This window comes from Ovis aries, chromosome 4, assembly GCF_016772045.2.
Source record: "Ovis aries strain OAR_USU_Benz2616 breed Rambouillet chromosome 4, ARS-UI_Ramb_v3.0, whole genome shotgun sequence".
Taxonomy (NCBI): Eukaryota; Metazoa; Chordata; class Mammalia; order Artiodactyla; family Bovidae; genus Ovis; species Ovis aries.
Genome location: NC_056057.1, coordinates 91908595 through 91980683, shown reverse-complemented (window position 1 = coordinate 91980683; position 72089 = coordinate 91908595).

Below are 72089 nucleotides of genomic sequence, written 5' to 3'. Positions count from 1 at the left end.
CCTTAACTTCATCCTGGCCAAAACACGCATGAAAATTGGAATCCACCTAGGGACAGACAGTTCAATGCTAAGGGGAAAAGAAACAAAACAAAACAAAACAAAACAAAACAAAACAACAACCTCATAATGAATAATGCCCCTAAGCTGATCAGCTTTAGAACATAACAACAGAAGCCATCAACTTATCTACCATGTCTTTTGTAAACCCTGAGCCAACTGTCTTTCCATGACTTGCTGATTGCAATACTAAATGATTTGGGGCTCAAACTCAGGTCAACAGAACCTTAGGAACTGAAGGTCACTTATATGCTTGTTCTCTTTCTATATACACTTCGTGTTGACTCTGCCTCTTGCCGTTAATATCAAGGATGGGTAGGCTGTCTGAACATAGAGATTCCTCTAATTCAGGGTCCCCAACCTCTGAGATCTAATGCCTGATGACCTGCGGTGAAGCTGATGTAATAATAATAAAGTGCACAATAAATGTAACACATTTGAAACACCATGAAACCTTTTCCCCAACCCCAGTTCGTGGCAAAACTGCTTTTCACTAAACTGGTCTCTGGTGCCAAAGAGGGATTTGAAATGTGTCATTCATGGGATTACTGAAAAAAATCTTTCTTTGCCATTGTCGATGTTTCGATTGCTTTCTGTTGATTTTTGTTAAAGTCCTTGATACTTTTCAATCTCTGCAGTCTTTCAGGGACACTCAAACATTTCTTCAAGATCCTTCTGAAAGTCCCAGAAGGTCTCATGCAGAGTCTCAAAAATCTCTCAAGAAGCAGCATGTGTTTTCTTTACCTGAGGTCAAACTCTCCAGCCCTGCAGACCGAGATCAGAGCTATTCCTCTCTGAGCGGCTCAGAATGTCCCTGTCTCAGATGCCCAAAGATGGCAACATTTTGATTTTTTGAGGTAAAGAAGCACCTGACATTCTTTATATTCTTTTTTATTAAGTTTTGCTTATATGTTGCAAATAGATTTATGATTTTCCAAGTTCTCCTTGACTTTAGCTACTACACTGCATGCTTTCTAGCTTGATAAAGATTGCTTACTAACAGAGTCCAACCTAACAACAGAGGTAATCTGAGTGTGATTTGAAGAGATCATAGGCAGGTCTCCCTGAACCTCAATTGCTACCACATCCTTTCACTCCATCAATGTTGTTGTTTTATTGTGATGGTTTGAGAAGCTTTTCAATCTTTCAGAGGTGTTTTTATGTAACGCAGACACACTCAGAAGGAGTCTTACCTTCTGTTTTCATTATATCATCGTCGACTGAAAGCGGTTTCAGAATAAAATATGAGCAATCCAAGTTCTATTGATTAAAAGGAGACACATATCAAGAAAATAAAATGGGTGCTATCACAGCAGGTTTGGGAGGGCCAAGAAATCTTTGCAAGTCCATGTTTTTCTGTGAAACAATTTTCCCTTCTATATAATTTTTTTTGTTGTCCACGTTTTGCTTTATTAATATTTTGATCTGGGTAAAGCACACATTTCTTGAAGAACTGCCATGATATTCTTCACTTGGTTTGGATAGGAAATGGCAAATTTTATGGTATTTTTCTTTCCTCTGACTTGTAAGAAAAAAAGAGGTGGTGTAAAACAATGTGACCAGCTCCATTTAATCAGTCAATTTACATATTTACATTCCTAGAATTGTAAAAGTTAGTGTATAGAGAAATCACCGTTTGCGGATACAGAAATTTCATTTACTAAAGCAAATTTAAAATATTTTTCTTGGATATCTTTTATTGAGGAAGAAAAATAAAAAAATTCTAGTTAACTGATATTTTGCTATTTGTGTGTGTGTGTATGTGCTTGTATGTGTGTTTCTGGGTGTTTCTCCAGTGTCAGACACACAGGACGTATACAACAAGAAACTGACCGAAGACATACTTTCGTAAACTTTAAATAGATGGCTACACTTCTACCAGTTGCAAATAAAAATGTAAAACCATACACACACATACATATATATTTTTTATAAGATGTGCAGATTCTGGTTAATTAAAAAACACACATAAGCACTGTTTTTTTAAGTAGTGAAAGCACTGATGTTTATTCCTGATACCCCTTTCCCAAAATGCTGAAATAAATAATGTATTAAAAAATATTTCCAAAAATTATCTCATATTTCTTTGTAAGAATTTTTCTGTGTATTTACTACTATTTCAGTGTTTTATATTCTGGACATGATCACTAAACTTAGTCATTCCACTTTGATAAATGGTCATTCACAGAAGTTGCTACTTTCTGTAAATGTTATCATCTGATTCAATTTTGTCACCTTATCCAACTTCTCAAAACTGTTTTATTTCCTGTCAGATCTTTAGTCATCTTGAATCTTGAGTAAAGTAGGATGTCAAAATATCAAATCCTCCTTTCCATTCTTTTTTATTTTTATTCTCTGGCAGCTTCTGGTAAATGAAGGGATTGGTTTTAGATGAGTGAGGTTTGCTTGCTTTGAAAATGAGAATTTTTGTGAAGATAATGTGCTTATTTTCATTGAAATAGCAGTAATTGAAACATTGGACAACACACTGGAAGATAAAATGATAGCAGTGTATTATATGGAAATAAATTCACTTTATTACATGGAAATAAAGTCACTAAAGAAAGCTGAGCATTGAAGAATTGATGCTTTTGAACTGTGGTGTTGGAGAAGACTCCTGAGTCTTGGACTAAAAGGAGATCCAACCAGTCCATCCTAAAGAAAATCAGTCCTGAATATTCATTGGAAGGACTGATGCTGAAGCTGAAACTCCAATACTTTGGCCACCTATGCAAAGATTCAACTCATTGGAAAAGACGTGATGCTGGGAAAGATTGAAGGCGGGAAGAGAAGGGGACAACAGAGGATGTGATGGTTGGATGGCATCACTGACTCAATGGACATGAATTTGAGTAAGCTCCAGGAGTTGGTGACGGACAGGGAGGCCTGGCATGCTGCAGTCCATGGGGTCACAAAGAGTTAGACACGACTGACCAACTGAACTGAACTGAAATTCACTTTGAAAACTAGAACCCATTTGGCCAAGTCATGGCCTCACTAAAGTAATATTCCAAGATGTGCTTAATTACTGGTGCCATGGTTTATATCTCTGAGCTATTTGTGCACTGTAGGTATGTAAAAGTAATGTGGACTAAGAGTCCACTTTAGATAAAGTACAAGAGCTGTAACAAATGGGCAGGAGTTGCCTTATGTACAGTTGACCTGTTTTCTTTTTTCTAGTTGCATCAGATGAGCATAGACTTCAGGTCATACCAAACTGGTACAATTCAAGTTGTACGCATCAAGCACTTAACAGGGTCTGAATAGCACTTGTATATAGTTTAGCTTTGACAAGAATCTCATCTAAATTCTGAGTCTAATCAAATGCATTATAAATATATTATATATATTATCTGTATTTACATACATTATATATTTATTATAATAAACTCAATTCAATGTAATTAGGTAGTTACTGTGATATTGTAATGTATATGAACTGTAACTTTTGGCCATTCAGATGACTTAAATTATTATCTCATATATATTTGGTCTTCATCCACAATTTCTAGCTCATAGCTCCCCAAGTTCCTGAAATTTTCTGAGTGATAAGAGCAATGGGAGAAATTTTAGCTGTAATATTTGGTCTCTTGATGCTTCAGACCCATGGAGATAAAACGGGTATCTTGTTATTCACAGTAAGCCCCTTTCACTGCAAGTGGGTTTAAGTTAAGATGGTTAGGTGCTTTGGAAAGCACCTAAGGAAGGAGCTAGTTGCCAAAAAAATTACTCTCAGATTTCTGGGTAAGGGTGTGGGGAGTAGAGGTTGAATCAATCACCAGTGACCCATGAGTTAACCAAACATCCCTATGTAATGAATGAAGCCTCCATAAAACTCAAAAAAAGCCTCCATGAATAAAGGACAGATTCGAAGAGTTTTCAGGTTGGGGAACCAAAACCCTTCCCATACTATAGTCCTGGGCTGCAAACTCTATGAGGACAAAAGCTCATTTTAGCAATCTCACTCTATGTGTCTCTTCATCTGGCTGCTGATTCTTATCCTCTACTAACCTTTGCAATAAATTGGTAATCTACTGAGTAGATGGCTTCCCTGAGTTCTATAAGCCTCTTTGGCAAATTGAACCCAGGCAGGCGCTCATGAGAACCTCCAATCTGTAGCCTCATGGTCAGAAGCATGACTGACAACCTGGGCTTCCAACTGATCTCTGAAGTGGAGGGAAGTCTTGCTGGAGAGAGCCCTTCACCTGTGCAATCTGATGCTATCTCATGGTTAACAATGTCAGAACTGAGTTGAATTGTACTGATGGTATCAGGGCTTCCCTGGCGGCTCAGATGGTAAAGAATCTGCCTGCAATGCAGGAGACCCAGGTTTGGGTTGGGAATATCCCCTGGAGAAGGGAATGGAAACCCATTCCAGTATTTTTGACTGGAGAATTCCAGGGTGAGTGAAGTCTAGTGAGCTACAGTCCATGGGGTCAAGAAAGAACAAAGAGGGCACAGAAGTAACAAAATGGACTGTCAGATATATTGGAGAATTGTAGGGTAAGTAGAGCCTGGTGGGCTATAGTCCATGGGGTCAAGAAAGAACACAGAGAGGACAGAAGTAACAAAATGGACTGTCAGATGTATTGTTTAAAGTATATTTTATGATCAGAAAAATACTCCTTGCCAGTAAAGGATATGTCCTCTAAAATTTAAAATTCAATTTCAATCACAAGATAAAAAATTATTTACATTTTATTTTATTGGACATTCATACATACTCATTTCCCATTAAGTAACTATTTGGTGAATTTGAATAAAGCAAATAGATTTCAGAGTTTTAACCAACGAGGGGGACTTCTGCTACTTTTCTCATCTTTCTACTTGTTAAATTCTAAAACACTTTCTATTAGTTATAAACTATACCATAGTATATAATAATTTTTCATTATAATCGTTGGATTTCTATGCTCATACTCTCCTTTCTTCATATATTTTCTACATATAATCTAACTTATATATGTCTCAGGGTCTATCCCTTAATATTTACATTCAATATCAATTGATTGAAAATTTGATTCAATTTTAATGTTTAATTTATATCAGTGCCTTTTAACTCTCTCTCACTAAGGTTATTCTTTATTTAATTCCTTCTACTTGTATCTCTACTTTTAAGTCTCTGCTGAGATGCCAAGTACATCTTCCTCCTACTCACCTATGACATACTCAGTACCTCAAATCAATACATTTCTCTTTATTTCTTCAGTGATTTTTGCACTATGGTCTCAATTTACTATCTGCAACTAGAGTCCAATCATCTGTAATCCTATGCTCTAGTCTAGATGGAACTCACTGAACTATCGGATGTATGAAATTCATCTTAGGCAGGATAAAGATGCATTATAGGATGAGCAGAGGGAGGAAAGGAATGGAGTACCATGGGGTGAGTCAGTTTTGAGCAATGCAAGGACAAAAACTATTTTAGAAAAATTCAGTATATAAAAAGTTACTCTGAACCGACAGCTTACTTACACTAATCTTGTCTGCAAACTTATCAGTCCCTTGAAAACTGACTCATGGTTTGCCGTCTTTAACAATGCTACCCAGATCAGAGCTTTTTTTTTTTACTTAAGAAACTTATGTTGGCATTTGATGCTAGTTCCATTGTCACTCGACCCTATATTCTACCTCCCTGTAATATTAAGATAGTTTTTGCTGGCTTCTTCTTCTCGTTTATCTGTGCTAAGAGTCTGTTCTAATTCTGCCCTCCAACACAGCCAAAGTTGAGCTCTGCCTCACCCAAATGCAAGTACTGTCACTAAGTTGATATAAACTGATAACCAGTTCCACTGATTATCTAATTGTGATTCACTTACAACACTTTCATTTATTCTCTTTCTCCTGAAACTTTCTACTCTTTCTGTTTCTGATAGTATATTATTTAAATGTTCTTAATTCTGTTGTCTCCCTATCTCCCTCTTCCTTCCTCTTAAACATTATCCTCTTTCTTTCTGGGGCTTCCCTAGTAGCTCAGCCTGCAATGCAGAAGACCCCAGTTTGATTTCCAGGTCAGGTAGATCTGCTGGAGAAAGGATCGGCTACCCACTCCAGCATTCTGGTCTGGAGAATTCCATGGACTGTATAGTCCATGGGGTCGCAAAGAGTCAGACATGACTGAGCAACTTTCACTCATTTCATTTAGCTTTCTAAACTCTGCTCCATTTGCCTTCACTCTCTAAATACTGTTTATGGATGAGTTAATCCAATCTCAAGGACGTAAATATCACCTGTGGGTTTGTTTATGTCTTCTAATGTCTTATGTATCCACATTATCTAGATCAAACGCTTCCCTCCAAACCACTGAAAATGCTTTTGTCACGGTTGCCAACACCTTCTGTGTTGCTAAACGCAGCGGTTTATTTTCTGTTCTCATTTTTCTGGACCTTACAGTAGCATTTTCACTCATTGGGCTTATTCTTTCTTTTTGAAACACTGTTCTCTGGTTTTCTTTTGGTTTTCACCCTTTTAAGCTGATAGCTACAATTCAATTTTCTTTTCTAGTTGCTCTCTCTGTGCTCTGTAAATTGGGCATGCTTCAGGCATTTTTTCCTGAGTCCTCTTTCCTTGTCTGTATGAACTGTCCTTTTACTGATCTCATTCTGTCTCATGACCTTAAATATCATATTCTAATCATACTCTGAAGTAAGATATTAAATGTGGAGCCAGAGAAGAGATCAGAACTAAAGAAATAAATGGACAGATAGATAGAAAATGATCTTTTAGTTATCTTTCAGACATGATGGAATCTAACCCATATTTCCTTCATTCTCTAATCTTGGCTTTTCACCACCAGAGTTAATGAACCTATTATTATCTTCACAGATATTCAAGCTAAAAGATTCATTCTTGGCTCAGCTCTTTCCTTCTACTCTCATATTCATCATCAGGTCCTCTCAGCTCAACTTCCACATATATATCTTGAATATTTTCATTTATTTCTATCACATGGTCTTTACCTTGAGTGAAGCCACCACCATCTCTTGTTTGGTTCAGGAGACAACACTGTTTTTCATCAATATCTGTTTCTCTAACCTGGGAGAGAATTATACAATCTGGCTCCATTGAAGGCAGGTTTCATCATCAAATGGTTGTTTGAGCAAATGAAATGTGAGCAGAGGTGAGACTTGCCACTCTCTAGTATAAGTTCTAAGAGACAATGATGCTTTACCCTTTTTTTTTTTTTCCTTTTAGAATCAGTCACTGACATTGTATCAGATAATATATGCTTGCTTCATCAGCCTGGACCCCAGCCCAAGATGAGGTCTTCGTACACAGAAACTGGGCTTCGTACACAACAACCCACAATAGAAATGCTGTGTGAGTGAAAAATAAACCTTTGTTGCCATGAGTCGCAGATACATTGGAGGTGTTTGTTATCACAGGATCGGCTGTACTATCCTAACCAGTATAGCCTACTAGTCCTAACCAGTATAGCCGACTAACGGCAATATGCCTTCAACTGAAATTCTTCTTCACCAGTCAGACCCCTTACTACAGTTAGTGTCATCTTTCAAATTAACACTAAACCTTAACCCATTCTTCCCCACTGTCTTTTCATATCCCCTAGAATAGTATCAAAAGTCCTTGTCAAGGCCTCCATGGTCCTAAAGAGCCTGGACCCTGCCTATCCCTAGATTTCCTTTCGTACCTCCCTAGATTTATTCTCCATGAGCTATGCTGGTCTTCGTTTTTTCCCCTGGATATCTTAAAGGTAATTAATGGGGAATAATGACTGTTCTGTTCTCGGTCTTCTCTTGATTCTTCACATAGCTTGTCAATTTCTCATTTTCCAGGGATTACGTATCCCCCTAATGTCAGTTCTCCCATTTCAATAACCATCTCATCTATTGCAGTATCCCTTTGGCCTTCTCTTTCCATCACACAGCAGTTCAGATTTTCTGTGGGATTCTGAAGGTAACATGAAATATAGATGACAAAATAGCAACTTGCACAGTTCCTTGCATTTTTCTCTATTAAGTTCCCAGGGGCTGTGGACCATGACTTTGCATCTCTGTATCTCTAATACCCAGGACAGTACAATAGACCACATACAGTAGGTGATAAATAAATGATTTGTTGAAGGGAGTTAAATATCTCTATACTTCCTTCCACCTTAAACTATTTCTGAATAGATTAAGGATAAAAACAGATAAGACTGATAAGTGAAGCTCCACAACAATTTTTGTCCTTGTGTAAATAAATGTCATAAACACAATTGTCTTCACTCCTTTCCAAACATGCCAAGTGTCCTATAATTAATGCCTGATTCATATCATAATAATTCAAGTGCTGGGTTTATGCAACCTGATCAATAGTGCAGTTTTCTAAAATAGAAAAGAATTTTTTTTTCATTTTTCATATTATTTCTACATTTTATTTTTGCCAAAGTAGTATATGCAGGTGAAAAGATGTTTATAAAAACACAGAAAAACTTACAGTTTAAAACACCACAACTTCATTTCATTTCTTCCCATTCTCTGGCCTATTCCCAGATTAAAACTTTTAAAAATTACTTCTACCTTTATTTCATTTGCTGAGTACATTCATAATTAATATGGAAGAAGTTTGAGGTACTAAATAATCATCTTTCATACAAGAAGTGGGAGTCACATCTTCCTATCAGTGCAGTATAAAAATAAATTGTTATAGATGTATTACTTATACTGAACTTTTCAGTAGCTCGGTTTATAAATATTCTGAGAGGAAAGCAATGTAATGAATAAAAAAGTCATACAAAATAATAGAAAAAGATAAATACAATGAAATGCTATCATTCCAATGCTGAAGGCCTGAGATAAGAACAACTTTGGAAATGAAAAACAAATTTTAATAATCAGGATGTTCAAAAGAGATGTAATTCACTTCCCTACACAAATGTCTTAAAGAAGCTTCTTTCTTTCTGTCTGGGAGCCTTTAACTTTACATATATTATCTCATCTAATATATGCAAAAAAAATGGTATGAATGTATCAAATGATGAGGGGCATAATTATGCAAATAAAAAAACAAATTCAGAATCATTCAGTGACTAAGGAAATCCAGGACATCGTAAAAACTCAGTGTTATGATTTTGGGTCTAACATTCTTCCATTATTATTCTCAGAGCTCTGGGATATTAAAATTGGAATGCATATTATCACCTTTTTAAACTTTTATCATTTTACTGGCTAATCTAGTAATCGGAACTTTGGTTGGCATTAAAATATGACTTAATTTGTCCTACTGGAAAAACTGCAATTTTATTCATTCATTTTCTCCTTACTGATATGACTTATACAGGTGTTTTTCTCAATCTCAATCAACTTCCAATTTAAAAAAGAAAAAAGAATCAGAAAACCAATTCTGTATTATATAGATTACATCCTGATATCCAAGGGATTGTGAAAGAGAAGAAATGTGAATGCAGAGAGTCTTCCTTTAATTAGACAATTCAAACCTACTGTGTCCATAACTCAATCTGAATATGTTCTTTTGTTCTCCTCGTATGTAGACTTCATAGCTAAATAAATTTTCCTGTCTTAGTTTAGATATTATTTCAAACCTTGGTCTTTATGCAGTTCTAGAACATCAATGTAAGTAGGAAAGAACAAAGAAGAGTTTAAAATCTTACAAATTCACTCATGGAAAAAACCAGTGGATGAAACTTTCTACACTATTTCGCTTATTAAAGACTGAAAGTTACTGCCAAATTCTGTACCTATATCTACATAAATATAACATTTCTTTTAATACAAGAAAGCTGGTATTCTAAATTGAGCTCTCTCCTAATTGTTTTTTTATAAAACCATGCATCAGATATGATTATGAAAATATACAAAAATTTTCTTTACTTAAAATCAAATGATAGCCACAGTAAATTTACATACTCCTGTTAAACTTTCAAACAAATTTAGTAGTTAACAGATTTTCAATTATGTTTACTACAATCAAGAGCTTTGAGAAATACAAAACACATTGCTATATATCCTTGCTGGGTCCCCTACAACAGAAAAATCTCCTTTCTTTCTTCTAATGTCTATACTTAAAATTTACTTTGACTCCTTCATACTATGAAGCACTTGCTGTCTAGTCCAGAACCCATAGCAGTCTCTGTTCAGACACTTGCACTCAGTAGTTTTTTATATTCTCACCTATGAAATAGTTTGAGTAGCTATGTGAGCGATGAAAGTCACTTAGTCATGTCTTACTATTTGTGACTCCATGGCCACATTCCTCTGTCCATGGAATTCTCCAGGCAAGAATACGGAAGTGGGTTGCCATTCCCTTCTCCAAGGGGTCTTCCTGAGCCAGAGATTGAATGCGGATCTCCTGCATTGCAGGCAAACTCTTTACCATCAGAGCCACCAGGGAAGCTTATAGGATGTTTCATAAATTCATCATATTAAGCTCTGATCTCCTAATTGAAACACAAATGTCTTGAGACCACTATTTTGTAATCTGTCAGAACCCATCAAAATCCCTCTGAGAAGTGATAAGTGATTAATTTGTTTCAAAAGAGCTAGAATACTTTAGTGATAACTCCCCATATCACAAAATGTTTTCTCCATGTAATTTGTTTCATTAAAAAAAGATGGCAGATTTGAAATCAAATTCTTATTTTAAATACCATTTATAAAAAGGCCAGACACAACTTTCTTTTCAAAAAATGCTTGAGAAATTATTTTATCTTTATGCAACTATTTTTAAATCATTTTTCCTTTTACATGGTGACAATTTTCCCTACCAATCTACCTTTTCATATAAAAAAGCACAATTTTAAAGCATTTTGATGCTGACCTCCTCAACACCTGTCTTCAAATCTACTTATTATCTATGCTACTTCCCTATCGCCATAACAACTTTTTCCTTTACCAGGACCCTACTCACTTTCAAAAGTAATTAACTGACATCATGTCTTTTACATAAACAGTATAATAATATAAACCCTACAATCAGTGACCAGTACATAGTAAAAACTAATAAATGATTTAAAATATCATTCAGTTCTACTCATAACCTGACTGCTTAATTTCTTTCCAAAACAATAAACCTCAGAATACTCTCCAGGGTGATCAATTATTTTTTCTTGAAAAAAAGTTAGAATAAGTAAAAACAACTTAATAATAATAATACCTTGTTTTTTGTTTATAATTCCTCACTCCTAGCATATTTAACCTAAATTATGATTTTAAAGAAATAATTATTCTTTCATTTGAGAATGTAAGAAACAAAGAGATATATTTCTAAAACACTATACTTCACTCTTGCAATCAAATATAATTATCTTTATGTGCATTCAGTATAGAACATATCTCCATTTTATCTTAGTGAATTCACTAAGTGGATGAGAGCCATTGTTTAAATACTACTAAGAACACTAATGCTGTATCAATCAGTTGTGCATTTACTTTGTCCTTTAAAATGAAAGATCAATTAACTGAAGCAGTAATATCATATTCTAAACTGTGTTCCAACTGAGAAATGCTGAAATAACTCATTTCTATCGAGTATTGTGTTCATCCTTCTTGAATTGTCAAGTAGATATGATGAGCTATATATCAAAGATACACCAACATGCTGTTTTTGACAGGTGTTTGAAAAGATTTCTTTCTTTAGGAAAAGAATAAAGATATCTTATATCTAGAGCTTGGTTTTCTACAATTCCTCCTTTTATTAGCAATGTCTAAAGAGACAATTTATAAAACAGTCTGTTTTGACTGACAACATTATTCATTGTGAGGCCGAGGTGACAACCAAGTCAGCATGCCAATGAGTTCTTAGATAATTGAGGGCAGTTTAGAGTCCTTCTTTAATATGATAGATTCTATGTACACAGGTAAGAAATAAAATTCTGAAAAACACAGTACTCAGAGATACCTTTGCTTAACTCTAATTGATCACATTGCTGCTCTAGTTGTGAATGTGGCTGGGGTTCCTGAAGTCGTTTAGTTTTATTTTATTTATAATAAAATAAGTTTATTTATGTATGATAAATAAATTTATTTATAAATTCATCAGTGGTATTGATTGGGAAACAAAGAGCACTTTTCAAGGAATCATAAAAAGTAAATTCAGTACCCAGTTGGCAACATCTGGCCTGAGTCTTCTGTGTACTTCTTTTAAAAGAATTTGGACTTTAACTTCCAGTTAGAATGTAGGAAAATGCAAAAAGCAAAAGTTTTTAGTCACACAATAACAGTAGCAGAAAACCTAGAAAAACAAAAATCATACTTTTATATTGGGATAGCAGAGAACATCTTGCCCCATCCTTCCAAGGGTGCCTATCAAACTGATGACTTGTTTGCTAAAACTCTGACTGCTCAGTGACAAACTGCAATGGTTTAGCAGTCCTATTAAGAGGTTAGAGAATTCTATTGTGTATTTGCTCAGTCGCTAAGTCACATCTGACTCTGCGACCCCATGGCATATACCCTGCCAGATGCCTCTGAACATACTATTCCCCAGGAAAAATACTAGAGTGGGTTGCCATTTTCTTCTTCAGGGGATCTTCCTGACCCAGGGATAGAACCCACATCTCCTGCATTGCAGGCCGATTCTTTATCATTGAGCTACCTGGGAAGCCCAGTGAATTCTATTAGTAACCTGTTTTATGGCTTGATAACCCACAATATGTTTATAAATTTTACCATGTTGTAAAACACACACACACGTGTGTATATGTATATATACATATATATATGAAAGTGAAGTGAAAGTGAAGTCGCTCAGTCATGTCTGACTCTTTACAACTCCGTGGACTGTAGCCTAGCAGGCTCCTCTGTCCATGGGATTCCCTAGGCAGGAGTACTGGAGTGGGTTGCCATTTCCTTCTCCAGGGGATCTTCCCAACCCAGGGATCAAACCCAGGTCTCTCACATTGGAGGCAGACGCTTTAACCTCTGAGCCACCAGGGAAGCCCATATATATATATATATTATTATATATATATATATATCCCCCCCCCCCCCCGCCCTCAGAGCAGAGGATACAGGGCAGCCCACAGGCCAAAATTATTAGGAGAGTCACCTGAAGGGAAAGGCAGGATGTGGCCACTTAACCAGGAAGCCATAGCTGCTCACTAAAGAGAGAATTCAGTCACAATGGTTAACAAATAAGGGGAGGCACCTGCAAACTAGTACAAGATAAAGGAAGACCTAGAAGCCAAAGAGGCAGCAGAATTTGGAAATCCTCCCAGGCTTTCCTATTACAGACTCAACCAAAGTTACAGTCTCAAAAGCCCATGTGGTGAGAGAGATGACTTTTTATCAGAAAACATGCAAGCCAGAAGACACTGGAGTAACTGTTAAAAGGGCTTAGGGGAGCTAAAATTCAGCCAATGCAGAATTCTTTACCCAGTAAAACTATGATTTCAAAAAGAAGCTGAAGGAATTTTCTAAATGAAATAAAAATTGAGATATTTCCCAGTAGACTCATTAAAGGAAGTTTTTAAAGGAAGTTTTTCTCTCTTTGTCAAAAGAAATATTATGTTACTATGCATAAACTAGAATCTACACACACATATGGATGAAAAAATTAGATAAATCAAAGTAAATGGTATTATTTCAGTTCTTTTCAGTCGATTAGTGGTGCCTGACTCTTTGCAACCCCATGGACTGTGGCATGCCAGGCTTCCCTGTCCATCACCAAATACCGGAGCTTACTCAAACTCATGTCCGAGTGAGTGATGCCATCTAACCATCTCATCCTCTGTCGTCCCCTTCTCCTCCACCTTCAATCTTTCCCAGCATTAGGATCTTTTCAAATGAATATGTTCTTGACACCAGGTGGCCAAAGTATTGGAGTTTCAGCTTCAGCATCAGTCCTTCCAATGAATATTCAGGACTGATTTCCTTTAGAGTTGACAGGTTTTATCTCCTTGCAGTCAAATGGACTCTCAAGAGTTTTCTCCAACACCACAGTTCAAAAGCATCAGCTCTTCAGTATTCAGCTTTCTTTATAGTCCAACTCTCACATCCATACATGACTACTGGAAAAACCATAGCCTTGACTAGATGGACCTTTGTTGGCAAAGTAATGTCTCTGCATTTTAATATGCTGTCTAGGTTGGTTATAGCGTTTCTTCTAAGGAGCAAGCATCTTTTAATTACTTGGCTGCAGCCAGCATCTGCAGTGATTTTGGAGCTCCCCAAAATAAAATTCTTCAGTTTCCATTGTTTCCCCATCTACTTGCCATGAAGTGATGGGACTGGATGCCATGATCTTAGTTTTCTGGGTATTGAGTTTTAAACCAATTTTTTCACCCCCCTCTTTCACTTTCATGAAGAGGGTCTTTAGTTATTCTTTGCTTTCTGCCATAAGGGTGCTGTCATCTGCATATCTGAGGTTATTGATATTTCTCCTGGCAATCTTGATTCCAGCCTGTGCTTCACCCAATCCAGCATTTTGTATGATGCGCTCTGCATATAAGTCAAATAAGCAAGGTGGCAATATACAGACTTGATGTACTCCTTGCCTGATTTGGAACAAGTCTGTTGTTCCATGTCCAGTTCTAACTGTTGCTTCTTGACTTGCATACAGATTTCTCAGGATGTAGGTCAGGTGGTCTGGTATTCTCATTTCTTTTAGAATTTTCCAGTCTGTTGTGATCCACACAGCCAAACACTTTGGCATATTCAATAAAGCAGAAGTAGACATTTTTCTGGAAGACTCTTGATTTTGTGATGAGTCAGTGGATGTTGGAAATCTGATTCTGATTCCTCTGCCTTTTCTAAAACCAGCTTGAGCACCTGGAAGTTCACGATTCACATACTGTTGAAGCCTGGCTTGGAGAATTTTGTGCATTACTTTGCTAGCGTGTGAGATAAGTGCAATTGTGTGGTCATTTGAGCATTCTTTGGCATTGCCTTTCTTTGGGATTGAAATGGGAACTGACCTTTTCTAGTCCTGTGGCCACTGCTGAGCTTTCCAAATTTGCTGGCATATTGAGTGCAGCACTTTCACAGCATCATCTTTTAGGATTTGAAATAGCTCAACTGGAATTCCATCACCTCCACTAGCTTTGTTCGTAGTGATACTTCCTAAGTATCACTAAGGCCCACTTGACTTCACATTCCAGGATGTCTGACTGTAGGTGGATGATCTCACCATTGTGATTATCTGGGTCATGAAGTTCTTTTTTGTATAGTGCTTTCATGTATTCTTGCCACCTCTTCTTAGTATCTTCTGCTTCTATTAAGTCCATACCCTTTCTGTCCTTTATTGTGTCCATCTTTGCATGAAATATTCCCTTGTTATCTCTATTTTTCTTGAAGAGATCTCTAATCTTTCCCATTCTATTGTTTTCTTCCATTTCTTTGCATTAATCGCTGATGAAGGCTTTCTTATCCCTCCTTGATATTCTTTGGAACTCTGAATTCAAGTGGGTATATCTTTCCTTTTCTCCTTCGCCTTTCATGTCTTTTCTCAGCTATTTGTAAGGCCTCCTCAGACAACCATTTTGCTTGTTGCATTTCTTTTTACTGGGAGTGGTCTTGATCATTGCCTCCTGTACAATGTCATGAACCTCCACCCATAGTTTTTCAGGCACTCTGTCAATCAGGATAATCCCTTGAATCGATTTGTCGCTTCCACTGTATAATCATTAGGGATTTGATTTAGGTCATACCTGAATGGTCTAGTGGTTTCCCTACTTTCTTCAATTTAAGGTAGTATTTATTTGATCTAAAAAACCTATCGAAACAAAACAGCAGTTTGTTATGTGTTATAGCATGGAAAAATAAAATGTATAGCAACAATAGCATAAAAGACAGGCGGAAGGAATTGAAAATGTAGTGAGAAGCTCACACTACCTGTGAATATACATAATAGTATTTGATGGTGTACTTTGATTAATTAAAGATGTCTATCAATAACCCTAGCATATATATTAATTTAAAAAAACTGGCAGTAATGAATAGAAGATAAAGTGTGATCATAATAGTAAATTAACTTCAGAGAAGTTAGAAAGGATAATAGAAAAAAAATGGAACATACAGAAAGTAGCTAGAAAAATGCTAAATTTTAAGTTTAATGGCTCCAATAATAACTTTAAATACAAAGGCTCTGTGTAGCAATTAAACAGCAGAAATTGGAGGACTGTAGCAAAAATAAAGATCCTACTATACACCACCTACAAAAGCACATTAAATTTAGCCATAGATCATGGATGCTGGTAAACTTTTAGACAGATAATCCAGGTAAAACAGGATTAGACAAAAATATCTAACAGCAGTATTGAAAAAAGATATCATCAAACCACACAGACATGAAAAAGAAAGTAAGAGAATACTACAGAAAGAATTGTCAGAAAGTTTGACAGAAAGGACTAATCCCTTGAGAAAACTACCAAAACCTACTCAGGCAGAAATAAACCTGGATAATCTTATACCTATCACAAAAATCAAATTCATAATTTAAAACTTTCTAAAAATTAAAGTGCTAGCATATTTTAGCAGGACCATTAAAAAATATTTAAAGAAATAGTATGATCTCTAGTCTGTTTCAGAAAACAACAGAGGGAATATTTTTAAAAAATTATGAAGATATCACTAAAACTAGACTAAAACATTACAAGAAAAGAAAATTATAGACCAATATCCTTCATGAATATGGATGTGCGTGAGTGCATGCTCAGTTTTGTCTGATTCTTTGTGACCCTATGGACGGTAGCCCTTCAAGCTAGGCTTCTCTGACCACTGAATTTTCCAGGACAGAAAAAATATAAACAGTATAATACTGAATTCAATCCTATTATAGTCTTATGTTCATAAGGTTGCTCAAGTAGTTTTAAATGGAGATCTGGATAGTCCGCTATCTCTTAAATCTCTCATTTATCAGTAGCCTTTTGGATTACTACTAAAGATGATCAATTTGCTCTATGAGGGGCCACCTAAGAATAAATATTTCCATGGTTTTATATATGGGATAGAGCACCTCACTTTTTATTCCACTCCTATCTCAGTTAATAACTATTAGAACCAAGTAATGTTTTCTTTTACATTAATTACATAATTTTTTCTTTGCACTAACTACATTTAAAAACACCACTAAAAGCTGTCATTTTATGAAAGAATGTCATGTTGAAAACTCAGTTCAAAAAAAAAAAAATTCAGTTCAGTTCAGTCGCTCAGTCGTGTCCAGCTCTTTGCGACCCCTTGGACTGCAGCATGCCAGGCTTCCCTATCTATCACCAACTCTCAGAACCTACTCAAACTCACGTCCATCACGTTGGCGATGTCATCCAACCATCTCATCCACTGTCATCCCCTTCTCCTCCCACCTTCAATCTTTCCCAGCATCAGGGTCTTTTCAAATAAGTCAGTTCTTCACATCAGGTGGCCAAAGTATTGGAGTTTCAGCTTCAACATCAATCCTTCCGATGAACACTCAGGACTGATTTCCTTTACGATGGACTGCTTGAATCTCTTTGCAGTCCAAGGGACTCTCAAGAGTCTTCTCCAACACCACAGTTCAAAAGCATCATTCTTTGGTGCTCAGCTTTCTTTATATTCCAACTCTCACATCCATACACGACTATTGGAGAAAAACATAGCTTTGACTAGATGGACTTTTGTCAGCAAAGTAATGTCTCTGTTTTTTAATACACTGTCTAGATTGGTCATAACTTTCCTTCCAAGGAGCAAGCATCTTCAAATTTAATTTATTGATTAATTTAATTTAATTTTAGTGTCTAAAACTAGCCTTGAAATATACAAATATAGTCTTTTTGGGGAAAAAAGAAGGGTAAATTTTTTGGTCATATATATTTGGAAAACACAAAATGAGAGTTTCTAATGTGTCCTTCTGAATGTTTCAAATATTTATGTTACGTACAGCCTTCACAACATTGTCTGACACATGAACCATAGGAATCTATACACTAAATTTTGTTGGTAACTGGAAGAAACCAAATTCAATATAGATTAAAGAGGTAGGGATTTATTAAGTCATTTAACCAGGAACTTTGGGGACCTTTCGAGTACTGATATAATAATTGAGGAGTTCAAATGATATCACAAACTCTTCTCTTTTCCATCTTTTCCTCTGTGACAATGACAGCTATTCAGGTGCTGTATTGTAAATGGCCAGGTCTGATCCTGTCCCTTTCCTGGTAAGTAAGAGTATCAATGTCAATCAAACCATATTGAGCATGTTATGTATTAGAAAGAAAGATTCTGTTGTCAGATGGAAACAGGAAGGGGTTTCTATGATAAACTCAGAGAAGACTATATAATTTTTGTGAAAAGATGATACGTTTTGAAGGATGAACACTTTTTTCTATTGATGTGCTGTAGAAAAATTTAATTTCATAAAGTACAATTCTTAACAAGTAATTCAGGGTTACCTATTTGAAGTTAGAGCATTACATGTGAATTGTTTCTTTAATAAAACAAACTGGTTTACTTCTTTTGCTTTTTCCCTACTGAGTTATGTTGGCAGAGCCTTGAAAGTTGAGCACTGTGTTAAATGAGTGACCATTTATCACCTAAACCATCAGTTACCACTTGTGCAGATCTCAAAGAGAAAACTATTAATTCTGAAAGAAGAGAACTCTGTTTTACGTATCATTCTGGTCTTTTTGAGAAGCTAGAGAAAAATAATCAAACTTATTTACAAGTCACTTTATTCATATTGGTGAATTGATTATCATTAGAGCCTAATAATAACTGTCCTACTAAGCCTGTCATCTATTCTATTTGATTATTTTAATAAACTTTATTGAAACATAACTTACATACTACGTGTGTATATATATACACATACGTATATATACACATATGTATACACACACACATACTTACATACACTTCAAGTATATAGTTTTATGAACTTTGATAAATTTATATACTTGTGCATCTATCAACATCATCAACTACATTGTAAAGAAAAACTACTGGACTTTTAGTTCAAAATGGCAAGTGAGGATACATATTTATTTGGCATCTCCTCACAATTCCCAAAAGTGAAAGTGAAGTTGCTCAGTTGTGTCCGACTCTTTGCGACCCCATGGACAGTAGCCTGCACCAGGCTCCTCCATCTATGGGATTTTCTAAGCAAGAGTACTGGAGTGGGTTGCCATTTCCTTCTCCAGGGAGAATTCCCAAAAGTAAGAGGTAAATCACAGAAAGGAAAAATAACTAGGAGGCATGGCCACACCCCGATGATAGGAGCCTGTTGAGACATAAAGTAAGCAGCAGCTGCTGCTGCTAAGTCACTTCAGTTGTGTCCAACTCTGTGCGACCCCATAGACAGCAGCCACCAGGCTCCCCCGTCCCTGGGATTCTACAGGCAAGAACACTGGAGTGGGTTGCCATTTCCTTCTCCAATGCGTGAAAGTGAAAAGCAGAGAAAGCTCCAATTATGCTTTCTGATGGGTTCAGTGGTAGAAGTTTCCCTTAATACACAGGAACTTTCTCTTTTCACTTGCCCAAATTTAAAAAAATCCTGAATTTTTTGATTCATGACACATTCTATATTCTGTCCATCTAGATATCCTTGTTAGTTCTACCTTCAAAATATATTAATAACCTAAATCTAAGAGGAAAATGTCCAGTTTCTCATCATTAAGTATAATGTTTGCAATAGGGTTTTTGTAGATTTTTTTTATCAAGTTAAGAAAGTTTTTATCTATTCTAATTATGCTGAGGTTTTTCCATGAGTGGATGTTGTATTGTGAAATGTTTTTCTGCATTGGTTGATGTCAATATTCAAATATTTGGGTATTTTCAGACTACTTTTCTGTTAATGATTTCTAGGTTAATTTCAATAGCTCCTAAGAAGATACTTACTATAATTCATATTATTTTAAATTTTTTAAGGTTTTCTTTATAGCCTAGAATGTAGTCTATCTTAGGAAATCTTTCCTGTGAGGTTGAAATGAATAGATATACTGCTTTGCTATAAATTAGATTAAGTTGATCGACAGTGCTGTTCAGGTCATCTATGTCCTTAGAAATTATCTGCTTTTACAATCTATTAGTTACTGATGGAAAGGTGTTGAAGTCTTCAATCATAAAATCAGATTTGTCTATTTTTCATTGTTGTTCTATCAGTTTTTGCCTCATATATTTTAACACTCTTTTGTTGATACATATAAGATTGTCAAAATTCTTATCTCTATTCCTTAGAAATATCTTTGTTCTAAAGTCTACTTATTATGAAAATAGCATGACTGTTTTTCCTTTTCTTCTGTTTTCCATGATTTTCTCTTTGGCTTTGGTTTTCTGGTTTGTGTTTTCCATTATTTTTTTCCATGCATCTGAAATAGGGAAGTTTCTATTGACCTATCCTCAAGGCCATCAGTTCTTTCCATGGCCATAATTTATTGTTGCATCAAAGATATTTTTCCTTTCTGTTACAGTGTGTTTTATTTCTAGCATTTTCTTTTGAGCCTTTCTTAGAGTGTCCATCTCTCATCTTATCATATACCTGCTCTTCCATGCTGTATACTTTTTTCTATTAGAGTCCTTAACATATTAATCATAGTTATTTTACTTTTTGCCTGATTATTCTAAAACTTCTGTCATATCTGGGCCTGATGCTTACTTTGTCTCTTAAGCTATCTTATCTTTTGGCCTGCTTTATAAAATTTTTTTTTAAAACCAGGCATGTTTTATTGGATAATAATAATTTAGGTAAATAGACCATTGTTGTGAGGATTTATTTAAATCTGGCTAGGACTTGGGCTTAATATTTCCATTAGCTATGGATGCCTAGTGTCCTTACTTTTGTCTTCCCTTTTGGTTTGTTGCCCTAAATACTACTCTTCAGAGACAGTGTCTTGTAAGCTCTTTAAGCTGCAGTCCATTATTGCTATACTAAATCCTTATTGATGTGGTAGTCAGATGTCGGGTGAAATGTTCAATAATTTTATAATTAAAAAATCCAATTTTTTAGTGGGCTTGTGTCTCAAGGCTGTAACTTTCACACGTGTTTCTTTAGTGCATACCTTTGCCCTCACCCCTACTCCCTTCTCTGGCTTCACATTCCTAATCAATTTCCTTGAAGCCCTGGGCCTTATTATCAAAGTTTAAATTCCCTTCCAGCTCCTATCAGAACTATGAAGAATTTTTTCTAGGTTTTTCAATGTGGGAACCTTCTGAAATTTCTGGAAGAAAAAACCCATTCCATATGGGAACTCCTCTTAGTCTACAGGTCCCCAGGGGTTTCTCACTAATCGTAGTCCTCAATCTCCAGCAATTCATAAAAATGACTGTTCTAGTGTGCCTACTAGTAAATGGCTCTAGCAGTGTCTGCACCGTGTAAGCAAGTCTATTCTTTGTCTCTCTGGTTGCATCTGTTTTTCAGAGTTTTGCTCGGTAGTGTGCCCTGTGACCTCAGTGCGCTGAGGATGCACTGATGGATCCAAGAGCCAATGATTTTCAGTGTGTTCAGGCTTTGATTGTGAGGATAAGGTTGATGACTTCCAATCTCCTTACATGTCAGAGCTGAAACTTGAAATAACATCCTTAACGTAAAACAACCATTTTGAGAATTATCAAAATTTATTTATTCCCTTATCTCTGCATTTTCAATCTGCCTCTCATTTTTTCCCATTCCATGATTTGTTTATTCTTGGGAATAATTTTGTTAAATGCAGAACAACCAATGTGAGCAAATTAATTATATGTCTTGCTATTGATCTTTTCCTACAACTCCTATATAATCTTTTCTCAATCTTTTATATATAAAATTGTTTATCACATAAACATTGTACTATTTATACTCATTCTTTCTTAAACTTAGTTTCTGTTGGAGAATTCTCTGTTATTTGTATTAATGGATAATAGAAGTAAATAAGTGCTTTTATTTCAAAGCTTTAGCTTTTTATTATTTGATGGTACAATTATGTTTATAACATTTTTCTTTTGTTTCCCTAATTATTTTTATTTCTATATAGTACCAAGTTGGTGCTTATGAAACAAGAAAAATTTAGAAAATAAATATAATGCATTATAATGACAACTTTATCTGATGTCATAAAATAAAATCCTGAATAGCAACAAATTTATACTCACATATTCAGATTTTCCTGTCCATATTTAACCCAAAGATTGAAATTTCATTTGAAAGTGAAAGTCACTTAGTCGTGTCTGACTCTTTGTAATCCCATGGACTGTATAATCCGTGGAATTCTCCATGCCAGGAGTGGGTAGCCTTTCCCTTCTTAAGGGAATCTTTCCAACTCAGGGATTGAACCCAGGTTTCCCACATTGCAGGCAGATTCTTTACCAGCTAAGCCACAAGGGAAGCCCAAGAATACTGGAGTGGGTAGCCTATCCCTTCTCCCAGGGATCTTCTTGACCCAGGAATCCAACCCAGGTCTCCTGTATTGCAGGCTATTCTTGACCAACTGAGCTATCAGGGAAGTCCCCATTCATGTAAAATGTGTCAAGGTTATAGGCTACTTGGAGGAAAACACTTGAATGCTATGGTTTTCTTTTTTATTTTATGGCTTAGTATCTTTCTATCATTTTTTATTTACTTTTTAACTTAATTTTTAATTGGAAATTAATTGCTTTACAATGTTGTGTTGGTTTCCACCATACAACAGCACAAATCACTATGGGCATATACTCTTAGAAAATCACAATTCAAAAAGACACATGTACTCCTATGTTATTGCCTCAGTCTCTTTCACATGTAGATAGCTGAGAAATATTTTTGCCAACCAAATACTTATTTGGAAAATGCAGATTTCCCAGAACAACCTTGTTATTCAATTTACACTAAACATTTTTTTTCCTATGTTGTGAATTGATATATGTAACTTTTGTATTTCATAAGTTAATTCAAACTATAGTTCTATATTACCTTTAGTATGTTTAATTGCCATCTATTCCATTTATTTTAATTTACAGTCTATTATAGATGAGGCCAACCCTCTTAATGCACTTTTCTTTTTAACACTCAGAGAGCAATCTTGTAGGTGTTGGAAAATTCTATTTGATTTAACTTATCCTTTGCAGGTTACCATTATTATTACTATTTTTTGGAGTGTCTAGAATTAATAAACTCATAGACTTTGAAGAAACTCTCTTTTTCATTTGTAGGGCAAGGATTAAGTACATAGATGATTTCTTTTTTCTGATTACCATCACTGTGATGAGATAGTTCATTTGTATCCTAGAATTGACGTGTCATATTATCAGTGCTCAATATATTCAGAAGTATACATTTAAAAATCCTGAGAATCTTGAATCCTGGTTGTCTCATTTTTATTTTTGCAAAATTGCTGCTGCTATAGAACAGAGAAAATTGAGAACTGACCATGAATCTGATAAGTGAATACTAAAATAAATGGAGTTTTATATATATATCCTTCTGAAAGTAGATGACATATAATCTGATACTCAAGCCATTTGACCAATTTTTACTAGAATATGTAGGAAGGCAATCTGATTGTGATTTTGTAATCACTATAATATAAAAAAGGAAATAGTACATGTATAAATCATTATGCTGTAATTTAAAAACTGATGGAGTTTGTAGGTGAATTTTTACAGGATTTTCTTAAACATTGGCGGGAAAATGGAAAAAAAGGTAATGTCAGGAATGTTGATCATATAATGAGAAGTCCATAAGCTATACTTTCAGTTTATGTAAATATTATAGTCCAGCTTTTAATTGATATTAGCAAACTAAACATCTATTTCTGCTTTATTGACTATGCCAAAGCCTTTGACTGTGTGGATCATAATAAACTGTGGAAAATTCTTAAACAGATGGGAATACCAGACCACCTAACCTGCCTCTTGAGAAACCTGTATGCAGATCAGGAAGCAACAGTTAGAAGTGGACATGGAATGACAGACTGGTTCCAAATAGGAAAAGGAGTACATCAAGGCTGTATATTGTCACCCTGCTTATTTAATTTATATGCAGAGTATATAATGAGAAACACTGGGCTGGATGAAGCACAAGCTGGAATCAATATTGCTGAGAGAAATATCAATCACCTCAGATATGTAGATGACACCACCCTTTGGCAGAAAATGAGGAACTAAAGAGCCTCTTGATGAAAGTGAAAGAGGAGAGTGAAAAAGTTGGCTTAAAGCTCAACATTCAGAAAACTAAAATCATGGCATCAGATCCCATCACTTCATGGCAAATAGATGGGGAAACAGTGGAAACAGTGGCTGACTTTACTTTTTTGGGCTCCAAAATCAATGCAGATGGTGATTGCAGCCATGAAATTAAAAGATGCTTACTCCTTGGAAGGAAAGTTATGACCAACCTAGACAGCATATTAAAAAGCAGAAACATTACTTTGTCAACAAAGGTCCGTCTAGTCAAGGCTATGGTTTTTCCAGTAGTCATGTATGGATGTGAGAGTTGGATTATAAAGAAAGCTGAGTGCTGAAGAATTGATGCTTTTCAACTGTGGTGTTGGAGAAGACTCTTGAGAATCCCTTGGACTGCAAGGAGATCCAACCAGTCCATTCTAAAGGAGATAAGTCCTGGGTGTTCATTGGAAGGACTGATGTTGAAGCTGAAACTCCAATACTTTGGCCACCTGATGTGAAGAACTGACTCATTTGAAAAGACCCTGATTCTGGGAAAGATTGAAGGCAGAAGGAGAAGGGGACGACAGAGGATGAAATGGTTAGAAGGCATTATCTACTCAATGGACACGAGTTTGGATAAACTCCAGGAGTTGGTGATGGACAGGGAGGCCTGGCATGCTGTGGTTCATGGGGTCACAAAGAGTTGGACACGACTGAGTGACTGAAGTGAACTGACTGAAACTGCTGTACTTAGCAAGTCTGCAATTAGTATTGTCTTACTAAATAGAATTTATTCATTATCATCATTATGTCCAAATTATAGATTTTTACTTGATTTTGCACACTATATAATGCTTAAACATAAATAGAAATTTATTAGATGGAAGTTCACTATCTATCTGAATACTGAACTATTAGTGAATCTCACTAATAGTGAGGTTCTGAATACAAATATTATTGAGTTATAAAATAATTGCAGAAGAATAATAATAAATTCCCTTTTATAGTCTGACCAGGATGCAAGAGCTGTTGGGGTTTCTTTCTTTCTCTCTCTCTCTCTTTTTTTTTTTTGGACTATTTAGCTAGTTAGTGAATGTTCTTATAATTGGACTTTTGAAGCTAGTAAATAAATTGTATAGCTAGTTTGAGGTTTGGTTTTGGAGTTTTGTTATTTTTTTCTGTAACAGAAAAGTGCTACTTAGAATCAGAGGCTAACTGTACTTTTCTATACTTTGTGTTACCAGTAAAGGGAGAAAAATTATGGTTTTCTCTCCATCACTATGTCAGAAAATCAGATTTTATTTAGAACCAATCATGGTTCATGTGTTAGTCACTCAGGCATGTCTGACTCTTTGAGACTCTGTGGTCTTTAGCCCACCAGGCTCCTCTGTCCATGGAATTTTCCAGGCAAGATTACTGGAATGGGTAGCCATTGCCTTCTCCAGGGGATCTTTCCAACCCAGGGATCACACCCATGTCTCCTGCATTGCAGGCAGACTCTTTACTGTCTGAACCACCATGTTTACAATTATTCACACATTTGCTTGATTAATTTTTCTCTGATACTATGCTGCAAGATCTTTGATAAACTCTTTTTTTTTTTGGCTCAGGCTCCTCTTTGATTGCTAAGTGCGTAGCACAGGACCTAGCAGGTAAGGGGCACCTAAAAATATTAAAATACTTAATAAGTAATTTAAATTAAATTTAATGCTGGAATAAAGGTAATGATCATAAAATCTTTCAGGTTAGGATAGATAATTGTCATATAATTTAACTCATTTTACCAAATTCATTTATATTACAGAAAATGTAGAATCACCATCAAATTCATTCTAACAAGGTTCAAGTACTTCTCACTAACTTTTACTTTCCCTCAGCCCCAATATGGGTTACAATTTATACTATAATTAATTTACTTTTTTTTTCCTAGACATTGTTGCTTATTTATTTATTTATTTAAATTTTAAAATCTTTAATTCTTACATGCGTTCCCAAACATGAACCCCCTCCCAGCTCCCTCCCCATAACATCTCTCTGGGTCATCCCCATGCACCAGCCCCAAGCATGCTGTATCCTGCGTCAGACATAGACTGGCGATTCGATTCTTACATGATAGTATACATGTTAGAATGCCATTCTCCCAAATCATCCCACCCTCTCCCTCTCCCTCTGAGTCCAAAAGTCCGTTATACACATCTGTGTCTTTTTTGCTGTCTTGCATACAGGGTCGTCATTGCCATCTTTCTAAATTATTTATGGCTTTAAGTGTAACTCCAAATAATTAAGTTCTGCAAGACTTAAGATGTCGTTAGACTACAGACTGGGGATATTGTTTGTCCCATGCCAACAAGTGTAAAGGGCTACTTGGGCAAATGTTTATGCGGATGATTGAGAACATTTTATCTAAACACTGATGCCAATTTAAATCAATGCTAAAGTTTCAGGAGTTGTTTTCCATTAAAAAAAATTTTGTTTAGTAGCTAGATAAGCACTAATTTAGTACACTCTCATATCCAAGTTCAGTAAGGTTCACACATTTAAAATTCAAACACAGACAAATGTGATACTATATTATGGGAAAATATATAAGTAATGGGACAATAAATTAAAAATCAGAGATACTGTTTATCTCTAAGAGGGTTAATAGCATCCTGGAGTGACTCCTGAAACCTTTAAAATATGAGAAATGTTCTATTTCCCTGTTCGGTAAAATGAGTGTTTGGGTCTTTTAAAGTATTTTTATTTATAACTGATTTCTTTATAATCAATTCGTTTGCATTCATGAACTTTACCTTAATTAAAAAAATTAAATAACTAACTACCCACTATAATTTATGTGGTCCTGGCAAAACATCTATCATTCCTGTACAATTTCTCGGGAGTAAGAGAGAAGTATCTTGTTTTGAAAACTTCCTCAGTTCCTTAGAAATATTAGATTTAATATGATAATGAAAGGTGAACATAAAATCACTAATAAGCATGCTGCTCTGGGAGTCACTGTTCAGTTTAATCAATATAAGAGAAAACCAACTGATATTAAAAACAAAAAAATAAGTTCATAGAGGATGATACTCTTCTGAAGCAAGAGAACATGAAAGATTAACTATGGATGCTTGAAAGAGTAGTCAAAGAAATTTGGTCAAAAATATGTGTATATTACTGAGTAAACTAAAAAGAAGATAGGACAACCTTTCTACTGGTTCTAGAAAATTGTGCAAATTGAAATTCAGTATATTTTTACAATTCTTTCATGCATTTTTAAAATGGTACTTTATATTACAATAATAGAAATGCTATAGTGGCATTAGTATCTTAAATAGTTATATGTGTATTTCTTATGAAGTCACACGGACAATATCATTCAATTATTTTTTGAAGTGTGCCAGCAATTTCTCTTGTTCTGGTGTGGTGGAGAGAAATGTAGCACCAGTACACAGCATCATCATAAAATATCTAAGGACTTCTGTTGTTTTTGGTCCTGCATATCCTCCATGGTGTATTAGTCAATGTTTTAAAATATCTTAAGGTCCAAATTTTCTATAAATTAAGTCACAATCACATATTGTTATGAATATATATATATATATAATTTGTAAAGTATAAATATAAATCACTTATGGATGATGCAGGTACTTCATATAAATAATAAAAAGTTCTCACATAGATACATGGAGACAAGCATACCAATTCATTAGGGTTTCTGTTTTGTTTTCTTTGGTGTATGTGTGTGAAGAAAATCACTTTATTCTAACCAATCCACAAACAGTAGTGTCATAAAAGCTGGATTAAGGAGGCCATACAAACATCTGTCCAGCCCCCAAACTCAACTCACTGAACTATACAGGAGCAATACCCTCTTTCACTGCGATGCTGAAACAAGGAAACCAGCAATAATAAAGTAAAAGTTTAACTGACTGTTTTATACTTTAAACTTTCACTATCAATTATATCTTTATGAAAAATTAACTTGGCCATGAGAGATGACCTGCTATGTCTTCAATTTGAACTTCCCAATTAGGCTAATGCATTGGCAAATCTATTTTTTTTTTTTTTTCAGTACCTCGCTAAAACCTTCACAAAGCCCAAGGTCACCCTGATTTGGGGCACTCTGAAACTTCTATCTCACAATGGCATGGGCCGCTGCTGTTGCTGGTATGTTGTTTGGGTTCTCTGAGGCTCCTGGTGAATGATGTCAGGGCTTGAAAGCTCAACATTACTCCTTCACCAAAGCCTCCAGCAATGGCTCAAAATTCTAATTTTAACTCAGCCTTAATTATTCATTTCTCATTTCATTGCCACTGGCTGAGAGCTCTATTCTCTCCACCAATGACGGTGCCATTTTCCTGAGACCTTCAAATTACTACATCCTTGAAATATATCTTGGAAGATGCATCCATTCCAAATGATCTTTTTTATTTTAAGCACATTAATTAAGTTGATAGTAAAAGCTAGACTAGTTGCCTGGTAATGGGGTATTATATTAATTAAATTTACAGGTTTTAATGGGTTAACATAAATTTTCTCTTGTACTCTGTAAATTGTAGTTTCTTCAGGTTTTGCTGAAGATCCTAAGATTTTCAAGGATTGTTTAGAGACACTGACCATGAAATTAGAGCAGCATTTTTCCTCTTGGTAATGTGGGTAGAGGCAGACTGTACTGAAGTGGTTTTAGTGAAAGACTACTTACTTTACTTTCAGAATTAATAGACGAAAACTGTTGCAGGAGAAATTTTGGCTAGTCCTGACAATCCTATTTTAGAGTAAATAATCTGATAAATAAAAAGTATTTAGATGTTTATCATGGTGCTTATTAATTAATTTAGTTAAGCATTTTTTAATTACCACCTGTGTGTGTGATGTTTTCCTGGGAATAAGGGATGCATCAGGAAACATGACAGATAAGAGAAAAAACAGCTCATGCCTTTACAAAGCTTGAATTTTCCCCTAATATCACCATGGTTTTTAGGAAATAGTAAAAATCATAATCCACTTTGAAATTACTGGGCATAATGCCCTCTCACTTCCCAAAAGACTTTATCATTTCATCTGACATTACTGATCAAACCCAGTTTTTCCTCACTTATTTGAAGTTCCTCATTTCATATGTACAGTTTCTATATGCAGATTTGTGTTTATTTCTAGACACTCTGTTATTTTACTTGTTTTGCTTAGTGTTCCCATTGCAGGATAAAGTGATTATTGTAAATGTTAGTATGGTTAGCTTCCATAAGCCTCTTATCCTTCTCCATCAGAGGGCAGACAGATTGAAAACCACAATCACAGAAAGCTAACCAATCTAATTATATGTCAATGACAGAAAACTAATCTAATCACATGGTCCACAGTCTTGTCTAACTCAACAAAACTATGAGCCATGCCATGTAGGGCCACATAAGGCGGATGGGTCATGGTAGAGAGTTTTGACAAAACGTGGTCCACTGGAGAAGGGAATGGCAAACTGCTTCAGTATTCCTGCCTTGAGAACCCCATGAACAGTATGAAAAGGCAAAAAGATAGGACACTGAAAAATGAACTCCCCAGGTCAATCGGTACCCAATAAGCTACTGGAGATCAGTGGAAAAATAACTCTAGAAAGAATGAAGAGACGGAGCCAAAGAAAAAAACACCACCAAGTTGTGGATGTGAATGGTGATGGAAGCAAGTTCTGATGCTGTAAAGAGCAGTATTGCATAGGAACCAGGAATGTTAGATCCATGAATCAAGGCAAATTGAAAGTGGTCAAACAGGAGATGGCAAGAGTGAACGTTGACATTTTAGGAATCAGTGAACTAAAATGGACTGGAATGGGTGAATTTAACTCAGATGACCATCTTATCTACTACTGTGGGCAAGAACACTTTAGAAGAAATGAAGTAGCCATCATAGTCAACAAAAGAGTCTAACATGTAGGACTTGGAAGCAATCTCAAAAATGACAGAATGGTCTCTTCGTTTCCAGGGAAAATCATTCAGTATCACAGTAAGCCAAGTCTATGCCCTGACCAGTAATGCTGAAGAAGCTGTGTTGAATGGTTCCATGAAGATCTGAAAGACCTTCTAGAACTAACATCCAAAAAAGATGTCCCTTTCATTACAGGGGACTGGAATGCAAAACTAGGAAGTCAAACACCTGGAGTAACAGGCAAATTTGGCCTTAGAGTACAGAATGAAGCAGGGCAAAGGCTAATAGAGTTTTGCCAAGAGAACATACTGGTCATAGCAAACACCCTCTTCCAACAACACAAGAGAAGACTCTACACATGAACATCACCAGATGGTCAATACTGAAATCAGATTGACTACATTCTTTGCAGTCAAAGATGGGCAAGGTCTATACAGTCAGCAAAAACAAGACTGAGAGCTGGCTGTGGCTCAGATCATGAGCTCCTTATTGCCAAATCCAGACTTAAATTGAAGAAAGTAGGAAAACTGCTAGACCATTCAGGTATGACCTAAATCAAATCCCTTACGATTATATGGTGGAAGTGAGAAATAGATTTAAGAGACTAGATCTGATAGACAGAGTGCATGATGAACTATGGATGAAGGTTTGTGACACTGAACAGGAGACAGGGATCACGAAGATCCCCAAGAAAAAGAAATGCAAAAAAGAAAAAAAAATGACTGGGGAGGCCTTACAAATAGCTGTGAAAAGAGGAAAAGCAAAAAGCAAAGAGGAAAAGGAAAGGTATACCCGTTTGAATGCAGAGTTCCAAAGAATAGCAAGGGGAGATAAGAAAGACTTCTTCAGCGATCAATGCAAAGAAATAGAGGAAAACAACAGAATGGGAAAGATGAGAGATCTCTTCAAGAAAATGAGAGATACCAAGGGAATATTTCATGCAAAGATGGACTCAATAAAAGACAGAAATGGTATGGACCTACAGAAGCAGAAGGTATTAAGAAGAGGTGGCAAGAATACACAGAAGAACTGTACAAAAAAGATCTTCATGACCCAGATAATCATGATGGTGTGATCACTCACCTAGAGCCAGACATCCTGGAATGCAAAGTCAAGTGGGCCTTAGGAAGCATCACTGTGAACAAAGCTAGTAGAGGTGATGGAATTGCAGTTGAACTATTTCAAATCCTAAAAGATGATGCTATAAAACTGCTACACTCAGTATGCCAGCAAGTTTGGAAAACTCAGCAGTGGCCACAGGACTGGAAAGGGTCAGTTTTCATTCCAGTCCCAAAGAAAGGCAATGCCAAAGAATGTTCAAGCTACCACACAATTGCACTCATCTCACACGCTAATAAAGTAATGCTTAAAATTCTCCAAGCCAGGCTTCAACAATACACTAACCGTGAACTACTAGATGTTCAAGCTTGTTTTAGAAAAGGCAGAGAAACCAGAGATCAAATTTCCAGCACCTGCTGGATCACCGAAAAAGCAAGAGAGTTCCAGAAAATCATCTATTTCTGCTATTGATTATGCCACAACCTTTGACTGTTTGGATCACAACAAACTGTGTACAATTCTGAAAGAGATGGGAATACCAGACCACCTGACCTGCCTCCCGAGAAATCTGTATGCAGGAAGCAACAGTGAGAACTCAAATGGAACCACAGACTGGTTCCAAATAGAGAAAGAAGTACATCAAGGCTGGATATGTCACCCTGCTTATTTAACTTATATGCAGAGTACATAATGAGAAACGCTGGGCTGGATGAAGCACAAGCTGGAATCAAGATTGCTGGGAGAAATATCAATAACCTCAGATATTCAGATTTCACCACCCATACGGCAGAAAGTGAAGAAGTACTAACGAGCCTCTTGATGAAAGTGAAAAAGGAGAGTTAAAATGTTGGCTTAAACTCAACATCCAGAACTAAGATAATGGTATCCAGTACCATCATTTCATGGCAAATAGATGGGGAAATGGTGGCAGACTTCATTTTTGGAGGCTCCAAAATCACTGCAGATGGTGCGTGCAGCCATAAAATTAAAAGATGCTTACTCCTTGGAAGGAAAGTTATGACCAAACTAGACAGCATATTAAAAACCAGAAGCATCACTTTGTCAACAAAGGTCCATCTAGTCAAGGCTGTGGTTTTTCCAGCTGTGGTTTGGCTTTCTTTGGTGTAAAGAAAGATGAGCGCCGAAGAATTAATGCCATTGAACTGTTATGTTGGAGAAGACTCTTTGAGTCCCTTGGACTGCAAGGAGATCCAACCAGTCCATCCTAAAGGAAATCAGTCCTGAATATTCATTGGAAGAACTGATGTTGAGCTGAAACTCCAATATTTTGGCCACCTGATGCGAAGAGCTGACCCATTTGAAAAGACCCTGATGCTGGGAGGGATTAGGGGCAAGAGGAGAAGGGGACAACAGAGGATGAGATTATTGGATGGCATCACCAACTCGATGGACGTGAGTTTGAGTAAACTCTGGGAGTTTGTGATGGACAGAGAGGCCTGATGTGCTTCAGTCCATGGAGTCACAAAGAATCATACACGATTGATCTACTGAACTGAACTGAGTGTTGTTAGTGTGGGTCTTCTCTAAGAGCAGCCATTTCATTGCCATTATAATTACCTGGCTCAAATCTGGAGCAGAATTCAATGGATGTATTTATTCCTCTAAAATATATATTCCAGAAGGAAAGTGAAAAGTGTGAATTGCCTGAGGATGTGTCTTGGAGCAAGAGATGATATTGGTGATAAGGGTTAAAAATGGACTTCAACATTTCTCTTCTACCAATTGCTCTCTTTTAGTTTTCTCGCTTTTAGATTTCTCAGTCACCTTTCCCTGGCCTCCAACCTTGGGGCTTCATCTTTCAGCCTCTTGAATTTTTTTACTATTGGTCTTTTATTTTGTATGTAAATTTATTTAGTTCTGTCTCAACCGTTTCAAAACGAAGAATTTATATCCTCTAAGAATGTGAAGAGCTTCCCTGGTGGCTCAGCTGGTAAAGAATCGCCCTGCAATGCAGGATACCTGGGTTTGATCCCTGGGTTGAGAAGATCCCCTGGAGAAGGAAAAGGCTACCCACTCCAGTATTCTGGCCTGGAGAATTCCACTGACTTTATAGTCCACTGGTTTACAAAGAGTTGGCACAACCTTTAACTAATGTGAAAGTTCTTTACAGTGAGCATGAATCTGTGATTAGAAAAAAAACACACAAAAAAACAAAAAACAAAACAGATGTTCCAATTATCAAAACCTACTGATTTAGAAAAGACAGAGTAGGGAGGTAGTGGTTGATAAGTGGGAATATCATGAATCACACATAGCAAAATCATCTTCTTCCTGATCTTAAATACAATTGAGAGAACAAAATATTTTCCTGCTGCATATAAAACATTGTCTCAGGAGTGCTTATGATATGTAGGACACCTTATGTGTCAGGCATATTTTTATCTCTATTTTACAGCTGAAGATACTGAGTTCTGAGAGATTACACAAATTGTTTGAAGTTACAATGTTAGTAATATGGCAGATCTGACCTTTGTATTCATATCTGATTCAAAGCTTTTGAACATAATGCTTTATATGCCATATGTTTTGATATCTGAAAAATCAGTTGCTCACTCATTAACCTTTAGTGTAAAGTTTTCTTCCATGTACTTAATTTCTGTCTTAGTAGAAAATACTTAGCATCTAATGGATGTAATTCAATAATATTAGAAACATAAACATATGTCTAAGGTAATTAGACCTTGATTTGCCACATTCATGCACATGTACATGTGGTAGTTAGTTTTATGTGTCAACTTGGCTATACTAAAATATCCAGTGATTTAATGAAACAGTTATCTAGGCATTGTTGTGAAAGCTGTTTGTTGATGGTGTGAACATGTGGTTGTGTGATAACGAAAACAGTTGATTCTGAATGAAGAATAGTACCCTTGATAATGTCGGCAGTCTTCTTCAATCCGTTGAAGGCCTAATGAGGAAAAGCTGAGGATTTCAGGAAAAGAAAATATTGTGTCGCAAGACCCAACCATCAACTTCTTCATGAGTTTCTAGCCTGTAGCCTACCTAAAATTTTCAGACGTGCCAGCTGCCACTCTGCATAGGCTGTTAAAATAAACTTACATCAATATCCATTTCCATATCTATATGAGTAGATATGTATGCAATTATATATACTTATACAATATGATATTAATGTATATATATATACACACACACCCCCAAACATGTTACATAGGTATGGATATATATTACATATAAATTATGAACAAATATATACATGTATATATATATAGACAGCCATATTGATATTCATTGATTATGTTTCTCTGGAGAACTCTGTATGATTCAGGACCTAATCAGGTAGCTTAATAGTATAAACATTTTGCCCTACAACAAAAATTTAGAGATGTCTTCTGTATCTACTATTCTGAAACAAATAAGGACATTTAAAAATTATATTATTGTATTAGAGAAGTGATTTAAGTAGTAATTCCAGCTTGAACAAAAAGAAAAATAATCTAAAGTAATATTTTTTTTCTTTTCAGATCATAATTCCTATGGGTAAAATTCATTCTCAAAGAGTTTGGTAATTTATTAGCAATTGATAATCTGTAAATATGTACAATTCAATTGTGAATACTTTCCAGAAATATGGATTTTGGAGATTATATATATATGTAAAGTATATATATATATATATGTCTGTGTTTATATGTAAAATCAAACATAATTGTGATAGTTGGAACTAATATGAAATAATTTCTTGTTAAATTACTCCTCAATTATAAGGTAATTTTAAGTAAGCAGTCTTAGATTTTATTAAATGCTTCTCTAATTTATTTACTAACTAATCTAGAGAAAAAATATAGCTATAAAAATCATCATAGAATGCCTGGGAAGTTATTTCAGTTCAGTTCATAACTAACCCCAAATCTAATGCATATACACAACAAATATAAACATAGATATATGCACTGTACAAGCAATGTAGTGAATAAAATAAAAGGAATTATTGTTCTATTTAGAGTTCAGATTCAAGGATTATAGTATGTACTCTTAAGGCAAGGACACACTGTGCTGACTCAAAACCAAACTTTGTTCACTGATAGTGTAAGAAAGTAGCTCACATGATTTGTGTTTGTTTAAAAGAAAAATCACAAGATATATCATTAAATGGATTCCTAAAAGAGTGGCTTGAGGTACCACTACAGGTTTTTGTTGAAATAAATTGTTTTCTCACTTAATTTAAGTAATTCATTTAATAATGCAAGTCATTCCTCAAATCTGTTATGCTAGGTCAATATTTTTAGGTTCATTGTAGCCACACCATGAGTTCAAATAAAAATAGGAAGAGACCATGGGTAATAATCTGGTAAATGGTGACAGTGGCAGAGGTAATGCTCCCAAATGTGGTTATTAGTCGATGTCATGTGCTACTTGTTTCCACGTCATTTTACATTTAGTGTGCTAAAAGAAGCCACTTTGGAATAAAGGACTCTTGGATTTGCACTTTAAGATTTTTATCACCACCACTTCTGTTATACACAGCATCCAAAAAATGAGTGTGATTTAAATTAAGCATGCAAGGAATATTAGAATTCTTGAAGCAGAGCCATTGCAAATCAATCTCTATAAATCAAAATTATTTGGCTACATTTTCACATATGCATTTGTATCTGAAGATAATATAATGATAAATGTAAATTCATCAAAATTACATGGGGTGTAGTAGAGATAACATAATGTAATTAGATATAACATTTATCTTCATTTAGTATCAAACATGAGCAAAGCACACATTATTTAAAATATCAAAGTCACAATAATAAACTATACTTCTCCTTAAGGAAAAAGAAAAATAAGTTTCCCTGAGATTTCTCAAATTAACCATTCATAAATAAGAGCCATCTAAGGTTATTTTTTATTTTCATGAACTTTTTCACCTTGCCTTATAAGTTGATAGTGCAGTCATTAATTGGATTAGAGCAGGAATCGCCAGATGAATTAAATACTATATTAGATAAACCGAAAGTCACAGTTATTATGTAGAAAATGAAAGGAGATATCTTCTGCTGAAGAGTCTCAGGACTGCTTGCATGAGACTGTTTGCCTGTTGCTCTCTCTTTCTCTCTCATTTCCAATAGAATCCTGAGCTGTTTGAGCCATACTCTGAGATACAAGATCACTAAACTATGCAGAGGGAGGAAAGAAAATTTCCAGAATTCACTGATAAGGCAGCATCTGCACTAATAATACATGGACAAAATAAATGACTAGTATTCATAATTAAGCTTTTCAGACCAACATAAGGAAATTGTCCTATACATTATTTGATCTTATTCCTCTGAGGTTGCATCTGACTGTCACTTGACTAATTGAAATTCTACTGAACTGCTCACAGTTGGGAGACTACAGGGAATCAGCCACTGTGTATTTCTATTAGACTAGCAGATGTTATATGGGTCAATATAAGCATGACATAAAATAGATTCTTTTAAAACATATCACATTAACCTCTAAGGTTCAGGATAATGAGCTAATAAAAAATATTAATTTTATTTTTCTTCAGGACTTGTTTTACAAGGTCCAATGTCTGATGCATTAAATACACACATACACACACACACACTCTCTCTCCCTCTCTTTCTCTCTCTTGACCCCACTCTCTCCCTCACACTTAAAACTCATTTATTAAAATTTAATTCATTTTGAAGTTGGCAATAAAAACAGAAATAAGCCCTTAATATCTGACTTTTCTCTTATTTTTTTGCTGTTATTTTAATCTCTCCCAGTCTGTACCAAGGTGTTTGATGTAAATCTCATGTTTCAGATTTAGCTCAAATTATTTGATATGCAAAGTTAGTTAAAGATGGAGACAGGACCTCTGAAAGTACATTTCTCCATGAAAACAACACCACCACTGACAACTATTGTCAAAACCAACACTTTCTAGAATTATGAAAATTAACCAAAAGCTTGTAACAATTCAGAGAATGACTAAACCTTACTTAAAAAAATAAAATTGGAGCATTTTAACTTATCTTATTCCCATATTTCTCAGCTCAATGGTAGCCTCGAAAATCAACAGTTTTGTAAGAAAGGTAACTCTGAATACCAGAAACTTGGCAGTCATAATAAATGGCAAGATAAGTTTGGAGAGGATTGTCATCATTTGACATGGCTGGCAATTCCTTAAGAAGTTCCATTATCAGATTATTGTTTTACTTGATCTAACATAGAGATAACCTTTGTTTCATCTCTATTTGAAATGCCTTTTCTGTCAGTAACTTCCTGAAAACAATCAGCAGCAGTGGTTTAACATCACTGTTCACTGATACATTACCTACTGGGGCTAACAGTCTTAGCCTTTTTAAACTAAGACACTCTGTCTAAAATGAGATTTCCATAGGTAGTTTGTAAAAGCTCTGATATAGTCTTGAGGACACAAAGGTCACGTATATGTGCTGCTGCTGCTAAGTCGCTTCAGTCGTGTCCGATTCTGCGTGACCCCATAGACGGCAGCCCATCAGGCCCCGCCATCCCTGGGATTCTTCAGGCAAGAACCCTGGAGTGGGTTGCCATTTCCTTCTCCAATGCATGAAAGTGAAAAGTGAAAGTGAAGTCACTCAGTCGTGTCCGACTCTTAGCAACTTCATGGACTGCAACCTACCAGGCTCCTCCGTCCATGGGATTTTCCAGGCAAGAGTACTGGAGTGGGTGCCATTGCAAACCTATGTGAATGTACAGGAAAACATTGAGAAGGGCCTAAATTTTCACCTGTGTCTGACCTTGAGGGTTTTTGAAAACAGAAGAGTTGGAGTTGTAGACTTCTTCCTGGAACATTAAAAGCAATCCTCACAGCCTGCAGAGTTCCTAGGTAAAGACTGGGAGACTTACTGGTTCAAAGTATTTGACCACTAAATCAATTATGTATAGACAGTAAAGCATCTGTCCGCAATGTGGGAGACCCTGGTTGATCCCTGGGCTGGGAAGATCCCTTGGAGAAGGAAATGGCAACCCACTCTAGTACTCTTGCCTAGAAAATTCCATGGATGGAGGAGCCTGGTGGGCTATAGTCCATGGGGTCGGAAAGAGTCAGACATGACTGAGCGACTTCACTTTCAGTGGCTGCACTTGTCAAATAATAGAGATGATAAAGAATTAGTCCAGGAATCATGTTAAACAAGTAATTATCATCAATACACTACTACAATGACAACAAGAGCCAACAAAAATCACAAACTTAAAAAAAAGTAGGTAAAATATGACTCCTATGGATGCCCCATGCGATTATTTAAAATGTCCAGTGTTCAACAACAACAAAAACCATGAAACACATAAAGAAACAGAAAGTATGGCCTTTACATAAGGGGGAAAAAAGCAAAGAAAGCTGCTTCTGAGGAATCTCAGATGTAGAACTTAGAAAGAGTTTAATAAGCTATTATAAAATGTTCAAATAACTAAAGGGAGTATATCTAGAAAATTAAAGTAATGCTTTAATAAATAGAGAATAGCAATGAAGACATAAAAAACTGCAACAGAATAATACAGAAATTATTGAGTTGAGATGTACAATAAAAACCACTAGAGAAATTTAACAGCAGGCTTGAATTGGCAGAAGAAACAGCTAACCTGAACATATATTTATTAAGGTTATCTTGCCAAACAGAGAAATAAGAAAAGATACAGACAGACAAATAAAGTTTCAGAGACCTGAGAGACACAATCAAGTATGCCAAACTATTCGCAATGGAAATCTCAAAAAAGAGAAGAGAAAGATGCAGAAAGTTTATTTGAAGAAATTATGTCCAATAAAGTCACAAATTTAGTGAATATAATTAATCTGCCCAGTTATAAATCTTAGTCTCAAAGAATTATATACTGTGTTGCATCAGAGTTGAACTGTAAAAACAGAATCTTGAAAGTAACAGGAAATAGTGATTCATCAAATGAGGGACTTTCATTGAGATTAGTGGTTGAATTCTTTTCAGAAATCATGATGACCAGAGGCATAGTAGGGCAGAGTTAAAGTGCTGAAGGGAAAAATAAGATTGTCAACTAAGAATTCTATATATAGCAAAACTATTCCTCATATATGAACAAGAAGTTATTTTCAGATCAGCAAAAAATGAGAGAAATCATCACTAGTAGAAATTTTCTATAATAAATAATGAAAATCCTTTAGCCTGAACTAAGAAAGAAAAAAAGGGGCGGGGGTGGGGGGAGAACACTACACCATGGTTTAACTCTACACTGAAAAAGCACTGGTAAAGATAACTACATGGTTAACTATTAAAAAAGTATGAACATTATATTTACAATTCTCCTCTTTGATATAAAGACAACTATATAAACTAGTAAATATAAAACTGTATTAATGGTTTATAATGTATAAAGGAGAAGAGGGCAACAGAGAATGAGATGGTTGAATGGCATCACCAACTCAGTGCATGAGTTTGAGCAAACTCCAGGAGATACTGAAGGACAAGGAAGCCTGGCATGCTGTAGCTCACGGGGTCATAAAGAGTCAAACATGACTTAGAGGGTGAACAAAAGATGTATAAAGACATAATTTATATGGCAATAGTAGCATGAAAGAAGGAAGAAGAGTTATGTTGGAGGAACATTGCTTATACTATGGAAACTAAAAGTGAAAGTGAAGTTGCTCAGTCATGTCTTACTTTTCGCAACCCCATGGACTGCAGCCTACCAGGCTCCTCGATCCATGGGATCTTCCAGGCAAGAGCACTAGAGTGGGTTTCCATTGCCTTCTCCAACTATGGAAACTAAGTTGATGTTAATTCAAGCTAGATTGCTTTAAATTAAAATATTGATTATTATGGGATCACCGACTCAATGGAGATGAGCGTGAGAAAACTCTGGTAGATGTTGAAAGACAGGGAAATCTGGCGTGCTGTAGTCCACAGGGTCACAAAGAGTCAGACATGACTGATCGACTGAATAAAGGGATTCAGTTCCAGTTCAGTTCAGTCGCTCAGTCGTGACTGACTCCTTGCGACCCCATGAATTGCAACACGCCAGGCCTCCCTGTCCGTCACCAACTCCCGGAGTTTACCCAAACTCATGTCCATTGAGTCGGTGATGCCATCTAACCATCTCATCTTCTGTCGTCCCCTTCTCTTCCTGCCCCCAATCCCTCCCAGCATCAGGATCTTTTCCAATGAGTCAGCTCTTCACATGAGGTGGCAAGTATTGGAGTTTCAACTTCAGCATCAGTCTTTCCAATGAACACCCAGGCCTGATCTGCTTTAGGGATTACATGTAGGTAATTAAGAAACTTAACAGTATAGTAAAGGAAACATGGAAATTAAAATGACATTGTAAAGATAGTAAACTGGCCATAAGACTAATTCACTTCTAACACAAGTTGAAAATTCAGGGGTCCACAATACTACTCTCAGCTTGATAATTCACTATAAGCCCTCAAAGAACTCACCAAAAGCAGTAGTACTCACTGCGACAGTTTATTAGCCATAAAGAAGGTTGAACACTGAAGAAATGATGCTTTCAAACAGTGGTGTTGGAGAAGACTCTTGAGTGTCCCTATGGCAACAAGGCGATCAAGCCAGTCAGTCCTAAAGGAAATCAATCCTGAATATTCATTGGAAGGACTGATGCTGAAGCTGAAGCTCCAATATTTTGGCTACCTGATGTGAAGAGCTGACTCACTGGAAAAGATCCTGAGTCTGGGAAAGATTGAAGGGAAAAGGAGAAGGGGGCAGCAAAGGATGAGATGGTTAGATAGCATCACTGGCTCAGTGGACATGAATTTGAGCAAACTCTAGGAGATAGTGGAGGACAGAGGAGCCTGGTGTGCTTCAGTGCATGGGGTCACAGTCAGGCACAATTTAGCAACTGAAAAACAACACAGTCTATTACAACAAAAGTGAAGTGAAGTCGCTCAGTCGTGTCCGACTCTTTGCCACCCCATGGCCTGTAGCCTATCAGGTTGCTCTGCCCATGGGATTTTCCACGCAAGAGTGCTGGAGTGAATTGCCATTTCCTTCTCCAGGGGATCTTCCAGACCCAGGAATTGAACCCAAGTCTCCCGCAATGCAGGCAGATGCTTTACCATCTGAGCAAAGATAAGGATTAAAAGTAACTAAGGGAAGAGACCCATGGGGAAGAGTCCAGGAATTTTTCAAATATAAAGCTCCCAGTTTTCCTCTCCCAGCAGTCATAGAGTGCTGACTTAGCAACAACGTGTGGCAGAAAATATGCATGGATCAATGCCAACAAAAAAATGATCACCGGAGGCTGGGTGTCCAGAGTTTTTATTAATGCTTTGTCATGTAGATATGACTGACCACATGTGTGGGTGATCTTTGCCTTCAGTCCCTCCAGAAGTCAAGCTGATACTTCATGACCCAAATCCTCACAATAAATCACATTGTTACTGTCTTCTGCACATAAACTAATATACTCTTATCAGGCCAGTCATTCCAAGGGCTTAGATATTATATCCAAGGAACTAAGAGCTGAGAGACAGACCTCTCTTTGGTAAAATTAATTCTTTTTCATACAGATGTATCATAAAATATCTCTGAGCCTAACTCAAAGGAGGACAGTCAACTACAAATTGGCACTTGCCATGGTGTTTGCCATCTAACTCTTCAAGGATTAAATCATGGGCTGCTGCAGTTGCTGACCTTCAATACCCCTTGAAGGAGTTCAGGGTCAAGAGCAGAAGTGAGGCATTGTGTACTCAGGGCAAAACTGGCAGAACTGGTCTTCAGAGAGTTAGATAACCTCAGGAGCTGATTTTATGAGCCTTATTCTTACATCTCCTCATATCTAGAAAAGCACTAAAATCTTTCATGGTGACAATTGTTTCTTATGACTAGTAGAAGCTTCATGAGACCAGCAGAAATTTTCTACAAAAAATGTGTGTTTGATTGCATATGCTCCCCCTTTACCAAAATCACAAATATACTGTCTGTTTCCCCTTCCTTTTTGGAGTAGTTTCTCAGAACTGTCTAAGCTACTGTCTCCCAGGCTGCAGTCCTCATTTTGCCTCAAATAAAACTTAATTCACAATTCTCACGTTGTGCATTTTTTTAAGTTGACAACAGTAAAGGAAGAACACAGAAAAAATGATGTAAGGCACACAGAAAACACATAGGAAATGGTTAAGATAAATACTGCCTTTTCAGTAATTAAATGTAAATGGAGCAAACACTTCAAGTAAAAGCTGGAGAATGGGAGAACAATTAAAAACCATTGTACAACTATATACTCTTTTCTAGAGACACACTTTTTCTTCTAGAGATTCAAAGATTCAAAGATTGTACATAAAAGATGGATAAGGATAAACCACACATTCAGTAAACAGAAGAGGGTTGGCATGACTATATTAACACCAGACCTCACTAATATCATAGACTTTGTGACAGAAAGTATTACTAGAGATGAAGACCATATCCTGTTTGATTCAACTTACATGAAATGTCCAGAATAAGAAAATCTATAGGGAGAGAAAGACGATTAGTCATTTCCAGAGGCTATGGGTGAGGGGAAAGTGGAGTGTGACTGCTAACAGGTATGGCGTTTTTTTGGGGAGGGGGGTTAATACCCTAAATTTAAATGGCAGTGATGATGTACAACTTGCTGATTATATAAAAAATAATGAATTGCATACTTTAAAAAGGTGAGCTTTATGATATGTTAGTTACAGCTCAGTGAAGATATTATGAAGATATAATGCTTAAATATTACTATTGCTTGAATGTAACATTTTAGAAATGAGTGTAATTGTTACGTATGTCTGCTTGTTTTCCAGTATGATCACCAAATAACTCTTTAGGAAACAATCTCTGGATCTTGAGTATAATTCCTTTGTAAGCTGTCTTTTTTAAGGGAATATCTTCAAGGGGACTTATTGCCTCTTGTGATTTGTCCTTACAGACAGTATTTTGTTTACTTGTTTTAAGAAGAATGTAAGTATATAAATCCCCAAAGGTGGATTTCAAATTGGATGGTGGTAAAATCTACACTATTTTTTTTTCTCTTTGCTGTGTAAATATTTTAAGCCATTCTAGCTGCTCTATGTAGTAATATTTTATCCACAATATAAGGTAATACCTATCTAAAGCTTAGTTTTCCAAAGCTCTGGGTAGTCCTCTAAACTGCTGTGTATTCTATGAACAAGTCTTTTACTGAAAGATTTATGCTAATACTATTGAATTAGTTTGGGTTTTCTTCCCTAAAATGAGTGAGAGATTTGGAGTTTTTACTAGCCTGAAAAAGCTATTTTCAAAGAAAGTGATATTTTTGCTTATATGCTTCAGTAACTTTAAATTAAGGCAGTGGGGAATTTAAAATGCTGGAAAAAAAGCTCAGCAAGAAATAGCAATAAAAGACTAGCCACACAAAAGCTTTGCAAAGGAAGCCGATGGGATATAATTACTACTCACATTATTATCGGAGGTGGGTTATGTGAGAGAGTGGTAACATCAGATAGCAGGAAAGTCAATGAGGCCACAGGATCACAAATCATTAGGAAAAACATCCCATTTGCACACGTTATTCTTTGTATGTGTTTTTCACTTGAAGAACTGAAATGAAATTTAAATCAGCATTTCACAGCTGCCATATTTTACCTTTATATAATATTTAGACCCTTAATTTTCCATAAAGAAGGAAGTTAAAAATTCACTTAAATTACATATGAAATCCTTATTTTGGTGACTGTTTTGTTATACATTTGTGTTAAATGTAGAAGTTTTTTTTTTTTTCCCAATTTTTTACTTAGAGTGAAATAATGTAGCTACCATGTTTTGGCATAGAAAAACAGGGAAAAAACCATATAATATTCACATGGTAAGAAAAAAAAGGACCTAAGTACTAACTGCCATGAGAATTATCCTCTCATTATCCACATACAGAAAATGGGACAATATGAGTGAAATGATGAAATGAAAGTTTTCAGTCATTGGGCAACAGGCAGTGAATTCTGAAGGAAAAGGGAGCAAGAAACATAAGTCTCATATTTCCATCTTTGCCTCAGCTTACTGCCCGAGGCAGTTTTGAAATGTTGGACAAAAAAGAGTGAAGAAAGATGAACTTTAAACCCATGGAACAACTTCAAGCACAGAGACATATGAAATGGGAAACCAAGAAGCAGAGGAGAGAGACAAAGAACCAGGACAACTTTTTTTGTCCGCACTTTTTTGTTGTTTAGTTGTTCAGTTGTGCCTAACTCTTTGCACCTCTGTGACTGCAGCACTCTAGGCTTTCACACTTTAAATATATACTTTCATGTGTCAACTACCTCAATAAAGCTGGAAAAATCAGAATCTTTGCTAAGGCCAGAATCGAAATAATAACAAAGATCGGTTAGTGAATTTTCTCATCATTTTCTTCTGACATAGTGATTAGACATGATCTGAAAGTGGAAATACGTATCACAGAAGGCTCTCTTTGAGTTTTGAGTTTTCGCTGCTGCTGCTCTCTTTGAGTTTTGAGTTTTCGCGGTTTGAGTTTTCGCTGATGATGCTCTTTTGTGTCCCTGATTCATCTTGAAATGCAAAGCTTCCTACACAGAATTTATCAGAGATGATGTGTCTCATCTTCTACTCTCTCAGTATCTGGAAACTCAACCCAGGACTCAAAAGCTCTTGTTGAGTGTAAGGTTAGGTAAGTAACAGCCACTCAGAATGTGTGCCACTTCATATCTTTGCTTGCTTGGGAGGTGAAGATTTCGTGCTGTAATTGAGAAAGCCAGCCCAAGTCTTGCTTTTTCCTAGCAGTGTGGCTATACACTTACCTCCCAGCCCTCTGATGTTTGCTTCAGGAGCATCAGTATGCGCAATCCATGGCTACTTGCACCTTGGCATCAAAGGGCAAAACCATGGGAGACACCTGCTTCCAGCCACAGATCCTCAACATTCTTTACTTTCTGGGGATGAAAAACTGGCAGTAGGCATCTCAGGTGGTTTCCAGTCTCAAAAGCATGGGCACGAACCTGGAATGCTTGTCTTGGTGTACAAAACAACCTATGTCTAAAGAGCTACTGTTAATCTGGCTAGGCAGTTGTTACCAGTGAACCTTTATTTTCTAAAGTAAAATGAGGAATTAAATTAAAAAAAAAATCCGACTACCTAATCCAATGTTATGGTGATTTCCCCTTATGTTTTCTTCCAAGGGTTTTATAGGTCTTGCTGTTACACTTAGGTCATTAATCTGTACTTAGTTAATGTTTGTATGAGGTGGGAGGTAGGGGTCCAGCTTCATTCTTTTGCATGTGATTAATCCAGCTTTTCCAGACACATCTGTTGAAGAGACTATTCCTTCTCCACTGAATTATCCTGGTGCTCTAGTCAAAGAGTAATTGACTATTACTGTGAGGGTTTATTTCTGGATTCTCAGTCTATTTCATTGATTTGTGTCTTATGCCAACACCACACTGTTTTACTCAATTAATGAGGCTTTGCAGTCAGTTTTGAAATAAGGAGGGGCAAGTCTTCCAATTTTGCTTTTATTTTTCAAGACTGGTGTGAATATCCTGGGTTATCTTCTTTTATTAAAAATAAAATTAGTATGTAGCCCTATTTCAGTGGCTTTCAATTAGGGATTGTGCTAAGTTGCTTCAGTCATGTGAACTCTTTGTGACCCTAAGGACCGTAACCTGCCAAGGCTCCTCTGGCCATGGGATTCTCCATGCAAGAACACTGGAGTGGGTTGCCATGCCTTCCTCGAGGGGGCCTTCTCAAACCAGGGATCAAATCCACATCTCCAGCAGCTCCTGAATTACAGGTGGATTCTTTACCACTGAGCCACTAGGGAAGCCCCAATTAGGGGTCATTTGTCCCCAATTCCAAGGGTACTTGGTGGTATCTGGAGACATGTTCGGAATCCTTATCTAATTAGTTAAAATAATCTTTTAATTTACTGAGTTGTTGTTAAAGTATGATTTTCCTTCTGTGAAAGAACTGAGAGAGACTTGAAGCATTAAAGCACATGGTGAAAACAGTGCAGTTCCTTGGTGATGGGCAAAGAGGGTATTTGGGGGCACACTTTTGTTGATGGAGCTAAATGTATGCCTCACAGCCTTTTTCTCATTTTAGGTTACATCTCCATTTTAGGATATATTTAAATACTTGCTTATCTTCTTGGTATCTGGGGAGTTAGCAGTTCTCAGAGTAGAAGTTGGTAAGGGTGGCCTGGTGTGTATCAGTGACCTTGTTGCTGGGTGAAACAGCTGGCGCTTAAGTCTCCAGAGGCTGCTATAGTGCCCCAACTTTTAGGAACCAGGGGAGTCAGTAGGTGGGTGTCACAGGAACAAACTTGGAGGTTGCTGGGACCTGCAATACAGGCTCTAGCCTGGAATTCTGCATTTTTCCCAGGGGATAGTTCAGGCTCTGTTGGTACTATCCCCACTGCAGACAGGCAGCTATTAACAGGGGTGGCTGGCTATCAGGCTCCCACTCATCCTCCCAGAAGCAGTCCCTCCAGGTGCAGAGGCTTCTGTACAGAGGCCTAGTCCATGCACAAGGAAGCGACCACCCCATTTCTCAACGAGGGGTTGAATTGGGATGGCCAGGGCTCCTTCTGTCTCAGTCCCAGGTCTCAATAAGGACAGATTCCTTGGAAAACTACCAAGTCCCTTTTTCCCACTGTCCTATGGCCTCACAAAGTCTAGATCTTCCACAAGGGGTAGTGTAAGGGTGGAGGCCCAGGAGAGCTTCATTCCTGCTCCAGGGATGCAGACAGGCCCTCTGCACTCAGGAGTGATCCTGATGGTCCCTAAGACCCACACTCCTTTTGGGTGTCAAGGAAACTAAACAAAATCTCAGGTTCCTATAATTCTCTCAGTGTTGGAAAGAATGTACTCTATGGTAGAATATGGGAGATCCTAGTGACTCAGAAAGAATGCACCCCATGGTGGAATATGGGATATCCTAGTGGCTTCCATATAATAACAAGGGGTTTGATGTAGATCATACCTGGATGGCCTAGTGGTTTTCCCTACTTTCTTCAACTTATCCCTGAATTTTGCAATAAGGAGCTCATAATCCAAGCTACAGTCAGCTCCCAGTCTTGTTTTTGCTGACTATATAGAGCCATCTTTGACTGTAAAGAATATAATCAATCTGATTTCGGTATTGACCATCTGATGATGCCTATGTGTACAGTCATCACTTGTGTTGTTGGAAGAGGGTGTTTGCTATAACCTTGTATTTTCTTGACAAAATTGTTAGCTTTTGTCCCCCTTCATTTTATACTCCAAGGCCAAATTTGCTGGTTACTCCAGGTACCTCTTGACTTCCTGTTTTGCATTCTAATCCCCTATGATGAAGAGGACATATTTCTGAAGAACTACGGACAGAGGTTTGTAACATTGTACTGAAGGTGGTGACCAAGGAAAGAAATGTAAGAAGGCAAAGTGGTTGTCTGAAGTGATTATACTAAAGGCTGAGAAAAGAAGAGAAACAAAAGGCAAGGAAAAGGGGAAAAGATATACCCAACTGAATGCAGAGTTCCAAAGAACAGCAAGAAGAAATAAGAAAGCATTCTTAAATGAACAATGCAAAGAAATACAGGAAAACAATAGAATGAGAAAGAGTAGAACTCTCTTCAAGAAAATTAAAGATATCAAGGGAACATTTCACGTGAGAATGAGCACAATAAGGGATCGAAATGGTAAAGACCTAACAGAAGCAGAAGAGACTGAGAGAAAGTGGCAAGAATACACAGAAGAGCTATACAAAAAAGTCTTAATGACTCAGATAACCACAGTGATGCAGTTAATCACCTAGAGTTAGACATCCTAGAGCTTGTAATCAAGTGGGCCTTAGGAAGCATTACTATGTACAAAACTACTGTAGGTGATGGAATCCCAGCTGAACTATTTAAAATCCTGAAGACATTGCTGTTAAAGTGCTGCACTCAATATAGCAAATTTGGAAAACTCTGCAGTGGCCACAGGACTGGAAAAGGTCAGTTTTCATCCCAATCCCACAGAAGGGCAATGCCAAAGATTATTCAAACAGTACAATTGCACTAATTTCACATGCTAATAAGGTTATGATCTAAATCCTTCAAGCTAGCCTTTGGCAACATATGAACCAAGAACTTCCAAATATAAAAATTGCATTAAGAAGAGGCAGCGGAACCAGAGACCAAATTGCCAACATCTTTTGGATCACAGAAAAAGCAAGAGAATTCTATAAAAACATCTACTTCTGCTTTATTGACTGTGCTAAAGCCTTTGACTGGGTGGATCACAACAAACTGTGGAAAATTCTTAAAGAGATGGGAATACCAGACCACCTTACCTGTCTCCTGAGAAACCTGTACGTAGATCAAGAAACCACAGTTAGAACCAGACATGAAACAATGAACAATGTTCAGAATTGGGAAAGGAGTATGTCAAGGCTGCATATTGTCACTCTACTTATATAACTTCTATGTAGAGTACATCATGAGAAATCCCAGCCTGGATGAAGCACAACGTGAAATCAAGACTGCAGGGAGAAACATCAGCAACCTCAGATATGAATATGACAATACCCTAATGGCAGAAAGTGAAGAGGAACTAAAGAGCATCTTAATGTCGGTATACGAGGAGAGTGAAAAAGCTGGCTTAAAACTCAACATTAGAGAAACTGTGATCATGGCATCTGGTCCCATCACTTCATGGCAAATGGAAGAGGAATCATTGAGGATGGTGACTGCAGCCATGAAATTAAAGGACACTTGCTCCTTGGAAGGAAAGCTATGACAAACCTAATCAGCATATTAAAAAGAAGAGACATCATTTAACCAATAAAAATCTGTACAGTCAAAACTATGGTTTTTCCAGTCATCACGTATGGATGTGAGAGTTGGAACATAGAGAAGGCTGAGCATCAAAGAACTGATGATTTCAAATTGTGGTGCTGGAGAAGACTTGTGAGGGTCCCTTAAAGTGTGAGGAGATTAAAACAATCAATCCTGTGTTGTGCTTAGGCACTCAGTTGTGTCCACCTCTTTGCAAACTCATGGACTGTAGCCCTCTAGGCTCCTCTGACCATTGAGATTCTCCAGGTAGCATGCTGGAGTGGATTGCCATGGCCTCCCTTCAGGGGATCATTCCAACCCAGGGATTAAACCCAGGTCTCCCACATTGCAGGTGGATTCTTTACCATCTGAGCCAAGATAAAAGCCACCAAACAATCCTAAAAGAAATCAACCCTGAATAGTCATTGGAAGGACTGATGCTGAAGCTGAAGCTCCAACACTTTGGCTACCTAATGTGAAGAGCTGACTCACTGGAAAAGATCCTCATATTGGGAAAGACTGAAGGCAAACTCTAAAGGAGATCAGTCCTGGGTGTTCTTTGGAAGGAATAATGCTAAAGCTGAAACTCCAGTACTTTGGCCACCTCAAGCAAAGAGTTGACTCATTGGAAAAGACTCTGATGCTGGGAGGGATTGGGGGCAGGAGGAGAAGGGGCTGACAGAGGATAAGATGGCTGGATGGCATCACCGACTAGATGGACGTGAGTTTGAGTGAACTCCGGGAGTTGGTGATGGACAGGGAGGCCTGCTGCTACTGCTGCTGCAATTCCCGGGGTCACAGAGTTGGACACGACTGAGCGACTGAACTGAACAGAACAAACTGAAGGCAAAAGGAGAAGGGGGTGGCAGCGGATGAGATGGTCAGATAGTATCACCAACTCAATAGACATAAATTTGAACAAACTCTGGGAAATCGTGAAGGACAGGGAAGCCTGGAGTGCCGCAGTCTATAGGGTAGCAAGTGCCAGTCATGAATTAATGACTGAACAACAGGAAATTGGCCTCTAATCTCCAAATTCTGCCACATGTGGGGTTTGAGGGGATCCAAGATTGGTGTATTGTGGTGGTGGGTAACTTCAGGGTTCTATTATGTTAGCACCTGGGATCTAGACCACATTAGTTTATAATGCTTCCACTTCACGCAAGGATTTGTGATCTATTTTGGAAGAAGAGTTATGACCAACCTAGATAGTATATTCAAAAGCAGAGACATTACTTTGCCAACTAAGGTCCGTCTAGTCAAGGCTATGGTTTTCCCTGTGGTCATATATGGATGTGAGAGTTGGACTGTGAAGAAGGCTGAGCACCAAAGAATTGGTGCTTTTGAACTGTGGTGTTGGAGAAGACTCTTGAGAGTCCCTTGGACTGCGGGGAGATCCAACCAGTCCATTCTGAAGGAGACCAACCCTGGGATTTCTTTGGAAGGAATGATACTAAAGCTGAAGCTCCAGTACTTTGGACACCTCATGCGAAGAGTTGATCATTGGAAAAGACTCTGATGCTGGGAGGGATTGGGGGCAGGAGGAGAAGGGGACAACAGAGGATGAGATGGCTGGATGGCATCACTGACTCGATGGACGTGAGTCTAAGTGAACTCTGGGAGTTGGTGATGGACAGGGAGGCCTGGCGTGCTGCGATTCATGGGGTCGCAAAGAGTCGGACACAACTGAGCAACTGAACTGAACTGAACTTAATAGTATTCTTGCCTGGAGAATTCCATGGATGGAGGAGCCTGGTGGGCAGCTGTCCATGGGGTCGCACAGAGTTGGACACGACTGAAGCGATTTAGCATGCATGCATGCATACAATAGTTCAACTATAGTGTTGTTCCTAATATAAAAACATTGTCATACTGTTCAAGGTATTAATCTGTGATTTTGAAGTCAAATGAAGAGAGATCACCTTGAATTACATACAAAATGCAAGACTGTGTTTCCCTGATCTCTTGGCAGAACTGCAAACTATACACGTGCTTTCATTGTGATGCACAACCTAGTAGCAGCATTCACATTTAAGTACATTCAGATCCCACTTGCCTCCAACCATCAAAGCCTCCTGATATTTACCAAAAGGACCTGTCATTTACAAAATGAAAAATTGCCTTATGTCAGTTTGTGACAGCCAATTATATAAATAAATAGCCAGTCATAGGAAATGTTTCACTTGACAGTAAATGGCTCTACTTTCCATTTCAGAATTTTACCATACACAAAAAAGGTATCAGGACCATGTCTATTTATAGTTATCTGGAGTAAATAGGCTTGATAGCACAGTAATCATCACAAAGAACTGATTACCTACCATAATAAATGGTGATATACAAAAACAGAAGAGGAAATGCGTAACAGATTTAATGCTAGGACTTTTGCTTCCAACCATGATGGATTACCAAAGACTGAATTGTCCCCAGTGCTTTCAAACACTAAAATGCTGAACAGAAGGTAAGAAATAGTGACTTTCATATACGTGACAATAGGTAAGGCAGGTCTGTGATCTGTGAGTAAAGGGAAACAAAGCAGGTGAGCATTGTGCAGGGAGGGAAATGCAAATAGAATCCAGAGATCTTAATCTGTTGAAGGGATCGATATCATAATTCAGGGGTAGGCTAAAACAGATAGAGCTAGGGGGACATAATATTAGGAAAAAAGGAGTTAATAGACATTCAAAGGGGGTTCTTCAAGTTTTAGCTGAGTATAAATATGACTATATATAAAAAAAAATAACACAAGGGCAGAAAGAAAATCACTTGAAGTTGTAGGATGATCAACTCCTGGAGCTCACACAGGGCTGAGAGAATTTGCCTTTCCATCAGCAGAACAGAAAGACCTCCTAACCCACAGATCATTCAAGTCTTGAGAAAGTTATTAAATTAATAGAGGCTTAATTATGTCCATAGAAACAGCTGATCTGTATTCATACTAACAAATCATAAAGCAAGCCTTGAACAGATTCAATTGATATGAATAACTCAACTGCATTCCAAGCAAAATCTAACACTATTTAGAGGTATACAACAAAATCCATCACTCAAATGCAAGATTTACAAAGTTCAGCAATCAAGCACTTTTTACCAGGGACAGTAAGACTCCTACATATGAATGACTTCCATTTTTCATGAGTCTGTTTTCACTACCAATATTGTACTCTTGTTACTATAACTTTGCAATATAGTTTAAAATCAAAAAGCATGAGGTCTCTAGTTTGTTCTTCTTTCTCAATAATTGCTTTGTCTATTGTGGGGCTTTTGTGGTTCCAAAAAAGCTATTTTTAAAATAGGAAAAAAAAATCTATTTTAGTTTTGGGCCTTTTAGCAAGGTAAAATTTACCTGAAACATATTTTCCATTCACATTAAATTTCATTTCTAATACATGAGAATATCAGATTATCAGTATTATCAAAAATTTTCTGCGGAAAACATCCCCTCTACTAATATAATTTAAATTAACATATCCATTATTGTCATAATATTTTTCTTCAATTGCTGTAAAAAACTTACGCCAGGTTTCAATATGTAGCTTTGATAACACTACATCTACAATCCTTTCTATTATTATATATACCTGTTTTGGAGAAGAAATTCCAAATACTCCAATACTCTTGCCTGGAAAATCCCATGGACGGAGGAGCCTGGTAGGCTGCAGTCCATGGGGTCGCGAAGAGTCAGACACAATTGAGTGACTTCACTTTCACTTTTCACTTTCATGCATTGGAGAAGGAAATGGCAACCCACGCCAGTGTTCTTGCCTAGAGAACCCCAGGGATGGGGGAGCCTGATGGGCTGCCGTCTATGGGGTCAGACAGAGTCAGACACGACTGAAGCGACTTAGCAGCAGCAGCAGTATACATTTTAGTGGATCAGTAAGTGAGAATTTAGAAGTAAATCATTTGTTCCTCTCACAGGTCTGGGGAAGTAATAGAGTCAAATAGGTCTGTATGACATTGAATCCTGTGCTTTCTCCAGAGCACTATTTTACATCACTGCTATGTTTACTAAAGCAAAACAGCTGTATAATTATTTTCTCACAAAGACAGCTATTTGCAAACTGTAAAAGTGCTTCATATTTCTAATTAATATTAGTCCAGCAAACACTTATAGAGGGTCCACAATGTTCAAGCATTATTCTAATTACAGTAAATTACAGTGGTTCTGGTTTACGCCTTTGACTAATTTGGAATTTGCTAATGACCAGCTTAACTGTTAAAGTACCAGAATCATAAGACATTATGAAAAATTAATTCACCACCCTCTTAAATAGTTTAGTGACTCTTACTTAATGGAATATCTTACTCAACAAGGAAAATATAATCAAATGAATCATGAAATAAGACATCATATGAGCTTCATTTTCCCTAACAATTTCTAAAATTTAAAATTTAAAAATTATTTTCAATTTCTTATTCTGATTATCAATCCTTTTGGTGAAATAAGACAACAAAAGGTGAAACAAGCTCAGGGCTATATGTGATTTGTTGTCTGTCACAATATATTTTAATTGCTGGCTAAGCATCACTTCATGGCAAACAGATGTGGAAAGAGTAGCAGAATTTATTTTGGGGGGCTCCAAAATCACTGCAGATGGTGATTGCAGCCATGAAATTAGAAGCAGCTTACTCCTTGGAAGGAAAGTTATGACCAACATAGACAGCATATTAAAAAGCAGAGACATTACTATGTCAACAAAGTTCCATCTAGTCAAGGCTATGGTTTTTCCAGTGGTCAGGTATGGATGTGAGAGTTGGACTATAAAGAAAGCTGAGTGCCTAAGAATTGATGCTTTTGAACTGTGGTGTTGGAGAAGACTCTTGAGAGCCCTTTGGACTGCAAGGAGATCCAACCAGTCCATCCTAAAGGAGATCAGTCCTGGGTGTTCATTGGAAGGACTGATGTTGAAGCTGAAACTCCAATACTTTGGCACCTGATGTGAAGAGCTGACTCATTTGAAAAGACCCTGATGCTGGGAAAGTTTGAGGGCAGGAGGAGAAGGGGATGATAGAGGATGAGATGGTTGGATGGCATCACCAACTCAATGGATTTGAGTTTGCGTAAACTCCAGGAGTTAATGATGAATAGGGAGGCCTAATGTGCTGCAGTCCATGGGATCACAAAGAGTCAGACAAGACTGAGCAACTAAACTGAACTGAAACAAAGGTAAAAAATCAGATTTCATGGATCTTTAACCCAATGAGGCTTTTACATTTATTCTACAGAGAGCTGATTTCTAGGAGAAATGGAATATCTTTTTATTAAAATTTCTTTAATGTCCTACAGGTTTTGCTATTATATATATATAGATAATTGATCTTAATTCTCATGTATACATTCAACCTTACTTGGAATCAAGAAAAAAAAAAAAAAACTTCAATAAAGAACTTTAAAAAAGAAAATAACACCTTACATTGACCTGTGGTTATTTCACTTTTCATAAATAACCCTTGGATAGCAGATTTTATTTAAGTTTAGATATTTCCATCATTCAAAAGTTGTGTACCTATAAATATCTAAACTAAACAAGAAAGTAGCAATATTTCTCTAAAGTCCTTATCTCCAACATGTCATAGTGCTGATCAAGAGAGAGCGACAATGATGTTTGAATATCACATTATATTTTAAAGCACAGATTTTGACTGATATTTTAAATGTAAGGAATCATCCTAGAATATTGAGTTCCTGGAATTAAATATTAAGAACAAGTATAAAATAATATTTCTGAAATTTTATTTTTTAAATATTTTAAAGTATGTGGAAAAATTCATTGGTGAGTTCCTTATGTTCACAACCTTGTTTTTGATGAGCAGACTTTTGACTCTTTTGCACAAAGCATACACAGAGTTAGAGAATACATTTGAATGCAGGCTATACATCTTTTTTTATTTTGAATTGTTGAAAAAACACATAAAATTTACCAATTTAATCATCTGACAGAACCTCAAAGAGATGTCTGTATACCTATGGTTATAGCAGTATTACAATAGTCAAGAGATAGAATCAACCCAAGTGTCCACTGATGGATGGATGAATAATCAAAATGTGTTATATACATACTGTGAAATATTATTTACAGTATGTATATAAAAGAAAGAAAGTCCTGTATATGGATGAACCCTGAGGACATTACACTAAGTGAAATGTTAGTCACCAAAAGTAAATAGTGTATTTTTAAAGTAAGAATTTAATGATATTGTTTGAATGAGAAAAAATTTGCAATTTTCACTGAGTTTTATAGTGCCTAAGATTGCTTCATAAATTTAAAAAATTATAAACTTTTAAGGTAATGAAAACCTAAGATGTCAGATGCCAGCATACATTAGGAATTTCCAGGCCATAAATTCAGCATTTTATCCAAGTTTATATAAGTAACAGCAACTTACTCAGAATTCACAATGGGGCATAATATGCTAGATGACTTAGATGCTCTCTCATTTAATGCTCATCATTTAATGATTTAATTAGTTTTATTCACTTAACTTTATGCCTGAGAAAGCTGAGACTTCAAAGGTTAAGTAACTGGCCTAAGATCAAATAGGTGAGGGTGGAGAAAACATTTGTTTTACTCAAAGCTCATGTTCTCAAACTATTAAGTTATATTGCCTTCTTCAGCTTGTATCTAGATCAGTCTTCTTTTATGTATTCTACCAGTAACTGAAAATGCATGAGTTTTGTTTAAGCAGTAGTTTAAATGGTTGATTTTGAATGTCTTATCCTCCTGGATAGCTACCTTTGAGCACTGTAGCTTATTTTATTTCTTTAGGGCATATTTAAAAAAGTGCATACCTTATAATAATAATAAATTGCTGGGGTCCTGCCCCGGTGGATCCAGGGTAATTCGAAGCGGGGACGGAGTGGCAAGGAAAAACTTATTTATTTAGAAATATAAAGAGAGATTAGGAAGAAATAGTGTAGTAGAGAAAAGAGGCTGAATAACTTGGTTTATGTGGAGAACTAATAAAATCTCAGGACAAGAGATTTGCACCATCTACATTAGGCCACTGGCGCCCGTTTGAATAGCGGAGGGTGCCCCGCCTTGGACTCCCTCTCTCATGGATCTTAGAAGCCGGGGCAAGTAAGTAGACATGGCAAGCCTCCATGCCCTAGATGGGAATGCAGCCTGAAAATAGAGTAAAGAAGACATGGGGGAAACCAGTCCAGTGACTGGCCAATCCTCTATTGTCCGGAAAGGCCTTATATACTTTTGATTTTACATAGACATCAATGGATAATACAAAATTATGCAGTGTCAACAGCCCTGACTCTTATCAAGACCAGACTTTCTCTCTGCATATGTAGTTGTATACATAAGCCTTAGGTGATTTACATCATCTTCTGGCCAGAGGGCCAATTAACATTTTACAGCCCTTTTCTGATAAGGGTAGTAGTGTTGTTCTTCCCAAAGTCTGGTGCCACTCTCAGAAATCACTAAATAAAGTTACATTCTTACATAGCAAGGGCACAACAATTTATAACAATGAAAGAAGTACAGTAATTTATAATAAAGAGAAAAGTAATTAACTCAAAAGTCTAGTATTGCTAACATCAAAACTACTATATTCCTATTTCTGCATCCCATTTACATTGATTAATATCCTCCCAGGTGCCTAAAAGATAAAGGATATGGAGGCCTGGTGGCAAACATTAACTCAACAATGGAACTCTTCACCAAACTAATTCTTAGCTCTAAAAGGCTCTATATCTTTAAGATGTTTTAAGCTTTGTGCCTTTCACGGTTGGGGTTGCAAACAATCCACAAATCCACAAATCGTAAAGTCCAGGCAGACCTGTCAGATAAGTTAGAAAGCCATCAAAGGGGTTTAAGCCGAGACATTCTTTTTATATGCAGGAGACTGTTAACTGAAGCTCTGAATTAACTCTTTCCAGAGAAAAGGTGGTAATGTCAGAAGAGTATAGTATAGCAGACAGTAAACAGACAGATTTTGGTTTCAGGGTAGATGCTCAGACAGAGGAACCCTTGAGACCTGACTCTCCTTGCCCATCAGGTCTCTTCACATGACCTTGTCATGGGTGGGATCTCCCTTGTTGGCTCCCAGCAATAAATTGGCACTATTTCTTTAATATGCAACAAAGGTATCAAGAGTATGACAAAGCTTAAAATATAGCATTTGATCTTAATTTATTTGCAAATATTAACAGCAAACACTTTTAAGTCACTTCTCTATGTCAGGAATAGTCATGCATATGAGTGTGTGTGTGTGTTGTTAATACCTCCATAATACCTCGGAAATCATAAAGCACATCATAAAAGTATAAAAAAATACTTAGGTATTAACAACAGATACACAAATGCATATGTATTGCTGGCAAATAAAAAAGTGATAATATATAGAACAATCATAGTTCTATGAACAACCGAATAGACTAGGTATCAACATTATCTCTATTTTGCAGATAAGGAATCAGAGGCACAAAGAGCTTATACATACAAAGAAAGTGGAAACCAGGAAGGGCCAGGATTTACACCCATAAAATCTGAATCAAGGCTTTGTTCTTAATCAGTTACCTAAACATTTAATGCTAAATTACTGTCTTTTTCATATGAAGCATTGTTATGGGTTAAATGTGTCCACCGAAAATCCTTATGTTGAAGTCCTACGTCCCAGTATTTCAGAGTGTGGCCATATTTCAAGGTAGGATCTTTACGGAGGTAATCAAGTTAAAGTGGAGTTACTATGGTTGATCCTAATCTGATATGACTAATGTCCTGATCAAATGTGTGCGTGCACACTGGCTCAGCTATGTCTGACTCTTAGCGACCCCATGGACTGCAGCCTACCAGGCTCCTCCGTCCATGGGATTTTCCAGGCAAGAATATTGGAATTGGTTGCCATTGCCTTCTCCGAGGACGTCCTTATAAAAAGGAGTACTTTAGACACATGTGTGTATGTGTGATGCTGCTTTGATGGTGTCTAACTGTTTGCAACCCTATGGACTGTAGCCCACCAGGTTCCTCTATCCATAGGGTTCTCCAGACAAGAATAATGGAGTAGGTTGCCCTTACTTCTCCAGGGGATCTTCCCAACACAGGGATTGAACTCACACTCCTTTAAGTCTCCTGCATTGGCAGGCAGGCTATTTACCTCTAGCACCACCTAGGAAGCCCAAAGCGAAAGTATTAGTCATACAGCTGTGTTTGACTCTTTGCAACCCCAAGGACAACAGCCTGCTAGGCTCCTCTGTCCATGGGATTCTCTAGGCAAGAATACTGGAGTGGGTAGCTGTTGCATTCTCCAGTGGATCTTCCTGATCCAGGGATCAAACTCAGGTCTTCTGCATTGTAGGCAGATTCCTTACCATCTGAGCCACCAGAGGCTGAGACACATAAAGAGAGAAGACAGCATGAACAGACATAGAGATGACAATTAACAAGCCAAGAAGAGAGGCTGAAACAGCTCCTTTCCTCGTTGCCTTTTAAAGGAACCAACTCTGCTGACACAGTGATAATGGATTTCTAGCCTTCAGAATTGTGACAACAAATTTTTGTAGTTTAAGGCATCTCATCTGTGGTTCTTTGCTATGATAGCTCTAGCAAACTAATAAAAAAACCATTACAAAAAATTATCATTATATGTAATATTACAAAATTAGCTTTAATAACCACAGCTATGCATTCTAGCTGAATACCTGCTATTGCAAGATTAAGAAATTGGTATACATATTACAGGGATTCTCTGATGGCTCAGATAGTAAAGGATCTGCCTGCAATATGGGAGACCCAGGTTTGATCCTATGATAGTGATAGGATCAGCAATATCAGACATCTTAATGGAATGTTTGTATTAGAAAGGTGAGTCATGTTTATTATTATGTAGTTTGGGGCTCTGAAATGATTGAAAAACAGTCTCATATGTGTGGAAAGAATTGCTATTATTATTATTGAAAGGTAGCCCATAAAATGTAATTATTAGGCAAGCCATATCTGAATTGTTTTTAATGATTTTCTTTACATTGTTCAAGGTACATTCTACTCACTTAAACCAGATCTGAGGTAAGACTTCGAGAGACACATATAAGCCAATGCTTACTATAAATCATAACAGAGGTGGAATACCAGCCAGACATGAATTTTACTACTTTATTTACAAACTTTTTCAAAGACATACCATGGGCACTCCAGTATATGAATGCTAACAGTCTAAGTTATGCTAGAATCACTATGGTTTACTACTGCTCTTAACATTTCAAAGACTCTTGCTCCCTTATTGGCAAGCAAATAACAAGATTTTTTATGCATTTTTAGGAAATATTAAAAATAAGTGAAATTAAATTATATGATTTATAACAACTGAGGATAATATGAAGTAAAAATATTTCTCAGGGTCAAATAATTTATGCACACATTTATGACAACTGGACTTCGCTGATGGCTCAGATGGTAAAGTGTCTGCTTATAATGCAGGAGACCTGGGTTCGATTCCTGGGTCAGGAAGATCCTCTGGAGAAGGAAATGGCAACCCACTCCAGTACTCTTGTCTGGAAAATCCCATGGATGGAGGAGCGTGATAGGCTATAGTTCATGGGGTCGCAAACAGTCAGACACGAATGAGCGACTTCACATCTATTCACATCACATGACAACTGGATATCTGCTGAGGGTACTGAACAAAAAAACAATTGAGGGAAACAAAGCAAAATCCTTTTAATCTTCTGATAAAGTCAAACAGATCACTTACATATTTCCCCTAGGATTGTTAAACTCAACAGTGTTTTTTTTAATCATCATACTGTTGGTGAAAGCATTACTATAAATACATTATTATGGGATTCTCCATTTAAAATTATGGAGGGAAGGATTTTTACATACAAAATAATTTGCTTTTTAAAGAAGATCTCATTAGGTAGTCATGTTGTGATGAAGTTAAATATTTGTTTAAGTATTTGGCAATGAGGCTGCATGAAGCAAGATCCTGGGAATTCTCCTCTTCCTTTGAGAATTTCAACATGGGAGGGGTGTGTCTATGCCTCTACTTCTAACTTTGCTCTACATTCAACAATATTTCACTGATATTAATGCAGCCTCTCACTTTTTACTTCTTAAGACTGATATTAGGCAACCTGAAGGATGAATACTTCGAACAACTTGAGAATTACAGAACATTCTTAAAATATGTATAGATTTTGAAAAGAAGATAAATGAATAGAAGAACTGAAGAAATAAAGTTTCTACTGAAATATTAAAAATTTCCTATACCTTTGACAAAGGGAAGATGATTAATAGTTTGCTTTTCTTGTAACATGAACATAGTGATTGTGAGAATAATATGTACTCTTAAAAATCTGCAAATGCAGGTATTTCTATCAGTGTATTCATTCATTCCTGCATTGATCAAGTATGTACTTAAAAGTGGCTTTGTGGGATATACTCTGTGAGTCGCGGGTTAGAAGGTGGCAAACCTTATGGAGTTTACAGTTTGGTAATCTACCATTAATACAGAAAATAAAATGGCCCAATTCTCTCCATATAAGGTGATTCATATGCCACCGATAATGTTAGTTGGCCCTATAAGAGAAAACTGTGACTCTTTATAGTTTTAGGTGAATTTATTACAAAACTACAGTTTTTCCAGTAGTCATATATATGTATGAGAGTTGGACCATAAGAAAGCAGAGCACTATAGAATCGATGCCTTCGAACTATGGTGTTGGAGAAAACACTTGCTATTTTTGTACTGCGGTGTTGGAAAAGACTCTTGAGAGTCCCTTGGACTGCTAGGAGATGAAAACAGTTGATCCTGAATATTCATTGAAAGGACTATGCTGAAGCTGAAGCTCTAATATTCTGGCCACCTGATGCAAAGAGCCAACTCATTGGCAAAGACTCTGACACTGGGAAAGATTGAAGGCATAAGGAGAAGGAGGTGGTAGAGGATGAGATGGTTAGACAGCATCACCATTCATTGGACATGAATTTGAGCAAACTCTGGGAGATAGCAAAGAACAGGGGAGCCTGGTGTGCTGCAGTCCATGGGGTCACAAAGAATCAGACACGATTTGGTGACTGAACAACAAACTTAATCAACCTTGATTATTTTCCCCCTACTAGGGAGCTCTTAGTTTTCTGAAGACTTTAAGTTGCCTAATTTTCTCACTGTAACCACCTGGTTTCCTTAGTCCAGATGTTAAATCCTCATCATGAATGTTTAGCAATGGAACAGGTTGAGTGCTAATTTACGCCCTCTTTCACTGCACAATGATTCATCAGTAAAATGTTTATCTGTTTCATGTTGTTGTTTCTGTCTTATTATTGGATTATTGGATGTTAGAGAAGATCTTTTATCTTATGATTTCTAAAAAGATATGATTTTCACTGTATGTGAAAGAGACAGAAACAGGGGGCTAAGTGTACAATGTATTTCAGACCAGTGGTAGTAAGCAGAGTTCAGTTCCTCATAGCACTTCTGACTTTGCTACATAATTATGCAGTGAAACTGAACAAGAGATGAGCTTAAAATCATTAGACACATGCTATGTAAGTAGAGCTCTTTGCTGAGAGTAAAATGAATCATTGATTAGATTCTTCTGAAGTCAACACTGCTAATACTGTTTTTCTGGTTGTAATTTAGAGGATTTTTTGTGTATTTGATTTATTAAAGACTTTCTTTTGTGTTTTGTATCAAGATAATTTTTCTTATAAAGCCTAAAAATAGTAAAATAAAATACAATCAATATTTGTATAATTAAACGATTACTTTCCTCAATGAAAAATATAGTTATACTGGAATTTACCAAACTATTCCAATCAAAGCCTTTATCAACTTGCTCAAGAATAGAATTTCAGATAATGCATAAAATTCTACCACAAAACTAAAGCTAGAAGCCTAATTATATTTGAATGTACCCTGTGGGATCTCTCCCATGACTTATTTTCCCAGTAGTTTCCGTATTAATTTTTATTCATTATCCCTCTTTCACATATTTTTCTCTGAAGACATGGGAGAAAAAGATAATACAAGAAAAGCAAACCTTCTTGAAGAGTCTTCCAGGCTTCATACACTCACTGAAGAACTGGAATGTGGAGTAATTGATGGCCTCTGTAAATACTGGTATTAATCAGTTACCCTGTGCCTGTCAACTTAAGGACTGAAACAGGTTTTTGCTTTTGTTGTTGTTGTTGTCGTTGTTGTTTTACTTTTTAAAATTTGTTTTATCAGCTTATTTGCAACTCATAATTCGAGTTAGTATTTCAGAACTATATAACCAGTTGATCTTGAATATTACTTTCCAGAAGAAAAGGTGTAAATTATTGCTGATTATTATAAAATAATTGTACCTAACAAAATTAGATGTCAGAATTTAAATACAGCTCTGCATTCTGTACAATTTTTGCATATGCTCAGGATGAAATCTGTTTCTTCTGAATGTTTTAAGACTACTATTTTACTCCTGAGAATCTGTGGGATGATCTCTGCTTTCAGTCAAATGCTTAGATTGGGTAATCAAGATGAATATACAAACATAAGTGTCTGATTCATCAGAAATGCTTTCATTAAAGCAGTAGAAGATAATAAAGGCTAAAATAAACAGCTATTACATGAAGTACAAAAGAATAGCTTCTTCTGACAGTTACTTTCTAGACTGGAGCTTCATTTCTTGTGGGTCTTTCACAGAGGTTTCTGTCAGTACTAAAGCTCACTAAAATCAAAGGAAAATAAAGGTCTAATGGTAGGGAGAGATCCTGGCAGCTCTTTTTAATGGGAATGTGCATGTCTTCATTATAATCCATCAATCTGTATGTTTCTATTGATGGGGCACCTTGCCATCTTAATATAATTTCAATTTCTAACATATTAGAGATTAAGGATAGTTTCGATGCTCTAAGTTGCACATGGGTAATGCAATCCTCTAAGGCTTATCTGTAACCTTTGTTGCAACTGACATAGTGTAGCCATGGAGCACATAGACTCTTGAATGATATTGCTTAGCAGACCCAGTAAATGCTTAAGACGTGAGAGTTGGACCAAAAAGGAGGATGAGTACTGAAGAATTGATGCTTTTGTACTAGGGTGTTGGAGAAGACTCTTGAGAGTCCCTTGGACAGCAAGGACATCAAACCAGTCTATCCTAAACGAAATCAATCCTGAACATTCATTGCAAGGACTGATGCTGGAGCTGAAACGCCAATACTTTGGCCACCTGATGCAAACAGCTGACTCATTAGAAAAGACCGTGATGCTGGGAAAGATTGAGGCCAGGAGGAGAAAGGGATGACAGAGGATTGAGATGGTTGGATGGCGTCACTGACTCAATGGACATAAGTTTAACCAAGCTCCGGGAGATGGTGCAGGACAGGGAAGCATGGCATGCTGCAGTCCACAGGGTCACAAAGAGTGAGACACAACTGAGTAACTGAACAACAAAACCTCACTGAAGATTAAAATTAAATCATGAAGCAGACTTATATTTAAGATTTGGGGATTACAGATTTCTGGATTCCTTTAATGGACATTTTGGTTAATACATAAATGGGCACTTCCACAGCTGCAGGGTCAGTCTGGACATAAGAAAATAATTCTCATTTATGCAGAATCACTATCTGACACAGCATGACTGATTCACTATTTTATCAAGAAGAGAGACTTGATAATAGATAGTCGAGTGAGGTAGTCATATGGATTTTCATTGCTTAATTTAGATTTTCCTGAAGGATTCTTTGAATAGTTGACATAGGCTCAGATATAGATCTCCTGGGAATCAAGTAAACTTATAAAAAATAATGTTTGCATTAGTTTGGTGATGTATTTGTTTTCGTGTAGAACTTCCATGGTCAGGGAAATAGTATTTTTCTCTACTTTGACAAATTTTCTTTTGGCTTCCTTCTTCATTAATATTTATTAGGCTTTTTATATGTGCCATCAAGAGATAAATATTTCTAGATAAGTAGCAATAAAAAATATAAATCTGCCTTTTCCCCCTGATATATGACCCCAAACAACTTACACAAATGCTATTTTTCCAAAATTCCTCAACGGATTTGATTCAATCTACACCAATTTCTAATCCTCTGGTGGCTCAAATGGTAAAGAATATGCCTGTAATGCAGGAAACTTGGGTTCAATCTCTGGGTTGGGAAGATCCCCTGGAGAAGGGAATGGCTACCCACTCCAGTACTCTTGCCTGGAGAATTCCAAAAACAGAGGAGCCTGGTGGGCCACAATCCTTGGGGTTGCAAAGAGTCAGACACAATTGCATGACTAACAGTTTCACTTTCTTTAATAATATATTTAATGCTTACTTCCTTTTTTCTGAAATGTCTTTTCTACATGGTCTAAGTTCAGTTAGAGACATAGATGTTACAGCAAGTTGTTTCTATTGCTATATTATTCTCTTCTTCATATTTATAATAAAGTCTAGGGTATACAGAAAAATACTGTTTTGTATTTGTTTTTGTATCCTTAATTACTTTAGATGCGAGAATAAGCTTCTGAGAATCTGAGAATAAGCTTCTTAAGGATAGGTATTATGTCTTATATCTCCTGTATCATCAAAATGTAAAGCATATTTGTGTCACAGGATAAACCTAATGAACACATATGTTTCATTTAAAAATTTCAGTAGCAGTATCCTCAAATGAAATTTTGACAGCTGTTCTTGGCAAATTTCCATAAGATTAAAGTTTTTCTGTATATCGGTAGTTAACTGATTGTATAAATCCTCACAATCTGTCCTCAATATTTTGGTGAGTGTAAAGATGATAAAAAAGAGAATACAATGCCTATGACAAATGAAATACTGCCTTTCATACCTGTAAACAAAGGATGTCACAATAATTAATGCTTGCAGCCCTCCAGCGTGAGCAGATGTGCCCAGAAGAACTCATGAAGAAAAGAATACTTGCCATCTAACAGCCACCAGACTGCAGCCACTCCCTACAGTGAGCCCTGTGAAAACTCAGGATGTGAAAACACAAACCAGATATGCACACCTGAGGTGCATATCAACTCTTGATTCTTCCCATATGTAGAAAAGTGCTAAATTCCTTAACTTGGAATATCTGATTTTCTTTAATTAAAAATAGTATCTTGACATTCAGAATACTTGCCCTTTGGGGCAACTTTCTATATAACCTGACTTCCCCTATTACCTCCTTGGAGCAGTTCTTTTAGAGTTAATTGAGATGCTGCCTTCCAGGCTTGAAATCCTAAAAGTTACTGGCGAATAAAACATAACTCTCTACGTTTAGACTGATTTTGTTGTTGTTGTTATTTAGTTACTCCGTCATGCCCAACTCTTTGTGATCCCATGGACTGTAACACACCAGGCTCCTCTGTCCATAGAATTCTCCAGGCAAGAATACTCGCTTGGGTTGCCATTTCCTTCTAATAATGTTTTAGTCAACACCTAAAATAAATTATTGTGCTAGATATTTTCTAATTCTCACTGCAATCCACTCCCTATTATTTCTTATAATTTAATGTGCTTCAAGAAGCTGACTTAACTCATCTTGCATCAATTAGGCTTCATGTGCTATAGGTTATGTGTCATTTTAGCCACAAGAAATGGGGGAAAGGGCAGGTCAAGAGCATATATCCCCTTAGTTCCTCTCCTGATAGGTTTAAATTGAAAATAGCTGTTTTTCTATCCCTAAGTCCACAGATCCCTTCTAGTGTTAAATGGCCCATTTAATTCAGCTCTACTTCTCCCTTCATTCTAGATCCTATCTCTCTCTTAGTATAATTGGGACTAGAGTGGTGAACCTTCTCAGCTCTTGCTACCTTTGCATTGTTTCCTCTGACAATTCCTCATAAATGCTACTCTCAGTTCAGTCGCTCAGCCATGTCCGACTCTTTGTGACCCCATGAACCACAGCACGCCAGGCCTCCCTATCCATCACCAACTACCGGACTCCACCCAAACCCATGTCCATTGAGTCAGTGATGCCATCCAACCATCTCATCCTCTGTCGTCCCCTTCTCCTCCTGCCCTCAATCTTTCCCAGCATCAGGGTCTTTTCAAATGAGACAGCTCTTTGCATCAGGTGGCCAAAGGATTGGAGTTTCAGCTTCAAAATCAGTCCTACCAATGAACACCCAGGACTGATCTGCTTTAGGATGGACTGGTTGGATCTCCTTGCAGTCCAAGAGACTCTCAAGAGTCCTTTTCATTATAGGGGACTGGAATGCAAAAGTAGGAAGTCAAGAAACACCTGGAGTAACAGGCACATTTGGCCTTGGAATACAGGATGAAGCAGGGCAAAGACTAATAGAGTTTCGCCAAGAAAATGCACTGTTCATAGCAAACACCCTCTTCCAACAACACAAGAGAAGACTCTACACATGGACATCACCAGATAGTCAACACCAAAATCAGATTGATTATATTCTTTGCAGCCAAAGATGGAGAAGCTCTATACAGTCAGCAAAAACAAGACCAGGAGCTGACTGTGGCTCAGATCATGAACTCCTTATTGCAAATTCAGACTTAAATTGAAAAAAGTAGGGAAAACCACTAGACCATTCAGGTATGACCTAAATCAAATGCCTTATGACTATACAGTGGAAGTGAGAAATAGATTTAAGGGACTAGATCTGATAGACAGAGTGCCTGATGAACTATGGAATGAGGTTCGTGACATTGTACGGGAGACAGGGATCAACACCATCCCCAGAAAAAGAAACGCAAAAAAGCAAAATGACTGTCTGAGGAGGCCTTACAATAGCTGTGAAAACAAGGAAAGTGAAAAGCAAAGGAGAAAAGGAAAGATAGACCCATCTGAATGTAGAGTTCCAAAGAATAGCAAGGAGAGGTAAGAAAGCCTTCCTCAGTGATCAATGCAAAGAAATTGAGGAAAACAATAGAATGGGAAAGACTAGAGATCTCTTCAAGAAAATTAGAGATACCAAGGGATCATTTTATGCAAAGATGGGCTCAATAAAGGACAAAATTCTACTCTAGTCTTTGTAAATAAATTTGTCCCTTCATCAAAATGCCCTCAATTACTCTATTGTACTACCTTTTTTCTTTGCAGACTCTAAAATACACATCCTTTAAATAAAGGATGAATAAGTGACTATAATCTACCTCTTCAATACTTAGTCTTGCCTATGTTTCTTTTCAAAGAAAACATCCGTACTTAATATCAGTACATTATTTGTGGTAAGCTTTATAGCTGATGATGCTTAAATAAACATAATTTACGCAATGTCACATTCAAGGAGGGAAAATTCTGCTCAGATTGACCTTCTGGAGAATTTTATGAATTTAAAAATATATATATTGGCAAGAAAGCCATGTCATTTACCAGTTTCTAAAATAGGCATTATGTTCTCTGCTTTCTTAAGCCTATAAGACAGCCAAGTGAAAAGATTTCAAAGTGACTCGACAAAATGTTGGAAGCACCATATGAAAGAGTCTGGTTGACATCCTGTCATGTTAACTTTATCTCTACAATGTCAGATGTTCTTATTCTCCTGTAGTTGATATAAGAAGATTAAGGTGCTGCACGACAGATGGTTTTAAAAAGTGCATACTATTCCATCTGGACCCAAGAGGAAAAGGCAAAGTCACCCAGAACTTTTCATCTAAAAATTGCAATGAAAGGATTCTTAAATGTGAATTTTAACACTTCACAAAAGAATTCCACTAAAATTATAGTGATGGTCAATTTCAGTTGTTTCCCAATTATAAACATTTATGCTACCTGCCATCTAGATAAGATCAGGTTTTAACATAGAAAAAGTTAAACTTAAAAAGTTCCAGACTAATTTTAGAGCAGTAATTCTCTGCTCCTTTCCAAATTTTGTCGTAGCCACGCCTTCTGGGAAACAAACTCACTCAGAAGGACAATGCAGACAGTAGAGTGCAGTTTATTACACTGGCGGGCCCAAGGAAGAGTCTCCTCGTAGCCAAGGACCTTGACCAGTTTTTGTGAAAACCTTATATACCCTAAGAGAATGTGCCCAAGCCCACCTCCCCAAATTCCCTGAAACTAGTCTGAACAAAAGAAAAAGAAACATACAATCAAAGTCAACCCATGATTAATATGCTTTAAACCTTGGAAGAAATGTTATGACCAACCTAGATAGCATATTCAAAAGCAGGGACATTGCTTTGCCGACTAAGGTCCATCTACTCAAGGCTATGGTTTTCCCTGTGGTCATGTATGGAAGTGAGAGTTGGACTGTGAAGAAGGCTGAGCACTGAAGAATTGATGCTTTTGAACTGTGGTGTTGGAGAAGACTCTTGAGAGTCCCTTGGACTGCAAGGAGATCCAACCAGTCCATTCTGAAGGAGATCAACCCGGGAATTTCTTTGGAGGGAATGATGCTGAAGCTGAAGCTCCAGTACTTTGGCCACCTCATGCTAAGAGTTGACTCATTGGAAAAGACTCTAATGCTGGGAGGGATTGGGGGCAGTAGGAGAAGGGGACGACCGAGGATGAGATGGCTGGATGGCATCACAGACTTGATGGACATGAGTCTGAGTGAACTCCGGGAGATGGTGATGGACAGGGAGGCCTGGAGTGCTGCGATTCATGGGGTTGCAAAGAGTCGGACATGACTGAGCGACTGAACTGAACTGAAACCTAGGTAGTTAACAGTGGACAATTATCAATAGGCTTGTGGTCATTCCTCAATAAGCATAATAGAATGCATGATTCTATTTGGTTACACAGATAATTAGGGGTTCTTTTAAGTGATGGAGAGCCCTAGGGCTCTTCCTTCCAGGGGCCTGGTTTTCCAATTGGTATGTCCTTTCCATAGATACTGAGCATTTAGCTCAAAGTCCATGGTCCAGCCCAAGATGGAGTCCTGCTTTCAAGATAGAGCCTGTTCTGTTTCCATCTGCATTTTGATCATATTTCTTTCAGGTGGAGGTTTTATACACTATTCTGTTGTATAAATGTTTGAAAACATTCAATGCATTTTTTTAAACTGAGTGTTTTCACTAACAGAAAGATGGATCCTATAATCAAAGAAATAAAATTCTAGCTGTGCTGTTTCCAAATATACAAAATTTCTACTTATACAGATCCAACGTTTAAAGTTTTAAAACACAGGTAGATTCAATCCTACATATCCACAAAATAATTTAACTAAATGTCATTTGTGTTCATTCATCAAGGTATTCCTGTGCTTCTGGTGGTAAGAATAATGATGATTCTTAATTATGGTGATTATGGTGACTGCATTAAGGAAAGTCTGTTCTTTAATAATAGACAGTAGGTTTTATCTTTTATGATAAAAGTTAATCAGGCAGAAATGGAGATCATATGAAACTGGATGCAAGGTACATATGATATCATATAAGATGGGGAATAGTTTTTCATTGTCAGAATATTTCCACATTTTAATTTTAAGTAATCATGAAATAGAGGGAGTGGTAGTATGAACCTTAAGATAAATTTGCAAAAATAATATGTTTACAATAACTAATCACTAATGATTAATAATCAACATTTATATAGTTAGAATTTCATAGTTACATTCACAAACACTGTATATGTAATGTTCATGTGAATCAGTGGATGTGACATAGGTTTTTTTTACAATAATGTTAAATAACCCTTCATTGAGGAATGAATAATGTATTATATTTTATTAACAACTAAATTCATTCTGCCATATTTTTATTCTAATTGAGAAAAGAAAGATTATGATTCTCATTTTGCATTCTTACTACATTGAGTATTGTTCTCAAAAATGTTTATGAGATTTTTCCTAAGATTTTTTTCTGATGTCTTAGAATACGGCTATCTGTGATATTCAAATATTGTTATACTATTAGATACCATGATTTTAATTAATTGCTTAAACTGACTGAACTTTAACTTGGCTTTTAGTAGGTAATATTTGCATGTAATTTAGAGAACAGAATATTAATCACATAGCTGACTAAACATTGTCATTGAAACACAAATTTCATTGCTTTCTTTTTTCTTTCTTTCTTCCCTTCTCTCAGAAATATGTGAACCACCAAGTCTTTGCCAAATATTAGGATATAAATACAGTACACAAAATGACTTTGAAAAAAGTCATATAGAATTCATGCTTTCAAATGCTTATATTCTAACGGTAGGACAGAGAAATACATATAAGTAAAATTAAATTTGTGACACATACTAGTTAAAAAAAACAAACAAAAAGTAGAAAATGCATATCTATAAAATATTGCAATACTAATACATAAAACTAATACAACATATGAATATCTTTATGCTAAAGACACAAAATGCAAATAAAAAGAATCAAATGTTTACTATCAAAGAAGATATTACCAGTCTCATGCACTGGAAGACCTATCATAATTCTGATGAAAATCCTCTAAATTTATGTGCAGGTTTAATGCAATTAAAAGAAGGCAGAGATGCAACCAAAACATTTCCTCCAGGGCAAGACTTAAAGGCAAATGGCTTACTAAAAATTTTAAGAAGCAGATAATTGTCATGTTACACAATATTTTCATAAAATGGAAGTATATGTGTAACGTAGTTAGAATAGTGAAACAGTCTCCAAGATCGTGGTCAGAGGAAGCGATGCTAGAATTTCGCTGAGGACAAAGGAAAGAAAAAAGCCCAGGAAAAGGGAAACCATGGCCCGGCATGAGAACCTTCGGTGGGAAAAACACCTAACGCACTCCTTTCACTGATTGGAAACACGTTTCTTTCCCTGATTGGTTTCTTGTACAACCCTATTCTGAATGAGGAATAGCCAAACCAGACCCAGGAACCACCAATGGGAAGAGACAAGAAGTATGAAAAGGAAACCAAGACAAGTTGGGACCACTCCTACAGGAGTTGGGCCCCTTTAACATCTCCAGGGTTTATGGTCTGCTGCATAGTAAATCCTGCTTGCTTGAGCTATAACTGGTCTGTCATCTTAATTCTTTGCTACAACAAGACAAGAACTGAGGGAGAAAAAACAAATGACATATGGAAAGCAACTAAATTTATTTTATTAAAATACGTTACCATACTACCAAATAAATAATAAATAATCCCCTCAAAATCACTTCAGCAGTCCTTTTTTATGAATATGAAGAAGCTGCTATAAATATACAGGAGAAAGAAAATAACAGTCAAAACTATTTTGATAATGAAAAACAAAATTGAGAGGCCTTGTGCTATATGATTTTAAAGACTATTTTATAGTTATAATAACAGGGACTTTGTGGTATTATAACAAAGATTAGTGAGAACAATTCAGTCTAGAAATAGAACCACACAAATATCACCAGTTGATTTTTTTCTTTTTTCTTTTTTAAATTTATTTTATTTTTTTTTATTTTCAAATGCTGCATTTTATTTTATTTTTTTAAAATTTTTATTTTTACTTTATTTTACTTTACAATACTGTATTGGTTTTGGCATACATTGACATGAATCTGCCACAGGTATACATGAGCTCCCAAACATGAACCCCCTCCCACCTCCCACCCCGCATCATCCCTCCGGATCATCCCTGTGCACCAGCCCCAAGCATCCTGCATCCTGCATCAAACATAGACTGGCGATTTGTTTCTTGCATGATAGTATACATGTTTCAATGCCATTCTCCCAAATCATCCCACCCTCTCCCTCTCCCTCAGAGTCCAAAAGTCCACTCTACACATCTGTGTCTCTTTTGCTGTCTTGCATACAGGGTCGTCATTACCATCTTTCTAAATTCCATATATATGTGTTAGTATACTCACCAGTTGATTTTTGAAAAGTGGCAAAGGAAAGTCAATGGAGAATGAATAGTGTTAAGTGAATGATGTTTGAACAACTGGACATACACTTGAAATCTTGATCTGTTCTTCACACCTTTCCAAAATGAAATGAATTACATATCCAAAGATGTAATATAAAATTATTAAACATTTAAATAAAACATAGGAGCAAATGAACCTCAGTGACCTTGGGTTATACAAAAAGTTCTCATCTATGTGTGCAAATGCAAAATCCACTAAAGAAAGACTGAACTTTTCCTTAGTCTAACAATAAGGAAACAAACCATTCAATTTTAAAAATGGGTAAAAATCTGAATTGTTAACTTCATCAAAGAAGATATGCAGATGACAAATATGTTCAGGAAAGATGTTCAACCTAATTAGTCAATAAGAAAACTGAAATTGAAATCAAAAGGAGAAAGCAGTACCACTACATGTCTAGTAGAAAGGCTACAATACATAAAACACAGTATCAAGTGCTAGCTTACACTAAGTACTTCTTTACATAACTCTCCCCAAAACATCTCTCCTGAGATATTCTTCTTTCCTGAGATAGACTTCCTCCCTCCCTGGCCTTAGGAACTTCAAACACAACACAACTGAAGTTAAATTCATTATTTTCACATACACACCATGTATACAAAGTCAGCCCTTCCAAGTCGCAG